Source organism: Sebastes umbrosus, chromosome 23 (genome assembly GCF_015220745.1).
Source record: "Sebastes umbrosus isolate fSebUmb1 chromosome 23, fSebUmb1.pri, whole genome shotgun sequence".
NCBI classification, from domain to species: Eukaryota; Metazoa; Chordata; class Actinopteri; order Perciformes; family Sebastidae; genus Sebastes; species Sebastes umbrosus.
In genome coordinates this window covers 21,553,247-21,625,335 of record NC_051291.1, presented here as the reverse complement: position 1 = coordinate 21,625,335, position 72,089 = coordinate 21,553,247, and the positions used below count along the sequence as shown (strand labels likewise).

General features: G+C 41.0%; 3 protein-coding genes and 2 long non-coding RNA genes across 10 annotated transcripts in view; 4 read left to right on the top strand and 1 right to left on the bottom strand.

The window, feature by feature from the left end:
- LOC119482362 (involucrin-like) overlaps positions 1-1,623 on the top strand; it is a 2,780-nt gene extending 1,157 nt beyond the window's left edge. The window contains exon 2 of the mRNA XM_037759789.1: positions 205-1,623. Coding sequence (XP_037615717.1) covers positions 205-1,302 — 1,098 coding nt within the window. The 3' untranslated portion in view covers positions 1,303-1,623. The remainder of the gene's footprint in view (positions 1-204) is intronic.
- A 10,466-nt stretch (positions 1,624-12,089) lies between these two features.
- ptprr (protein tyrosine phosphatase receptor type R) lies at positions 12,090-51,179 on the top strand. 2 transcript variants are annotated; one of them, XR_005205638.1, is made up of 17 exons: positions 12,090-12,221; positions 20,699-21,021; positions 34,701-34,814; positions 34,907-35,056; positions 35,422-35,529; positions 37,117-37,239; positions 37,328-37,449; positions 37,529-37,663; positions 42,836-43,028; positions 44,343-44,427; positions 45,760-45,839; positions 47,073-47,210; positions 47,883-47,993; positions 48,090-48,247; positions 48,330-48,443; positions 49,501-49,769; positions 50,014-51,179. XR_005205638.1 is itself a non-coding variant. In XM_037761326.1 (16 exons), the coding sequence occupies exons 1-16, from the start codon at positions 12,137-12,139 to the stop codon at positions 49,592-49,594; spliced, it is 2,133 nt and encodes a 710-aa protein (XP_037617254.1). In that variant the 5' UTR covers positions 12,090-12,136; the 3' UTR covers positions 49,595-51,179. The 2 variants fall into 2 exon arrangements, 1 of the variants encoding a protein (XP_037617254.1); XM_037761326.1 differs by having other exon boundaries at positions 49,501-51,179.
- On the bottom strand, positions 33,336-35,032 carry LOC119483211. The gene is made up of 3 exons (XR_005205640.1): positions 34,905-35,032; positions 34,704-34,808; positions 33,336-34,111 (listed from the first exon to the last, which is right to left on the bottom strand). It is a non-coding gene; the product is annotated as an uncharacterized LOC119483211 (long non-coding RNA).
- A 5,284-nt stretch (positions 51,180-56,463) lies between the features above and the next one.
- Positions 56,464-60,895, top strand: LOC119483210. Its single transcript, XR_005205639.1, has 2 exons — positions 56,464-56,578; positions 60,845-60,895. It is a non-coding gene; the product is annotated as an uncharacterized LOC119483210 (long non-coding RNA).
- A 426-nt stretch (positions 60,896-61,321) lies between these two features.
- The window catches only part of ptprb (protein tyrosine phosphatase receptor type b), a 39,289-nt gene continuing 28,521 nt past the window's right edge, over positions 61,322-72,089 (top strand). For 3 of the 5 annotated variants that reach the window (XR_005205637.1, XM_037761325.1, XM_037761322.1), the window contains exons 1-2: positions 66,024-66,407; positions 68,274-68,703. Coding sequence is in view for 4 of the 5 variants with exons in the window: in XM_037761325.1 (XP_037617253.1) it covers positions 66,333-66,407; positions 68,274-68,703 (505 nt within the window). In the remaining variant the exon portion in view is untranslated. Of the gene's footprint in view, positions 61,512-65,984; positions 66,408-68,273; positions 68,704-72,089 lie in introns of those variants that run through there. The other 2 variants (XM_037761324.1, XM_037761323.1) reach the window with 2 other exon arrangements.

Sequence of the window (72,089 nt, the reverse complement as noted above, 5' to 3'; positions counted from 1 at the left end):
CAGCAGGAAATGGAGAAGAGGTGGATGGTGGAGAAGAGCGGAGCCATCAACAGGAACAAGCTCAAGGAAATGGAGACGACACTGCAGCTTCTGAAAAGTAAAGGATTTAACATCAGCACCAACCAGAAGGAGGACAAGGAGCTCCCCTCCCAGCCAACACTCCAGGTTCCAGGACCACAGGAGATGGAGATTGACCACCAGGAGGTCTCCACCCAGCCAAGACTCCAGGTTCCAGGACCCCAGGAGATGGAGATTGATCACCAGGTGGTCCCCCACCCAGCCAACACTCCGGACTCAACTGCTCCTGAGCCGACTCTTGAACAACGCCTGCAGGAAGCAAACTACCTTATCCAGCAGGAAATGGAGATGCGGTGGATGGCGCAGAACAGCAGCACCATCGACAGGAGCAAGCTCAAGGAAATGGAGAAGACACTGCAGGAGGAGCGCAGCTTGAGACTGAAGCATGAAGAGGAGTTGCAGAGGTTCAAAGAACAAGTCAGATCTTTGAGTCTGTCCACCAGAGCGCCTCCAGCTGAGCCCCTGGATGAGTCTACCTTCATTAAGGACCAGCTTAACATCAGCACCAACCAGAAGGAGGACAAGGAGCTCCCCTCCCAGCCAAAACTCCAGGTTCCAATACCCCAGGAGATGGAGGTTGACCACCAGGAGGTCCCTACCCAGCCAAGACTCCAGGTTCCAGGACCCCAGGAGATGGAGGTTGACCACCAGGAGGTCCCTACCCAACCAAGACTCCAGGTTCCAGGACCCCAGGAGATGGAGATTGACCACCAGGAGGTCCCCACCCAGCCAAGACTTCAGGTTCCAGGACCCCAGCAGGTGGAGGGTGATCACCAGGTGGTCCCCCAACCAGCCAACACTCCGGACTCAACTGCTCCTGAGCCGACTCTTGAACAACGCCTGCAGGAAGCAAACTACCTTATCCAGCAGGAAATGGAGATGAGGGGGATGGCGGAGAACAGCAACGCCATCGACAGGAGCAAGCTGAAGGAAATGGAGAAGACACTGCAGGAGGAGCGCAGCTTGAGACTCAAGCATGAAGAGGAGGTGCAGAGGCTCCAAGAAAAAGTAAGATCTTTGAGTCAAAGAGAAGAACTGACTGCCTGTCAGCTGGAGGTGAAGACCAGCTCAGGTCTCGAGCTAGACGTGAAGTCTGAGGCTGCTGAGGACATCAGAGATGACAACGCTCCAGAGAAGATTCCTGAAACACATCAGAGGCCTTCTCTGTGGAGGAGATTCAAGAAGTTTGTCACTCCAAAACACCGCCGACAATACAAGAACTGATCGACTGGTCCAGCTGACCAGCAGGGAAACATCAACACCGGTTTTGAAATGGACGTGAAGTCCGGCTTCGGTTTTGAACTGGACGTGAAGTCCGGCTCTGGCTTTGAACTGGACGTGAAGTCCGGCTCCGGCCTTGAACTGGACGTGAAGTCCGGCTCCGGTTTTTAACTGGACGTGAAGTCCGGCTCCGGTTTTTAACTGGACGTGAAGTCCGGCTCCGGTTTTCAACTGGACGTGAAGTCCAGCTCTGGCGTGGGATCACTCCGGGTATTCCGGTTTCCTCCCACTTATTAAAACATAATAAAACATCATAAATAATAATGAAATTACATTTTTAATAAATCCTATAAATATACATTATTTCTGTATAGTATTTCTGTAGAGCATTAAGAACTTACTCATACTATTGTCCCTATTACAGCAACATTATGCAAGAATTGGTATTTTTTGCGATTTGGCGCCCCTTTGGAACTGGCAAATACGACGTCAGAAGCCAAAGAACCATGTCGCCTGATAGGGTAGAGCAATATTACAGGATTTTACACAGATATGGTCTATCATACACTAGAAAGAATAATAAAAAAGAATGACAAAAAGCTTTAGTTTTGCTGAAATACTACAAGCGTTTTCAGCCCATGTACATAGTTTGCTAAGTTTTTGAATGAGTCTTTTGGCATACGGAAAAACTACACAACTCTGTGAGACGGGGATGACACAGATAAGGTTACAGCCTCCGCCATGATGTCCGTAATGAGAATACCGAGCTAGCTTCTTAGCTGACTGGCTAGCTGGTGGTGTGTGACGTAGTGCCGTAAAGGTACATATAGTACAAGAACAGGCGTTTGGGGTGCTGAATGGGAATGAAGCCGCCATTCTCGGTCTGGGTATCATCGGATATTCCGTTTTTCCTTTGGAATTCAGAAAGGAAAAAACGTTTTTTTATTTTTTCGTTTTAAACCAAAAACCAGGAAACAGCCGTTTTCCCGTTTTTCGTTTCTGAATCAAAAAATGAAAAACGAACCCAAACCGGGCCGTTTTGTTTGTTTTTGCGAATTCCTTTTCTCATTATTCGTTTTGAATTGAAGAACGGAAGTCACGTGGGTTTTTCGTTTTTTCGTTTTAAACCACAAACGAAAACGGAATCACGTGGTGCTCTGTTTGTTTTTTTGTTTCCAAACGAAAACGAAAAAAACAAATTAAAAAAACGATCCGATTTAGTTTCTTCAAGTTTCTTTCTGTTATTTTCTGTTTTGAATCGAAGAGCGGAGAACGGCAGTCACGTGACCAGGAAGTGAAGGCAAACATGTCAAAATAAAAGCCAAGAAGATAGTTTGGTCATATTATAAAAGTGTAACATTATTTAAGCACAGGATCAAAGTAACAGTAGAAGATAAATAGGCTAAATAAATACACAAATAAATACATACATAGATATTTTTTTGTTTTGTTCTTTTCATTACCACATGAATGTCTTTTATCCAAAAAGTGTGTGATAAATTACAGGGAGGGTCTCTACAGATGTTATACAACAGGGAGGGTCTCTACAGATGTTATTCAGAACTCTCACATAATTGACACTTTTCTCTCTCACACTCTCACTATGGGCTGTTTCTTTCTGTCGGCAGGTGAGAAGCACTATGTGGCTACTCCTTTCAACACACCTGACACTTCCACCTGATCCTTTTACTCCATTAGGAAGACTGTAGCCGAGTAGTTCTACATCATGATAATGCTAATTTTTCAACCAGCGATTATGACATTAATGCCAGCTAGACAGAATAAAGCTCTGTCTGTCATGACAATAGTACTGTACTGAAGGCCACTTCATCAAAATCATGGAAATTCACAATAATTAGGCCTGTGCTAAAAAAGCCGACGCAAGTAAGCCAAATGATCTTTGGCCTATCGCAATAACCTCCATATTGTGTAAAACCATGGAACGAGTTCTTGCCAACCACCTGACCAGCACAGTGCTAGATCTGCTCCAGTTCGCTTAAATAAGAGCAACAGAGGCCCAGACGACACTGTGCTGACTCTGCTTAACACAGTCACAAAACACCTTATGCATCCTAAAGGTTATGCCAGAGCTTTATTCGCGGATTTTAGCTCAGCTTTTAACTCAATGAAGACGCATATTCTCCTGAAAAGGCTCATTGATCTCAACATCAACACAGGGTTAGTTGTGTGGATCAGAGAGAACATGTCAGACGTGCTGCCCACAAGGCTGTGTTCTTTCCCCTGTGCTATTCTCTCTTTTTACTAATGAATTTATGATCAATGAGAAACATTTTAGACTGTTTAAGTATGCGGATGACATGGCCTTAGTTGACCTTTTACAGGAAACAGGCCCACTAGGTGAAGCTGCCTATCTGGCCCACACTACAGCCCTTCAGACACGGTGTCACACTAGCCAGCTAGAAATCAATGTGGCTGAGAAGAAAGAATTAATCATGTGCTGCACAAAACAACATTTGATCACAGAGCTAGTTTCACTTGATGGCCAACATGTTGAAACTGTGGGACACTTTAAATACCTCGGTACAGTCCTGGACACCCAGGTGAGCTTCTCTGTAAATACAGAGTATATTTTCAAGAGATGCTCACAGAGACCTTTATCTTCTAAGGAAACTCAGTGGCCTCGGTGTCAGCCGGCAGATTTTAGAATTAGTGTACAAAACTATTGTTGAGAGGGTTTTAACCTTTAACCTTCCTGCCTGGTACGGTCACCTACACTGTAGATAGAAGAATAAACTGTCTAGGATTGTGTCAATGGCAGGCAAAATAGTTGGTAAACCCCAAAAGCCCTTGACTCAACTTTTTACAGAAAGGACGAGGAAGAAGGCGAGGAGTATCCTGGCAGATAGCTCCCATCCTCTCCTCAGCCAGTCGGGAGGAGCTATAGAGCCCCTCTGGCAACTAAACATGTATTTAAAAAGTCTTTCATCCCAAATGCCATCAATATTCTAAACTCAACACAGTGACTGAGCAGATCTGAGCCACAGACACTGACATGAACTGTTTTAATGTGTAACATAACCTGTCTTTGTTTTTTACTAACTGCTGTCTGGTTTTTAATGTCTGTTGTTTTCTGTGTTTTGTGAGCCGAAGACAAATTTCCAGCCTGGTGAACAATAAAGTTTGATTGTATTGTATTGATCAGATCATATTGAAGGGCCGTCAGCTTTACAATTTAGTTTGGAGGGAGATTCGGTATCAGTGAAGTCAGTGCATTTTATGAGTAGGCCTTCTGTGACATTACCCACTGTAGGGGTCAGAGGTCACCGTAGGGGTCAGAGGTCACCACTCCTCAATCCCCAAGGATTTTCTTTTCAGTCAAATTTTCAATTTTGACGCATTTATAGATGAAAAGTCAAGTCAATAATCATGGTCAATGATAGATAAGTATGGTTGATCAGCATGTTTGCCAACCTTCAGACATCATAGTGTAATATGATGATTAATCAGCCTGAGTTCACTAAAAAACTGAAATCACTAACTTTCTGTATTCTGTTTGGTGGTTTATGATGCTTTTCAATCATTTCTAGCCTATTTGGTATAATATGTAATTTTACTTAATTTGTTCGACATCATGATAATGCAGATTTTTCAACCAGTGGTTATGACATTAATGCTAGCTAGACAGAATAAAGCTCTGTCTGTCATGACAATAGAACTGTACTGAAGGCCTTTCCTTTACTCGGGTGACTCTTTACAGCCGTCTGAAAACAGCAGGTATCTGTTAAATCTACAGTATCTGGAGTGATGAAGTGGCCTTCAGTACAGTACTATTGTCATAACAGACAGAGCTTTATTCTGTCTAGCTGGCATTAATGTCATAATCGCTGGTTGAAAAATCAGCATTATCATGATGTAGAACTACTCGGCTACAGCCTTCCTAGTGGAGTGAAGGGATCAGGTGGAAGTGTCAGGTGTGTTGAAAGGAGTAGCCACATAGTGCTTCTCACCTGCCGACATAAAGAAACAGCCCATAGTGAGAGTGTGAGAGAGAAAAGTGTCAATTATGTGAGAGTTCTGTATAACATCTGTAGAGACCCTCCCTGTTGTATAACATCTATAGAGACCCTCCCTGTAATTTATCACACACTTTTTGGATAAAAGATATTCATGTGTTAATGAAAAGAACAAAACAAAAATATCTATGTATGTATTTATTTGTGTATTTATTTAGCCTATTTATCTTCTACTGTTACTTTGATCCTGTTCTTAAATAATGTTACACTTTTATAGAATGACCAAACTATCTTCTTGGCTTTTATTTTGACATGTTTGCCTTCACTTCCTGGTCACGTGACTGCCGTTCTCCGCTCTTCGATTCAAAACAGAAAATAACAGAAAGAAACTTGAAGAAACTAAATCGGATCGTTTTTTTAATTTGTTTTTTTTCGTTTTTCGTTTGGAAACAAAAAACAAACAGAGCACCACGTGATTCCGTTTTTCGTTTGTGGTTTAAAACGAAAAAACGAAAAACCCACGTGACTTCCGTTCTTCAATTCAAAACGAATAATGAGAAAAGGAATTCGCAAAAACAAACAAACGGCCTGGTTTGGGTTCGTTTTTCATTTTTTGATTCAGAAACGAAAAAACGGGAAAACGGCCGTTTCCTGGTTTTTGGTTTAAAACAAAAAAATAAAAAAACGTTTTTTCCTTTCTGAATTCCAAAGGAAAAACGGAATATCCGATGATACCCAGACCATTCTCCCTATTACAAGTTAGTGTACCATCAAAATGATTTTGAAGCTGTTATTTTGAAGGAACAGTGTGTAACATTTTGGGGAATCTATTATCAGAAATGGAATATAACATCAATAACTATGTTGTCATTAGTGTATAATCAACTGAAACTAAGAATGGTTGTGTTTTCGTTAGCTTAGAATGAGCCCTTTACATCTACATGGCGTAGACCACCATGTTGCTCCGCCATGTTTCTACAGTAGCCCAGAACGGACAAACCATTCACAAGCTCAGGAGAGGGCCTTACCCGTTTTTACGTTACCTGAAGGCCACCGTAGTTCTCTGACACTTTTAAAAAAGTGCAATAACGTGAGACGCAGAGTGTAAAACCGTGATACCACCAGCGCCGTCTGACTTTCGTTGCTCAAATCTCATTCATGGTCTGGGTATCATCGGATATTCCGTTTTTCCTTTGGAATTCAGAAAGGAAAAAACGTTTTTTTATTTTTTCGTTTTAAACCAAAAACCAGGAAACGGCCGTTTTCCCGTTTTTTCGTTTCTGAATCAAAAAATGAAAAACGAACCCAAACCGGGCCGTTTGTTTGTTTTTGCGAATTCCTTTTCTCATTATTCGTTTTGAATTGAAGAACGGAAGTCACGTGGGTTTTTCGTTTTTTCGTTTTAAACCACAAACGAAAAACGGAATCACGTGGTGCTCTGTTTGTTTTTTTGTTTCCAAACGAAAAACGAAAAAAACCAAATTAAAAAAACGATCCGATTTAGTTTCTTCAAGTTTCTTTCTGTTATTTTCTGTTTTGAATCGAAGAGCGGAGAACGGCAGTCACGTGACCAGGAAGTGAAGGCAAACATGTCAAAATAAAAGCCAAGAAGATAGTTTGGTCATTCTATAAAAGTGTAACATTATTTAAGAACAGGATCAAAGTAACAGTAGAAGATAAATAGGCTAAATAAATACACAAATAAATACATACATAGATATTTTTTTTTTGTTCTTTTCATTAACACATGAATGTCTTTTATCCAAAAAGTGTGTGATAAATTACAGGGAGGGTCTCTATAGATGTTATACAACAGGGAGGGTCTCTACAGATGTTATACAGAACTCTCACATAATTGACACTTTTCTCTCTCACACTCTTACTATGGGCTGTTTCTTTATGTCGGCAGGTGAGAAGCACTATGTGGCTACTCCTTTCAACACACCTGACACTTCCACCTGATCCCTTCACTCCACTAGGAAGGCTGTAGCCGAGTAGTTCTACATCATGATAATGCTGATTTTTCAACAAGCGATTATGACATTAATGCCAGCTAGACAGAATAAAGCTCTGTCTGTCATGACAATAGTACTGTACTGAAGGCCACTTCATCACTCCAGATACTGTAGATTTAACAGATACCTGCTGTCTTCAGACGGCTGTAAAGAGTCACCCGAGTAAAGGAAAGGCCTTCAGTACAGTTCTATTGTCATGACAGACAGAGCTTTATTCTGTCTAGCTAGCATTAATGTCATAACCACTGGTTGAAAAATCTGCATTATCATGATGTCGAACAAATTAAGTAAAATTACATATTATACCAAATAGGCTAGAAATGATTGAAAAGCATCATAAACCACCAAACAGAATACAGAAAGTTAGTGATTTCAGTTTTTTAGTGAACTCAGGCTGATTAATCATCATATTACACTATGATGTCTGAAGGTTGGCAAACATGCTGATCAACCATACTTATCTATCATTGACCATGATTATTGACTTGACTTTTCATCTATAAATGCGTCAAAATTGAAAATTTGACTGAAAAGAAAATCCTTGGGGATTGAGGAGTGGTGACCTCTGACCCCTACGGTGGGTAATGTCACAGAAGGCCTACTCATAAAATGCACTGACTTCACTGATACCGAATCTCCCTCCAAACTAAATTGTAAAGCTGACGGCCCTTCAATATGATCTGATCAATACAATACTATCAAACTTTATTGTTCACCAGGCTGGAAATTTGTCTTCGGCTCACAAAACACAGAAAACAACAGACATTAAAAACCAGACAGCAGTTAGTAAAAAACAAAGACAGGTTATGTTACACATTAAAACAGTTCATGTCAGTGTCTGTGGCTCAGATCTGCTCAGTCACTGTGTTGAGTTAAGAATATTGATGGCATTTGGGATGAAAGACTTTTTAAACACATGTTTAGTTGCCAGAGGGGCTCTATAGCTCCTCCCGACTGGCTGCAGAGAGGATGGGAGCTATCTGCCAGGATACTCCTCGCCTTCTTCCTCGTCCTTTCTGTAAAAAGTTGAGTCAAGGGCTTTTGGGGTTTACCAACTATTTTGCCTGCTATTGACACAATCCTAGACAGTTTATTCTTCTATCTACAGTGTAGGTGACCGTACCAGGCAGGAAGGTTAAAGGTTAAAACCCTCTCAACAATAGTTTTGTACACTAATTCTAAAATCTGCCGGCTGACACCGAGGCCACTGAGTTTCCTTAGAAGATAAAGGTCTCTGTGAGCATCTCTTGAAAATATACTCTGTATTTTCAGAGAAGCTCACCTGGGTGTCCAGGACTGTACCGAGGTATTTAAAGTGTTCCACAGTTTCAACATGTTGGCCATCAAGTGAAACTAGCTCTGTGATCAAATGTTGTTTTGTGCAGCACATGATTAATTCTTTCTTCTCAGCCACATTAATTTCTAGCTGGCTAGTGTGACACCGTGTCTGAAGGGCTGTAGTGTGGGCCAGATAGGCAGCTTCACCTAGTGGGCCTGTTTCCTGTAAAAGGTCAACTAAGGCCATGTCATCCGCATACTTAAACAGTCTAAAATGTTTCTCATTGATCATAAATTCATTAGTAAAAAGAGAGAATAGCACAGGGGAAAGAACACAGCCTTGTGGGCAGCACGTCTGACATGTTCTCTCTGATCCACACAACTAACCCTGTGTTGATGTTGAGATCAATGAGCCTTTTCAGGAGAATATGCGTCTTCATTGAGTTAAAAGCTGAGCTAAAATCCGCGAATAAATCTCTGGCATAACCTTTAGGATGCATCAGGTGTTTTGTGACTGTGTTAAGCAGAGTCAGCACAGCGTCGTCTGGGCCTCTGTTGCTCTTATTTAAGCGAACTGGAGCAGATCTAGCACTGTGCTGGTCAGGTGGTTGGCAAGAACTCGTTCCATGGTTTTACACAATATGGAGGTTATTGCGATAGGCCAAAGATCATTTGGCTTACTTGCGTCGGCTTTTTTAGCACAGGCCTAATTATTGTGAATTACCATGATTTTGATGAAGTGGCCTTCAGTCCAGTACTATTGTCATGACAGACAGAGCTTTATTCTGTCTAGCTGGCATTAATGTCATAATTGCTTGTTGAAAAATCAGCATTATCATGATGTAGAACTACTCGGCTACAGCCTTCCTAGTGGAGTGAAGGGATCAGGTGGAAGTGTCAGGTGTGTTGAAAGGAGTAGCCACATAGTGCTTCTCACCTGCCGACATAAAGAAACAGCCCATAGTAAGAGTGTGAGAGAGAAAAGTGTCAATTATGTGAGAGTTCTGTTTAACATCTGTAGAGACCCTCCCTGTTGTATAACATCTATAGAGACCCTCCCTGTAATTTATCACACACTTTTTGGATAAAAGACATTCATGTGTTAATGAAAAGAACAAAAAAAAAATATCTATGTATGTACTTATTTGTGTATTTATTTAGCCTATTTATCTTCTACTGTTACTTTGATCCTGTTCTTAAATAATGTTACACTTTTATAGAATGACCAAACTATCTTCTTGGCTTTTATTTTGACATGTTTGCCTTCACTTCCTGGTCACGTGACTGCCGTTCTCCGCTCTTCGATTCAAAACAGAAAATAACAGAAAGAAACTTGAAGAAACTAAATCGGATCGTTTTTTTAATTTGTTTTTTTCGCTTTTCGTTTGGAAACAAAAAACAAACAGAGCACCACGTGATTCCGTTTTTCGTTTGTGGTTTAAAACGAAAAAACGAAAAACCCACGTGACTTCCGTTCTTCAATTAAAAACGAATAATGAGAAAAGGAATTCGCAAAAACAAACAAACGGCCTGGTTTGGGTTCGTTTTTCATTTTTTGATTCAGAAACGAAAAACGGGAAAACGGCCGTTTCCTGGTTTTTGGTTTAAAACGAAAAAATAAAAAAACGTTTTTTCCTTTCTGAATTCCAAAGGAAAAACGGAATATCCGATGATACCCAGACCATTCATGCCTTATTCAGTCTTTGTAAAAATGTGTGAAGTTTTTAATACAAAAATAATGCATTTATTAATGAATAAATAATTTTTAAAATAAATTTCAAAATGAATAAAAAATAAATGCAAAAATAAAGAAATAAATTTAAGTTGATCAAAATAAAATAAATAAATAAAAAGGATGTCTAAATAGAAGAGAGAAATAGTAGATAAATAGGGGAATTAATACAAAGGTAAATAAATGAAGCAAATTAAAACAGAAATATCAATTTATTTTCACATTTAATAAATTAATTAATGCCTGTTTATTTTTATTATTATTTTTGGTACATTTAATGACATATTAATTTATTCACTGATTAATTATTTATTTTATTTTATTTTGGTTCTGTCCTCCATAGAAAGCAGTCATAAGCAGAGTGAGTTAAAAACAAACCATTGACAAACCATGTCAATCAATCAATGCATGAATCAGTAACAGACGTGGTAGTCGTAGAGCTGTTTGTACAGTTCTGATTAACTCATGAATGCACCTCATGTGTTGCACCAGCAGAGGTCACTCACGTTCTCTCTGTTCTGGCTGCAGATCCTCGTGTGTCATCATCACTGTTCTCTCCCCGTCATACACACTGTGTATCTTCTCTTAAACAGTCTTTTGTTCTGCTTTAAAACCCAGTTACTCCCCATGAAGAAGACGTTGAAGCAGATGACTGATATATAAGTGGCATTAATTAATTGATTAAATGTGACATAAATAGATTTTTTGTGTCTTTGTATTAATTCCCTTATTTATTTACTCTTCTGTTGAATTTTCCCTTATATATATATATATATATATATATATATATATATATATATATATATATATATATATATAATATTCACATTATATTTTTCATTTATTAATTTTTTCATTTATCTTTATTTAGTTATTTATTTTTTGCATGTTTCTTAAATGTATTTATTCATTATTATTAGATGTGTGTATTTATGTATTTCTGCACGATTTTCCCTTTGCATTTCACCCCTAATTTAATTCCCCAAACTTATTTATTTCTGTATTCTTTTCTTTATACATTTCTTTACAAATTTAATTTTAACATTTCTTTATGCATTTCTGCCTCATTATGCAAATGAGTGGGCTACATTTAATTTTAATATGATTGTTGTTTCATTTAATGAAGGGGTCAAATAATTGTTAATTAGTCAATAAATCAATAAATATAATTGATGGTAATCAATCAGTAATTCTCTGTTTTCCACTGGATCGAAATATTGGATAGCAAACAGAATAACCGACATCGCCATGTTGCTATAATGACTATAGAACATGGAAAATAAACTTAAATGTTATGTCAAAAATTAAATAAAAAAATAACGAATACGCGCATTCAACCAACATAATTATGGTCATGAGTAAAATAAATCATTATTTGAATAAATTCTGAATATTTTATGAATTAATCCCCTTCCTCCTCTCCAGCACGCCTTTTCTCCTCCTCTTCCTCCCTCTCTCTCTCTCCCTCTCTCTCTTCATCATCTCTTCATCATCTCCAGCCTCCACCTGAACCTCAACTCGCTGAACCTCACATGAGAAACATCCTCGTCTTGTCCTGGAGCTGCTGCCGGTGCAGAGCGGCTTTTCGTCCTCTAGCCAGGCCTCTGTAGGACCCCGCAGGGCGGGTAAGCAGCGTCGCAGGGTGCCGGTGTTTGTGGAGCGGATCTCTGGATCTCTGGCAGCGTCTCCTCCCTCATGCTGCTGCCGCTGCCGCATGCTGCAGATACATGCACGGAAATATCCACCGGCTGCTTTCCTTGATGCGTAATAACGGCACCGAGAGAAGCTGCAGGAGACCAGTTATCTCAGTTTGAGCTTCAGAAAGGAAGGAAGGAAGGATGAGCCGCAGAAGAGGTCGAGGAGGAGGATTTCTCTCCATGTTTCTTGTCTTGGGTCTAATATGGACCCAGCTGCTGGTCACAGGTAAGCCTCTGTTGTCTGGTTGCTAGCAGCAATAGTGATGAAATGGGTGGATTAGCTTGTTAGTTTAGCAGTGAAACAGTCCTTTCTGTCTTTCACCTTGAAAACATGAACCACATCTGCTTCTCAAACGACAACATTTCTGTTTCTCCAATCAAATAAGCAAAATCACCTCTAATGGCTATCACCACTTCTTTTCTTTTTTTGCACGGTATTGTACATTAAAATCCTCAATACTCAAACCTTAAACAAGAATATGATATAGTCATGTATGTAATAATTTGTCATTTAAAGGGGTGAAAAGAAGGTAAAATCCTCACAATGAAAGCTTAAATCTTTCACAACAATATATATATGAATATATAATCTGTAGTGATCATACAGTATGTGGAAAAATGCCATATAATATGCTGAATTTGCTCACTATTGTGTGTTTATCAATGACACACTGACAAGATAATACAGGGATGATTATGGGGATACTGAACAGGAACTTACCATAAAATAATGTATGATGAAGTCGACATTCATTGATGATCATTTAGTTTGAATTTGGTTAAAAAAAGTCTAAAATCCCAAAATAGAGTCAGTGTAAAATGTCAGAGAAAAAGAGTAAATGGTCACCCTGAAGAAGCTAAAGTTTGTGTAATGTAAAGTACTACACTGGTGTTGAGGTGATTTTGTCTGGTTGGACTCTGACATTTTAAGAGCAATGTTTAATTAACAGCAGCATATTTTAATCTAATCATAACCCCAACAGTGGAACACACTCCCTCCCTACTGCACTCATTAATGGCAGTTGTTGCTTCCTCAGCTTCACCCATGCTCCTCCACCTCACCCAAATTTAGATTTTCTTGCTCCATATGGTGTCGAGCAGTAAACTCCAGACTCCCTAGGGCAGTGGTCTCAAACTCAATTTACCTGGGGGCCGCTGGAGGCAGAGTCTGGGTGAGGCTGGGCCGCATCAGGTATTCCACAAAAAAAGCTTTGTTAAAAAAAAAAACAATCTTCTCAAACGTCATTATTAACAGTTCTTTAACTTGAATGGGTTCTTCTGAACATGAACGGTTCTTCTGAACATGAACTGTCCTGAACATGAATGGAACATTGAAGAACATGAATGGTTCTTCTGAACATGGCCTCTATTGCGTCTCCCACTTTTCCTGAAATTGTCTGTGCTCGTCACCAACCTTTCTCTTCACTGCAGACTTTGAAAAAGACATGATATATGTGTGACAAGATATATATTCATTCCACTTGGTGTCACTCCACAATAAAGTTGTGCCTGCTGTGTTTGTGTTGCTCTGCAATTACACCACCAAACCGCTAGTTGGCGGCGGCGTCTCTATGAGTTTCTTCTTCTTCTTGTACTACAAACAGAAACTGAGCGCAGTTGGAGCTAATAACTGTTGAACCACAGAACTTTTACTGACATTACTGGAACACCGAAAAGAGAAAATATATCTGAGTCGATTTGTGTGAACAAACATTGAAAAGATGGAGGCAGAGAGAAGTAGAACTTTCTGTGGTTGTCCGGGGTCCTGGCCGCTCAGCATCGCTGAGAGACTGGACCAATCACAGCTGTTGCGGTCTGCGTCGCCGCGACGTGTAGTTACATTTCTGGAGAGGTGCACGTCAGGCTACGGCGTCGATTCAACGCAGAAGTATAAATCAAGCTTTAATCAAGCTTATGCAATGTTACACGGGCGCCGCCATAGTTGTTGTGAAATGTTTCTCTGCTTGCATCAAGCCCGGCCGATTGCCCGCCCCCGGGAGCCATATACCCCACTGTGATTGGTAGGTTCGTTCAGCTCGGGCTCGCGCAACAAAGGGACCTTCCACGGCAAACTGCCATTCACATAAAACTCGCGGGCCGAGGGCGCCTGGTTAGCTCAGTTGGTAGAGCGGGCGCCCATGTAACAAGACTTGGTCCTGACCGCGGCGGCCCGGGTTCGAATCCGGCCTGTGGCCCTTTCCGCATCCACTCTCTGTCTCCCACCTTTCCAAGACTCTATCCACTGTCCTGTCAATAAAAATGAAAAAATGCCCCCCAAAAAAAAACTTTATAAAAAAAAAATAAATAAATAAATTTGCTGGCCGCACTAACATTAAACTTTCATATCAAGGTGGGGGCCACAAAATATCGTCTTGCGGGCCGCAATTCGCCCGCGGGCCGCGAGTTTGAGACCCCTGCCCTAGGGGATGTTACGTACTAGGGATTATTAGGGGTGTAACCATCCGTTTTTACAACGATACGGTACGTATCACTTTCCGTGGTTCCGGTACGATTCAAGGATGATATTTGGCTCATCTAGAGCGATACGATGAGATATAATGATTTGAAATCAATACAGTAACTTTTTCTTTTGCCAAAAATTCAATCAGTGTGACTGAAATAAGTAGCTTGATACTGGACAGTACAGGTCAGGATTCCACAGAGTTCCTTAGGGATAAATTAATTATGGATATAAACAAGTAAACACAACTAGGGATGCTAATTTTGAAAAAGTTTCTTAACCGATAACCGACCCTCGTTAACCGATTACTAAATGTCCACCGACAAGATTTGTGCCTCGTACCGGCTGCAGGAGCTCAACAGATATTGGTTGACGGGAGTCTCCAGTTCACCGTCTGGGAGCGTTAACTTAGCAGCTACAATGCTGCGTGTAGTGTCGCGGACATGCAGCCACTTTCCCAGTAAAAGTCTCCACCACACATTTAGTTTAGTTTAGCAGGTTGTCAGCTGTGTGTCTGCCCGGTGTAACTTTAGCGAGTGGCCAACAAACAGTGTGTGTGTTTGTGCTACGTTAGCAGCTTGCCGGAGGCTTCGTGCTCGCCGCCGCACACGTAGTCTGAATAACTTTAGTGAGTTTCCAACAGTCCGTGTGTGTGTGTGTTGGTGGTGAGTGTGAGGTTGTTGGTGGCGTTCTAGCTGTGATCGTAGGTGTAGCAGTGTGTGGACAGTTTATTTGTCGGTGAATAAATGCTATGAAACTACAACTCCTCCACTCCACTCAAGAGAGACAGAGACCGGAGCCAACCTCCTGTATCCTGCAACTCCTGCTCCGCCTCTTAAGGTGGGCTGTTAAGGTGGACCAGCTTTTCTCCTTAAAGAGACGAGCCGCTCCTCTGAGACGCTCAGCTTTTAAGTTAATTATTAACATTTCTTTTAACCGTTTTAACCGATAGCGTTAATCGGTTAAAATGCTTAATGTCGGTTTACGGTTAAACGGTTAATTATGGACATCCCTTAACACAACGATTAATGGCAAATAGTGCTGGAGTTACCTCGGCGATCGGTGTCAGCAATCCCATAGTAGTAGCGGAATACTTTTGGAGTGTTTTTTCTCTCTCCGCCATGGCTCCGGTCCCCAACAAACAATCATGACACAGCGTGTGTATGTGTCATTGTACATGCGTAACTGTCAGAAAGCATCAATACAGAGGAATCAATAGTCACGGAGGCATGATATGCCAAGGGATCGGACAACTAGGAACCGGTTCTGTATTCCCATCTCTAGCGTTTTCCCTGTCTGTCAAGGTGGCGAATGTCCTGACGATGTTACCCACCACTGCCGACAATTTACCTGCATTTGGCGGGTGGCGGGTGTTAATTTCAGACCCTGCTGTAACGTTTGTCGTGCTTAAATACAAGATGCAAATTCTTAGTTTCGATACAATCGATATTTACCTTGCAAACGATTATAGATCGATATACGTCCCCCTTGAAAGACAACTTGCCGAGTACCTATCGATGTAGTAGATCGTAGGAATATAAATCAATACATCGATGTAGTAGATGAATCGTTACACCCCTACTAGGGATGCACAGATACCGATACTGACTCAAATAGGCCGATCCTGTATCAGATTTTAATAAATAACAATTCAATACATTTATATCTATGTATTTATTTTTAACTTTTTGTTTTAGAAAGTTAACAAAGTAATGTTTAAGTCGAACTTGATGTTGTCCGCCGATACCCAAAGCCAAGGTATCGTTAATCGGGATTGAAAAAGTGGGATCAGTGCATCCCTGTTATATAAACTTCAGTCTGTGGTTCATCCAGAGTTCTGTCTCTCTTCTCTATCAGGTCAAAACATGGAAGAACATCGCAAAAGAGACAAACTAATAGGAACGTTTATTTTTTTATGAAACACCATTACAATTAAACATTTATATAACACTGTGAAGACATGGTCATGTATGAAACATTTTGAAGGAATTTCTAAAACTCTGAACAAGGATTTTAGTTTGTGAAACGGGTTAAAAATCGACTTTATTGAACATGAGATGGATCATTTTTGTAACAGCAGGAAAGAGACCAGAGGCCTGCACTAGGAAGCAGGATTTGGGGTTAGCGAGGTAACTTCAGGGTTAACCTTTCAGGGTTAACCTTTCAGGGTTAACCCTTCAGGGTTTTCAGTTCTACAAAGGTGGATCTCTTCTTACCGGGGTAGATCGCCACGGTAACTGATGCTGAACACCTAACCTGCTCGAGATAAAAGATTAAAGGTCCCATATTGTAAAAAGGGAGATTTTCATGTCTTTTATATTATAAAGCAGGTTTAAGTGCGATATAAATACTGTGAAAGTATCAAAACACTCAATATACGGAGAAATACACAGAGCTCGTATTCAGAAATTGCGTGTTTGAAACAAGCCGTTAGGATTTCTGTCTATTTGTGATGTCACAAATATACGATATTTAGACCATTACACGGTTTTAATCGTAAACATTCTAAATGTGTCCCAGTTTATTTCCTGTTGCAGTGTATGTAAATAACATCAGCTGACGGCAACGACAACAACAACAACAACAGCAACATAATTCCGTTGCAGTTCCATTGAAATGCACTCAAATGGAGCGTGTCAGACAGAGGATAAATACAGGTATATTCAGGCAGACAGTATGAGGAAAATAAAGTTTTTTTTGAACATTACATGTAAACATGTTCTAGTAGAAACACAAAATACAAGTATGAACCTGAAAATGAGCACGATATGGGACCTTTAACTCGTATAATATATGTACATATTACATTTATTTATTGCACATTCTACATTTATTTATTGACGGACTGCACACACTATGTTCACCCATTCACTCTGTATGTTTTATATCTCTTATTATTGTTTTTATATATATATATATTTTTTTTTTTGTATACCTTTACCTCTCCTGTTTGCTGATGTTGCTGCTTTGACACCTGAATTTCCCTCCGGGGATTAATAAAGGTTCATCTTATCTTATCTTATCTTATAAAAGCACCGCCTACTGACCAATCAGAGATCTATAAAAATACGAAGAAGTTATAGTCACAATCCAGACTAAAACAGGAGTATTTTCTGAGTTGTAGCAGACAATTGCCGTTATGTTTGACATGATTTATGGATGTTAATTAATCTTAACAGCTACAGATGCAGTCATGATGTAGTTTGTGTGTGTTGGGGAGTGCGTCTCCCCACAGAGTTACCAGGTCAGCCCTCTCTAACTCTACCTCTGATTGGCTGACTGCTCCCCATAGAGGTGAGGCGAGGGCCGACTCTTCTGTCCAATCAGATCAGGGCTCAGCTCAGCATCGTGCATAGCAACCAGGACGCTGTCGTTAGGGAGAAAAGAGGAAGCCATAGAGAGAGGAGCTGTGTCAGCTCCACAGAGGACTGATTCAGGCTGCTGCTTCAGCTGCTTTTTAATTCAATACAGCAGAATATATTTTTATTTTTTGAGACACAACTTGCTCTCCTGCAGCCTCTGAACTTCTTTTTTAGGGCCACAACTAACAATAGTTTTCATTATTAATTAATCTGCTTATTATTTTCTCGATAAATCCCCTTAAAGGGATAGTTCAGTTGTTTGAAGTGGGGTTGTATATAAAATAAATTTATATATGTGGACGGGAGCAGCAGAAAAAAGACTCTTCATAGCCACCAGACTCTATTCACAAAAACAGTGATTTTACCTCGCAGAATACAGGAGTTGCTGGTCTCCTGCTGCCTCGATCGGTTAGTTTGTGTGTGAATTTGGTGTTTTAAAGGGTTAGTTTGGATTAACCAGAGTCACACAAACAAACTAACCAATCGATGCAGCGGTAGACCAACAAGTCCTGTGTTCTGAGAGGTCAAATTACTGTTTTTGTCAATGTAGTCTGGTGGCTTTGAAGAGAGCGATGTAACGGCTTCAGTTCCCCGTCAGAAAGGGCTGTCTGTCTCAAAATGATGTTTTGTTTTAATCAACCAACAGTCCAAAACCAAAAGATATTCAGTTTACTCTCATGCACGACAAAGAAAAAGCTTAAAATATTCACGTTTGAGAACTACTTGAAAAATAAATGAAATGATCGACTAATCGATTAATGAACTAATCATTGCAGATCTACTCTTTCTTCAAGAACAGGAAGCTCACATGAAACAGTCAGGCATGTCTTTTATATTCTACCTTTTAATGGTTTCTGTCTGCATTTATTGAGTCACACAACAGATTTTTGACAAAATTGCAGCCAAGAAAAATAGTCCTGTTGTTGGCAGGCGGACTGTCTGGTAGACGCGAGTCAGAGGACGCTGACTGATATCTTCCTGTCAGTGTATTTTCTGACAGAACAGACGGCCGACTGTAACAGACGCCTGGAAACCTCCATCAGCAGCTCTGCAAAGTAAATGTCTCTCCCTACTACGCCATGGTAGTTATCTATGGAGATGCTGCTGCTGAGGTTCTGTGTTTTCTTTAAATGAGGGATCCATCTCCGGTCCTTTCGGTTCCCAGTATGACCGTCTATAGCTGAAGCCGGATGCTGGCCAGTTAAAAAGGGCTCCTCTCAGTAGATTTTCTTTTTATCTCCCAGGATAAATAAAGCCTGCGAATGAATAATGCAGTGTTGGTATTCATCACGGCTGGCTGAGTCGAGTCGGTGTGCCGGGGTTTCCTCTCAGCCGGCCTGCAGACTGATGAAAGATGCTGTGACAGCAGAGACAGATGGGATCTCCTGCTCTCATCTCTTCTTCTTCTTCTGTCGTCCCTCTGGAGTCTGCTCAATGTGTGCAGAGCTACATATTTAAAAGATAAGAGGGTTGTTTATAGCCGGAGGAAGAGTTGATTAAAACCTCTCTTCTCTGCTTCCTCTTCTTCAAGTCTTTAAAGTCAAGACATTATTATCTATCCCAGGTGCTTTACATGTTGAGGGAGGAGACTTTTTTAATGGCTTTCAATAACAAACAATTAGGGATGCACCGATACCAGTATCGGGATCCAGTATCTGGTATCGGGTCCGATACTGTGCTCATGTACTCGTACCCGCAAACAGCTCCAATACAACGGCACCGATACCACTTTACGGCAGCGTGACGTTAACCTCTCGTCACCATCTTTCGGGTCCTATCGCACCGATCACGCTCCACCTCCCCGATGGGGAGACGGGCCGGTGGTGCACCCGAGCCCGCAAGGCCGGGATCCCATCTCAGCCGGTGCACACGCGTTAGACTCCTTGATCCGTTTTTCAAGACGGGTCGGGTGGGTTGCCGACATCGCCGCAGACCCCTGGCGCCTTTTACGTGGGCCGAGCCCCGCCCTGGGGTCCCGACGACGTGGTTTGGGCGCACTGTGACACCTTGTCCACGGCCCCTGGAAGCACCTTCGCCCCAAGCTTTTCCAAGTCTACCTAGAGCCGGTGGCGGCGCACCGCCTCGTATGCGGGACTCCCCAGCCTGCTGTGTGTCGCTCACACCCTCCAGCTGGCTGTTAACGAGGGTCTTTTGGCACAGAGAAGTACTCGTATCGGTACTCGGTATCAGCGAGTACCCAAACGTAAGTACTTGATCTTGTACTCGGTCTGAAAAAAATTGATATCGGAGCATCCCTACAAAAAAATAAGTACAAAAGTGTAAGGAATAGAGTAAACAGTGTGTTTGTCTGCTTTATCATGAGCTGCTAATCTTAGCACGTCCGGCTAACTACCTGCAGTGTTACTCTCGAGGTTAATGCTGTGTTCAGACCAAGAGTGAATTTTTGCTTTGCCTTACTTGTGAAAGTTGGACCGCCGGTATCATCTGTGGTCATTCGCTCTAGACGTGCCTGCTAGAAGGAGGAGCTCGTCTCCATAGATACCAACAACTTTTCTTTCCCTCCATTTCCTCCATCAACCAAGAAATAACAACTGTTGCTGCTTTGTACATGTTGTGGAAGTTATAGATATGTCCGAAAACCAAACGCCGTCGTGTCTGGGTTCATAACATCACCCGGCGGCGAGCTGTGTTCACATACAGCGCCGCTGCACTGACTGTATGTAGCACCTGAACTCAACAACCCTGTTTCAAAAGTCTCTTTGAATTATCAGTGGTAATGTGCTGCCAACTGTATGATGGTAAATGTACACATGCTCTGCTAGGAGGCCCAACTTGACGGTAACAAAGCAGAACGGTTGGGAAAAAAATGTTGCAAGTTTATAAAACATTTGTCCTCCATCTTCATCTTCTTCTCCTCAGAATCGTCCTCTGGCGACCACGAGCTTCGTCTCTTCCCTTCTCGTCGCTCCAGTCGTCTCCCTCCACCCCGCCACCCGCAGCATGATGTGGACGACCTTCCCGAGTCTCACCACCTCCACCTCCATCATCATCATCGTCATCATCTTCATCACCTCCACCGCGAGCTTCCTACCAGGTTTGCCAAAGTGATGCCGGCCGCCCTCTTGGAGTCTCAGTTCCGTCCGGAGCCCGGCGCCCAGCGAACCCTTAACCTGCTGGCACGACCGCATCACCAGGTGCGGCCGGAGCACGCCGTGGTGTCCGCACGCCATCTAGTTACCGTGGTGAGTAATCAGATGTTTGTGTTTCCTTTAAGAGCATCTTCAGACACCTGTTATGACTGACGTGTTATTTTATAATTGAGAGTCTGTTTCTGGAAGCCGGTTGTGAGCAAACACTCGCTGATCTGATGGTTTGATAAAAGAAGAGTCACTCTGAGGAGGTCAAAGGTCAGAACAAACAGACAGTCAGTGAATGATGGATGAGGAGCTGCAGACTCCTCTTGAGCTGGAGGAAAGATGCTGCTCTCTCTGTTGCCATGGAAACACTAATCATGAGTGTGTGTGTGTGTGAGAGACCCACTTACCTACACAGTGAGTGGTTACATAACTGAGAGAGCGACCTTCAGAGTGACATTGAGACAGAAACAGACAGACAGGTGTGTGCTGGTTGATAATGAGACAGACAGATGGAGATGTACAGGACAGGAGGAGAGAGAGAGACAGAGGGATGGAGGTGTGGTGAGACAGGACGAGAGAGAGAGACAGACGGATGGAGATGTAGTGAGACAGGTGGACAGAGAGAGAGACAGATGGATGGAGATGTAGTGAGACAGGAGGAGAGAGACAGACAGACGGATGGAGATGCAGTGAGACAGGAAGAGAGAGAGAGACAGATGGATGGAGATGTAGTGAGACAGGAGGAGAGAGAGAGACAGACGGATGGAGATGTAGTGAGACAGGACGAGAGAGAGAGACAGACGGATAGAGATGTAGTGAGACAGGAGGAGAGAGAGAGACAGACGGATGGAGATGTAGTGAGACAGGAGGAGAGAGAGAGAGAGACAGACGGATGGAGATGTAGTGAGACAGGAGGAGAGAGAGAGACACAAAAGAGGGAGGTGTAGTGAGACAGGAGGAGAGAGAGAGACAGAAGGATGGAGATGTAGTAAGACAGGAAGAGAGAGAGAGAGAGAGAGACAGACGTATGGAGATGTAGTAAGACAGGAGGAGAGAGAGAGACAGACGTATGGAGATGTAGTGAGACAGGAGGAGAGAGAGAGACAGACGGATGGAGATGTAGTGAGACAGGAGGAGAGAGAGAGAGATAGACGGATGGGGATGTAGTGAGACAGGAGGAGAGAGAGAGACAGAAGGATGGAGATGTAGTAAGACAGGAAGAGAGAGAGAGAGACAGACGTATGGAGATGTAGTAAGACAGGAGGAGAGAGAGAGACAGACGTATGGAGATGTAGTGAGACAGGAGGAGAGAGAGAGACAGACGGATGGAGATGTAGTGAGACAGGAGGAGAGAGAGAGACAGATGGATGGAGATGTAGTGAGACAGGAGGAGAGAGAGAGAGAGACAGACGGATGGAGATGTAGTGAGACAGGAGGAGAGAGAGAGACAGAGGGATGGAGATGTAGTGAGACAGGAGGAGAGAGAGAGACAGACGGATGGAGGTGTAGTGAGACAGAGAGAGAGAGAGAAAGAGAGAGAGAGAGACAGGCGGATGGAGGTGTAGTGAGACAGGAAGAGAGAGAGAGAGAGAGACAGACGGATGGAGGTGTAGTGAGACAGGAGGAGAGAGAGAGACAGATGGATGGAGGTGTAGTGAGACAAGAGGAGAGATAGAGACATACGGATGGAGATGTAGTGAGACAGGAGGAGAGAGAGAGACAGATGGATGGAGGTGTAGTGAGACAAGAGGAGAGATAGAGACATACGGATGGAGATGTAGTGAGACAGGAGGAGAGAGAGAGACAGATGGATGGAGATGTAGTGAGACAGGAGGAGAGAGAGAGAGAGACAGACGGATGGAGGTATAGTGAGACAGGAGGAGAGAGAGAGACAGATGGATGGAGGTGTAGTGAGACAGGAGGAGAGAGAGAGACAGACGGATGGAGATGTAGTGAGACAGGAGGAGAGAGAGAGACAGATGGATGGAGGTGTAGTGAGACAGGAGGAGAGAGAGAGACAGACGGATGGAGATGTAGTGAGACAGGAGGAGAGAGAGAGACAGATGGATGGAGATGTAGTGAGACAGGAGGAGAGAGAGAGAGAGACAGACGGATGGAGATGTAGTGAGACAGGAGGAGAGAGAGAGACAGAGGGATGGAGATGTAGTGAGACAGGAGGAGAGAGAGAGACAGACGGATGGAGGTGTAGTGAGACAGAGAGAGAGAGAGAAAGAGAGAGAGAGAGACAGGCGGATGGAGGTGTAGTGAGACAGGAAGAGAGAGAGAGAGAGAGACAGACGGATGGAGGTGTAGTGAGACAGGAGGAGAGAGAGAGACAGATGGATGGAGGTGTAGTGAGACAAGAGGAGAGATAGAGACATACGGATGGAGGTGTAGTGAGACAGGAGGAGAGAGAGAGACAGACGGATGGAGATGTAGTGAGACAGGAGGAGAGAGAGAGAGAGAGAGACAGACGGATGGAGATGTAGTGAGACAGGAGGAGAGAGAGAGAGAGAGAGACAGACGGATGGAGATGTAGTGAGACAGGAAGAGAGAGAGAGACAGGCGGATAGAGATGAAGTGAGACAGAAGGAGAGAGAGAGAGACAGACGAATGGAGTTGTAGTGAGACAGGAGGAGAGAGAGAGAGAGAGACAGACGGATGGAGGTGTGGTGAGACAGGAGGAGAGAGAGAGAGACAGACGGATGGAGATGTAGTGAGACAGGAAGAGAGAGAGAGACAGACGGATGGAGATGAAGTGAGACAGAAGGAGAGAGAGAGAGACAGACGAATGGAGTTGTAGTGAGACAGGAGGAGAGAGAGAGAGAGACAGACGGATGGAGGTGTAGTGAGACAGGAAGAGAGAGAGAGAGAGACAGATGGATGGAGGTGTAGTGAGACAGGAAGAGAAAGAGAGAGAGACAGACGGATGGAGGTGTGGTGAGACAGGAAGAGAGAGAGAGAGAGAGACAGATGGATGGAGATGTAGTGAGACAGGAAGAGAGAGAGAAACAGATGGATGGAGATGTAGTGAGACAGGAAGTGAGAGAGAGAGAGACAGACGGATGGAGGTGTGGTGAGACAGGAGGAGAGAGAGAGACAGACGGATGGAGGTGTAGTGAGACAGGAGGAGAGAGAGACAGATGGATGGAGGTGTAGTGAGACAGGAGGAGAGAGAGAGACAAACAGATGGAGGTGTAGTGAGACAGGAGGAGAGAGAGAGAGACAGATGGATGGAGGTGTAGTGAGACAGGAGGAGAGAGAGAGAGAGACAGACGGATGGAGGTGTAGTGAGACAGGAGGAGAGAGAGAGAGAGAGAGACAGACGGATGGAGATGTAGTGAGACAGGAAGAGAGAGAGAGACAGGCGGATAGAGATGAAGTGAGAGAGAGAGACAGACGAATGGAGTTGTAGTGAGACAGGAGGAGAGAGAGAGAGAGAGACAGACGGATGGAGGTGTGGTGAGACAGGAGGAGAGAGAGAGAGACAGACGGATGGAGATGTAGTGAGACAGGAAGAGAGAGAGAGACAGACGGATGGAGATGAAGTGAGACAGAAGGAGAGAGAGAGAGACAGACGAATGGAGTTGTAGTGAGACAGGAGGAGAGAGAGAGAGAGACAGACGGATGGAGGTGTAGTGAGACAGGAAGAGAGAGAGAGAGAGACAGATGGATGGAGGTGTAGTGAGACAGGAAGAGAAAGAGAGAGAGACAGACGGATGGAGGTGTGGTGAGACAGGAAGAGAGAGAGAGAGAGAGAGACAGATGGATGGAGATGTAGTGAGACAGGAAGAGAGAGAGAAACAGATGGATGGAGATGTAGTGAGACAGGAAGTGAGAGAGAGAGAGACAGACGGATGGAGGTGTGGTGAGACAGGAGGAGAGAGAGAGACAGACGGATGGAGGTGTAGTGAGACAGGAGGAGAGAGAGACAGATGGATGGAGGTGTAGTGAGACAGGAGGAGAGAGAGAGACAAACAGATGGAGGTGTAGTGAGACAGGAGGAGAGAGAGAGAGACAGATGGATGGAGGTGTAGTGAGACAGGAGGAGAGAGAGAGAGAGACAGACGGATGGAGGTGTAGTGAGACAGGAGGAGAGAGAGAGAGAGACAGACGGATGGAGGTGTAGTGAGACAGGAAGAGAGAGAGAGAGAGACAGACGGATGGAGGTGTAGTGAGACAGGAAGAGAGAGAGAGAGAGACAGACGGATGGAGGTGTAGTGAGACAGGAAGAGAGAGAGAGAGAGAGAGAGACAGGCGGATGGAGGTGTAGTGAGACAGGAAGAGAGAGAGAGAGAGAGACAGATGGATGGAGGTGTAGTGAGACAGGAAGAGAGAGAGAGAGAGACAGACGGATGGAGGTGTAGTGAGACAGGAGGAGAGAGAGAGAGAGACAGACGGATGGAGGTGTAGTGAGACAGGAGGAGAGAGAGAGAGAGACAGACGGATGGAGGTGTAGTGAGACAGGAAGAGAGAGAGAGAGAGACAGACGGATGGAGGTGTAGTGAGACAGGAAGAGAGAGAGAGAGAGACAGACGGATGGAGGTGTAGTGAGACAGGAAGAGAGAGAGAGAGAGAGAGAGACAGGCGGATGGAGGTGTAGTGAGACAGGAAGAGAGAGAGAGAGAGAGACAGATGGATGGAGGTGTAGTGAGACAGGAAGAGAGAGAGAGAGAGACAGACGGATGGAGGTGTGGTGAGACAGGAGGAGAGAGAGAGACAGACGGATGGAGGTGTAGTGAGACAAGAGGAGAGATAGAGACATACGGATGGAGGTGTAGTGAGACAGGAGGAGAGAGAGAGACAGACGGATGGAGATGTAGTGAGACAGGAGGAGAGAGAGAGAGAGACAGACGGATGGAGATGTAGTGAGACAGGAGGAGAGAGAGAGAGAGACAGACGGATGGAGATGTAGTGAGACAGGAAGAGAGAGAGAGACAGAGGGATGGAGATGTAGTGAGACAGGAGGAGAGAGAGAGAGAGAGAGACAGGGGGATGGAGATGTAGTGAGACAGGAGGAGAGAGAGAGACAGACGGATGGAGATGTAGTGAGACAGGAAGAGAGAGAGAGAGAAAGACGGATGGAGGTGTAGTGAGACAGGAGGAGAGAGAGAGACAGACGGATGGAGATGTAGTGAGACAGGAAGAGAGAGAGAGAGAGACAGACGGATGGAGGTATAGTGAGACCAGAGGAGATGGAGAGTGAGACAGGTGTTCAGAATCAAAGTTCTTCTTCGATTCTGAATCAAGTCAGAAATGCCAAAGAAAGATCTCGGTAACAACGTTGATGTTGACGGGATATAGTTCTATGTATAACTATATATATCTAGTTATATGTATATGGTTTCAGACTTTGCTATAATTTAGCTTTCATTTTCTCATGAGTCATTGTCAGTTGCAGCCCTATTACTAATTGGATTACTTTACAAAATAATCATATAGGCCTATTATCTATAAACTTGTATTATTATTCTTAGTATATTTCCAGTCAGTCTGTGAACCTGATCTAGCAGGATGAAATGTGTTTGGATGGAGGCTGAGAGGCAGAGAGGTTGTGTAAGTCCCAGATGGTTCCCAGTCACCTCCCATCACTGCATCTCACCACATGCCTGCAAGACACCGTGCTTGCGTGTCTGTGCTTGCGTGTGTGTGTGTTCTTGCTTGTGTGTGTGTGCGCTTGCATGTGCGTGTTCTTGCGTGTGGCCTTTGCTCTTCTGTCAGGTTCTCTCAGCACGTGCAGGCTGGTTGTCACACACACACGCTGTAGTCAAGAGTGTGTCAGATTGAGGTTGTTTGTTCAAAACTGAAGGTGTCTGTTGGTGAAACTGAATTAGACTAAATTCTGTGTTTTTAATTTTTTAATTGGAATTGACGAGAGAAATCGGAGCCTCATCGTTGTAGAGGTCAGTGTGTTGTGGTATTTTTTCCGTTAGCACGTTTGGTTGCGCTGAGTCAAACTACGGCACGTTGATTTGCGGTGCCTTCAGGGCCATCCTCGACCAAAGACATTCTTAGCCGACTAACACTCATACGATGTTGTCGACTAATCAATTAGTTCATTTAAAGGGACTGTTTGTAACTTCTTCCACGTATAAATCATTGCGGGTCGGTGTCCCATCTGCGCTCGCATGTGGCTACGCTTTTGAGACTCAGACTCCAACAGAAACTACATGGAAGCACCAAAACCTCTTGGTTGTATCTAGTGAAGCCCGTCTGTTAAACAGTGTTGGCCGCGGTCAGAGGACGCGGTCGGAGGACGCGGGGGAGACTGTAGCTTTGGTTTCCAGGACCGGAGTCTCTGCTGTACTCTGCTCCTCTGCTCCTCTACCTGCCTTCACTCACACACCGCGCTCGTTCTCACTCTTTCGCTCCACTCTCACGTGCATGCTGCTCACTCCACACTGCAGAAGAGTTAGTTTAGCTCTGAGAATATCTAGTGAATGTACAGTGGACGTTTGTGCAGAAATAACTGCTGCAGCTCCTCCAGACCAACAGAGGTTTCCTGTGTCTTGTGAAGTGACGGGGCTCCGCAGAGAGAAACGCTATCGTCTCCGACCAAAACTCCGGCGTCTCCCCTGTTCCCTCCGGCCGCGGTCGGGAGGCTGGAGCAGGAAAAGCCAACACTAGGATCAGCATTGATTCATGGAGAGACCTTCGTCTGGTCAGCTAACATTACTGCCAAGCAGCTGAAATATAGAGTGATATTGTGCTTTTAGCTGACATGTGTCTCCTCACTGTGTTGAGCGATGCTCGTTCATGTCTATGTAGAGCGAGCACAAGCGCGAGCAACAGGACGCTGACTTTCGTTGACTTAGCGGCCACAGGTGTCGCTGTTAACAAGACATTTCTGATTCTTACAAACAGTCCCTTTAATTGACAGATCTGTGAAACAGGGAGCACTGTCGCCTCACAGCAAGAGGGGTCGCAGGTCTGAATCCGGTCCTTCTGTGTGGAGTTTGCACGTTCTCCCTGTGTCAGCGTGGGTTTTCTCCGGGTACTCAGGTTTATTGTTGACTCTAAATGTCCCGTAGGTGTGAATGTGAGTGTGAATGGTTGTCTGTCTCTATGTGTCAGCCCTGTGATAGTCTGGAGACCTGTCCAGGGCGTACCCCGCCTTCGCCCAATGTCGGCTGGGATTGGCTTTGTTGCTTTGTGCTGGAACTTGTAGGTCAGCACCAGGTAAAGGAACACATAGAGGAACTACAGGTGAACAACATGATCGTCAGGTTTTGACCTTTAATTTAAAGCGATCTGAGGGCTACATCGAGTCCCTGGATGTCGCTGCTTCATCTGCAAATGTTTTGTTAGGATAAGAGCTACTAAAACAAATGTTTAAACATGCAGAATAAAATCACAGCAGGCGGGTGTTTCCGTTCAAATCTCAGCCTACACACTAGCCTCTGTCTGTGTGTGTGTGTGTTGAACTATTAAATAATTCATGTCAGCGGTGTGTGTTGCGTCTGCTAGTGGAGGGAACTTTGACGCCACTTCAAACCCACAGAGAGAACCATGATTCATGCAGACCAGGACTCTGTGTTACGACTGCAGCTGTATCTGTTCTCTGTACAAACACACATTTACCTGTTTTATTACCAACAGATCTGTGTATTTTATATAAGAAATATGCAGTTTTAAGAGCAATCACCTCCTGCAAAGTGCTTCTGGTTGCTGTAACCGAGTACTTTAACATATTTCTGTTCAGATAATGACTGAGATATTGATATAATATTAATTTAGTAACATTTTCCTGCTGTCAGATTACAGATTATTGAGCGTGCTCTGCTCCGAACTGGAGCCATTTTTTCTCAAAGGAACCAACACAAGCGTGAATAATGTAACCTCACGTCAACCCACTCATTCAGCTGTGAGTGTGATCTAATAGAGCTGGATGTTGCACGTGGCGATCACGTTTTTTTTCCCGTCAGTGCTCCGAGGAGAAGCTGCACAACTAACACGCTGCAAAAAATGACTCGCTCACAATGATGTCATTACTTACTGAGGCCTGATTCAATAGTAGAGTAAATATTCTGAGCTCACTGGAAATAATAAAAGAAAACCCATTTTTTTTTTAATAATTTAGGGATGGTAACCGCTCAGAGAAGATGCAGTAATCAATAACGAATATGTACAGTAGTGATGATATATGGTGCATGTCACAAAAGCCAGCAGTTCATCAATATAGGTGTGATTTAAAGAATTTTTTTCTTCAAGGTCAAACCTACAGAACAGGACTTTCTGCTTAGTAATCATAGAAACGAAGACGCTTGTAGAAGCGTTTTAAGTTTTCTTCAGTATCACAGTAATCCGGTGATAGTTGTCTGTGCATCCATGAGTAGAGTGCAAACTGGAGCTACTAATAGATAATTCAGTGTATTTGTAATGGTGCTGATTTGGCAAAATGTAAACAAGTATATACTAAAAAAAGAAAACGGGGCTCAAAGCTAATTGACTGACTCTATGCAACATTATACTTCCTGTTTACATCCTCCAATGCCACAATATTACTCGAACTGTGGTTCAGTGGAGAGTTACGGAGGACGGAACCTGCCAAAACAAAAATAAATGAATAAATATGTATGTAAAATGATATTAAAAATAAATGTTGCCATTAATTAATTAATTGATAACGAGGCATAAATGCATTAAGAAATGTATAAAGAAAAGAATACAGTAATAAAAATGTTTGGGGGAACAAATAAGTGGTGAAATGGAAAGCGAAAATTGTGCATAAATAAATGCATAAATACATAAATACATACATTTAAAAATAAAAAAAGAATGTATAAAAATAAATGCAAACATAAATAAATAAATGTTGATAAACAAAAAAGAAATGCAAAAAAGAAATCAATAAATGTAATATTTAATACAAATAAATACATAAATAAATAAAAAAGGGAATGAATACAAATATAAATAAATAAAGAAGCAAATTCAAACAGAAATATAAATTTATGTCACATTTTATCAATTAATTAATGGCTACAGTTATTTTTAATATTATTTTTGCCACATTTAATGACATATTTATTGATTTATTTATCGAGTAAATAAAGCAGCATATTTGTCCACTCCCATGTTGATACGAGTATTAAACACTTGACAAATCTCCCTACATTTTGAACAGATAAAAAATGTGTGATTAATTACGATTCAATATTTTAACCGATTGACAGCCCTACTAAATATATATATATATATATATACATATATACAGACGTGGACAAAATTGTTGGTACCCTTCCGTTAAAGAAAGAAAAACCCACAATGGTCACTGAAATAACTTGAAACTGAAAAAAGTAATAATAAATAAAAATTTACTGAAAGTGAACTAATGAAAATCAGACATTGCTTTTGAATTGTGGTTCAACAGAATCATTTTAAAAAACAAACTAATGAAACTGGCCTGGACAAAAATGATGGTACCCTTAACTTAATATTTTGTTGCACAACCTTTTGAGGCAATCACTGCAAACAAGCGATTTCTGTAACTCTCAATGAGACTTCTGCACCTGTGGACAGGTATTTTGAACCACTCCTTGTGAGCAAACTGCTCTAGCTGTCTCAGGTTTGAAGGGTGCCTTCTCCAGACTGCATGTTTCAGCTCCTTCCACAGATGTTCAATAGGATTTAGATCAGGGCTCATAGAAGGCCACTTCAGAACAGTCCAATGTTTTGTTCTTAGCCATTCTTGGGTGTTTTTAGCTGTGTTTTGGGTCATTATCCTGTTTGAGGACCCATGACCTGCAACTGAGACCAAGCTTTCTGACACTGGGCAGCACATTTCGCTCCAGAACGCCTTGATAGTCTTGAGATTTCATTGCACCCTGCACAGATTCAAGACACCCTGTGCCAGATGCAGCAAAGCAGCCCCATAACATAACCGAGCCTCCTCCATGTTTCACATTAGGTACAGTGTTCTTTTCTTTGGATGCTTCATTTTTGCGTCTGTGAACATAGAGCTGATGTGACTTGCCAAAAAGCTCCAGTTTTGTCTCATCTGTCCAAAGGACATTCTCCCAGAAGCTTTGTGGCTTGTCAATATGCATTTTGGCAAATTCCAGTCTTGCTTTTTTATGATTTGGTGTCCTCCTTGGTCGTCTTCCATTAAGTCCACTTTGGCTCAAACAACGACGGATGGTGCGATCTGACACTGATGTACCTTGACCTTGTATTTCACCTCTAATCTCTTTGGAAGTTGTTCTGGGCTCTTTGGTTACCATTCGTATTATCCGTCTCTTCAATTTGTCATCAATTTTCCTCTTGCGGCCACGTCCAGGGAGGTTGGCTACAGTCCCATGGACCTTAAACTTCTGAATAATATGAGCAGCTGTAGTCATAGGAACATCAAGCTGCTTGGAGATTGTCTTATAGCCTTTACCTTTAATATGAAGGTCTATCATTTTCTTTCTAATCTCCTGAGACAACTCTCTCCTTAGCTTTCTGTGGTCCATGTTCAGTGTGGTACACACCATGATACCAAACAGCACAGTGACTACTTTTCACCCTTTAAATAGGCAGACTGACTTATTACAAGTTTGAAGACACCTGTGATGCTATTTACAGGACACACCTTAGTTTAACATGTCCCTATGGTCACATTATTTTACATCTTTTCTAGGGATACCATCATTTTTGTCCAGGCCAGTTTCATTAGTTTGTTTTTTAAAATGATTCTGTTGAACCACAATTCAAAAACAATGTCTGATTTTCATTAGTTCATTTTCAGTACATTTTTATTTATTATTACTTTTGTCAGTTTCAAGTTATTTCAGTGACCATTGTGGGTTTTTCTTTCTTTAACGGCAGGGTACCAACAATTTTGTCCACGTCTGTATATACAATTTACTGTCAAATATGACAAAGAAAAACAGCAAATTGTCACATCTGAGAGCCTGGAACCAGAAAAAAGTTGGTATATTTGCTTAGAAACAATTAACTGATTATCAAACAAGTTGTGGATAAATTTTCTGTCAATTAATTAATCAATTAATCGACTCATCGTTGCAGCTCTAATTGATTTAAACATTTCAATTCAGACCTTGTTTTATATTTGTGTTTACCCCCCCACTGCCCCGAGGGCTGTCAGCTAATTAGTGCCTATTACTGTGTGTGTGTGTGTGTGTGTGTGCGTGTGCGTGTGTGGACAGAAATAGCACCTGATCCTAACAGGAAGCGCAGCGGGATAATGGCATTACCTGGACGACAGCCAATCAGGTGGCAGTTTGAGCTCTAAGCCAATCAGAGATCAAGGAATGATTAGATCAGGAAATGGAGCGAAATGTCCCTGATCTCTGACTGACAGGCAGACAGGCACCTTCTCCCTCTGGCTGTGTTCATTGAGTAAAACGCTTCCTGTGGTCGACAGAGAGGATCAACAATGTTTCCATGTTTACTTGGTAAGATTGTTTAGTTCTTCAGGTTGTTATTAGTTATAGTATTTATAGGCTGTGTTTGTTTACTTGTTTGTTGAATTGGTTGTTAAACTGTTTAAATGTCTTTTAGTTGCTTAAACTGTTTGTTTTTTAGTTTAGTGGTTTACTGCGTGTTTTAGCTGAAGTCAATTAATTGAGAGAAAATTAATCTGCAACAGTTTTTATAATTGATTTATCATTTGACAATTTGTTTTTAAGCAAAAACTGAGAAATATGAACTGTTTCCAGCTACACAAATGTGATAATTTTGTGTTTTATGAGAGTAAACTGAATATTTTTTTTTTTTTTTGGACTTTTGGTCGGACAAAAACAGACATTTAAAGATGTCAACTTGGTTCTTGGAGAACCATTTATTTATTTTTTTTTACAATTTGCTGACACTTTTGGCTGATATATCAATAATGAAAACAATTGTTTGTTAGTTTCATCGCATACTGCAGGTCATCGGTTGTTTGTTTGTGGGTTCAGCAGGATTTTATTTCCAGACAGAGAACAATAACAGAACAAACTGTAACCAGAGACAGACTCTAATAACATCAGCGTGTCTGGCTGTGGTTATTCTTCCTCATATTGAATTAACTGGCAACAGAACATGTTGTTGTTTTAGCCATTAGCAAACAGCCACACACACACACACACACACACACACACACACACACACACACACACACACACACACACACACACACAGTCTTGTTAGAGCTGCAGCAGCAGTCGGTGGTTTGAAGCTGGTGGACGGAGAGCTGCAGGTCAGACTTCATTTTTTTTGTCTCTGTGTTCAGTTCAGATGCTTTCAGGTCAGGTTTAGCTTTAGCTTAGCACAAAGACTAAATACGGCAGTGACGTTGTTGTAAACGGATCAAAATGATGCCGAAACACCTACATGATGATGCCGATTTGTAAAAAGTTTGAATTCATGCTTTGTCAGGTCTGTCTGCAAGACGACAAGCAAACAACTTTTAAAATGCTTGTTTTCTGAATGGAGTTTGGATCGATCAGTGCCAGCAACGTCAGGACGTCAGTGACGACAGGAGGAGAGTCTTGACGCTGATAGGCTGTCGCGACACAGCGTCACACAGATTTCTTGATATATTTCAACTCTAATGACGCAAATGTTGCATGTTCGTGTCGCGTCATTTGCATCACACGGCACACGGAAAATTTGACGGAACTCGCGCTTGTGAACTTTGGTTCCGCACATACACACACATATACACGTACTGTGACGGTTCAACGCTGTCTACCAGTATCGGGAACTTGTTGGAGAAAACAGAAGCTGACCAATCACAGTTCTTGTCTCTTGTGGTGTCTCTGTAGCTTCTCAACATAGAAATATGACGTTTTGACTGTCTTCAGTGTGAGGGGGTTAAAAAGGCGTCCATAGTCGGTGTGTCTCAGCAACATCAGCAACACAAACCAATCAGCTGTGTGTGTGTGTGTGTTTTCATGAGCCCTTAGGGTCTTCTTACAAAGATGTGTTTCCTGTGGTTATTCCCCCCCCCACACACACACACACACACACACACATATACACACCAATCCCGGTAAAATCCAGGATGAGTCATTAATGTGTGTTTCACCTGTCTCCTGTATCACTGTTGCTGAAAGCTGAGAGACTGTTGGGAAAACCAGATGGGAAGAGATGGAGGAGGAGAGATAAAATAACACAGCAGGAGACGCAGAGATGATGTTCTGATTCGATCTGTTTGGTGATCAGGCTGCAGATCAAAATCACTGCAGATCCACGGCCATGTTGGGTTCTATAAGGATGGACAGAAGGAACAACACACTGATTATTTAGCTGTTCTTCGAGCTATAGACGGTGTCAATTTGATGTTTATATTTTATGGATTTGGGATTTTGGTTTGAACTGTCCCTTTAGGTCAACATGGACAAGAAACATAGACTGAATATATATAAGTGGACGGAGTCACCGTGACATCACCCATTGGTCTGTGGACTACCGTTTTGTACCTCGAGTTCGGCATTTTGTCCATCGCCATCTTGGTTTTTGTCCGTCTCCGTCTTGGTATTTGTCCGTTGCCATCTTGGTTTTTGTTCATCGCTCTAATACTGTAGTACTTAACATTTGTACTCAAAGTTTGCACATTAAAGAAGAAGGAAAATCAAAACTCATTCACATCGATGTCGGAGTAAATACTGTTCTTTTCACCAGAGAACTGTAATATGATGATATTATATCATTAATAACAGCCTCTCTCTCTCTCTCTCTCTCTCTCTCCTCTCTCCTCTCTCCTCTTTCCTCTTTCCTCTCTCTCCTCTCTCCTCTCTCCTCTCTCCTCTTTCCTCTTTCCTCTCTCTCTCTCTCTATCTCTATCTCTCTCTCAGTACCTGGCTGTGGATGTGAGGAGGCTGAACGTCAGTCTTCTTCGGTGGTTTCGGGAAGGCGTAGCGGCAGCGCTGGGCGTTCCTGCAGGACACGTGCACATCAACCGGCTGAATGTAAGACACACACCACTCCATTACATCAACATTACACTCTACTGATTTATTGATTAATTAAATGATTGATTAATTGATTGACTGACTTACAGGAGAAGAAGAATGGCATCGAGCTCTTCGTGTCCTCTGATAGGCTGGGGATCTCCGAGCCTCGCCCCGCTGAAGAGGTCATCCAATCACTGAACGTCAGGGTCCTCCACCGCCACCTGGGACACTTCGGCATCACCGAGGTCTCGACTGAGGTGTGTGTTTGAAAACCGCTCGGTCTCCTAGGCAACTGCAGCTCGTTAAGCAGCCTCGTTAGTCTCCGTGGAGATGGACGGAGAGGATGGATTGGGATTATTAGAGAGCAGAGTGCTGCTGATGAAAGTTTAATTGAACTATTAAAGTCCCATCGATCAGCCGGAGGACGAGCTGAGCAGCTTTATAGAACATATTAATATTATTACTCCAATGTGACGGCTCCTCTGTCATAATATCACGCTAACCAATCAGTGAGGAGCAACTCTCTCTGCCTGCTGCAAAGAAAGATACATCCTGTTACAACATCACAGACACCTTATTTTGAAACTCTCTCTCTCTCTCTCTCTCTCTCTGTTTCCTGTAGAAGAACGTCCTGCAGGGCGAGCAGAGGGATCACGTGTGGAGCAGGGAAGGGTTTTACGCCGTTGTCCTCTTCTTCACTGTCTTCGTCATCGTCATCACCTGCTTCATGGTAATAACCCCGACTTCAGACCTCCTAAAGAAGGAAAAACATACACAGATGTCCTCACTTGCAAGGTGTAAAACTAAAATTGGACCTCAAAAAGATAGACGTAAAACACACACACACACACACACACACACACACACACACACACACACACACACAGATCAGCATAATCGCTGCCATCATGCAGCACGCAGTTCAACCCTCCGCCTCGGCTGCTCTGATTGGCTGAGACAGCCAATCGCTGTTGGCCAATTTGTGGCCGCGGTCAAAGGTCACATTTATTCACACACAAGAAAAAATATATTTAGAGTTGGAAAATAAAATGTAAAACAGAATAATAGTGATGAATCAGTTGCAGTGTGACATTTAATCCACAGGAGGGAGCACTAGCACATATAATCATACAATCTGTATTATGTCCCGACTCTCAGACCTGCATCAAAGAACTGAACTATTTATTACTTGATGAAACTAAATTATGACACATTTTTATCCTTTCTCTACAATTTGATTCCCCACTTACAGTTTAGCTGTTTATCCTCTGATCATATGAAGGAAGCAGCTCGAAGTTTCCGTTTTCAAGTAGTTTTTTTAATCACTCTTTTAATTCTTCTTGTGTCTTTCTCAGCTGTGTTTGTACTGATCTGTAAATCAGGTCAATGTATTCAGTGAATTACTGTGAAAAAACAACACTGAGCTGATTCCTCTGACTCATCTCATTTCCTGAGTTTTGGGTTTCCCTCCCGTCCCATAAAACCACCATAAAATCCTCAATCATGCTTGAGTTGTCAGGTATGGACAACAATAGGGAAAAGCAAAAGGAAGAGAATAAGAAAAAATATATAAATACAAATAAATAACAAAATAAAAATAAAAAATATATACAAAATATACAGAAGAAATAGAATAATTTATATGTAGAAAATATATAAATTTAAAAAATATATAAATAAATATATACAGAAACAAATAAATGTTAATATGAAAATGCTTATAATTATTCTTTTATATTTTGTTAATTGTCTGTATATTTTCACATATTTGTATTTACTCATTTATTCTTTAATTTATTTATCATTACATTTCCACTTTTTTATTTACTTATTTATTCTTTGTATTCCTCTATATATTTCCATATTTTTTATTCATTTATCTTTATATTTCCATACTTTTATTAACTTATTTATTCTTTTATTTATTTAGCGTAGTATTTCAGCATTTATTTTCTCATTATTTAAATTTTTTTAAATATAATTGTTTTAATCCTTTTTTTAAATTTAACAAAATCTGACAAACTCTCCAATAAATCTGTGTTAAATAAAGAACTTTAGAGAGGTTTTTTAGAAAGGTTTCCTTATTTAAATTAGTTTAAAAATGATGCCACATTTCAATGCTTGACAGCATTTGACACTCAGTGTTATCAACACATAACTGTCTGTATTGATAAAGTACAAAGATTTTATACATAACCCTACCCACGGCAGGACATGACTACTTGCTGGATTTCCCCTTTCAGTCTGCATCAGAGCTTTCATCAGTTCTTTGATTAAAATAGATCGTATTGTTGTTTCTCTCCTGTCTGATCTCCAGGTTTTGTACCGACTTAAGGAGAAGGTTCAGGTTTCTGACAGACAGCTGAAGGCTCCGCCCCCTGACCTCCACCTGACCCCGACTGTCCAATCAGACACAGTCCAGAGGTCAAAGGGAACCAAGGTCAGCACCAGACGCCAAAACTGTCTGTAAAAAATACACCTAAATCATATTTATTATGACTCGTTAACGAGTAATTTTTGTTCTCCAGGTTGTGACGTCAGGAAGCATGGTCCAAGCTGAGCTCCCTCCAGCTGTAGCCACGCCCATTCACCAACAGCAGCCAATCGTAGCCTGCCGCCGCCTCGCTCCTCCTGTCGTCCCTCTGCCCAGGTAGGTCCGCTGACAACGGATCACAAAACTGCCCAGTTTGAATATATTAAAATAAACCACGTCTGACTTCTCCTCCTAGCCCCGCTCCTGCCCCCGTCGTCAGTAGCAACGGCCACGCCCTCCTGGCCAGCGTTGCCCCGGTGACAACCATTAACGAGCTAAAGCCCTGCCCCTCCCCCTTCAGGATGAAACCCGCTGCAGGACTGCAAGAAAGGTAAGAAGAAGACAGGTGTGTTAGCCCCACCCATCTACATATCAGTATGTTGGTTTAGTTAGTTTGGACACAAAATTACTTTATAATAACTTTATTTATCTTCATAACGTTACTACTCCACTCCTCGTTTTAGTCGTTACTGCAGAACCTCACCTTAGTGAGTTTGTGACATGCCGCCAGTCGGTTTAGTTGATACAACCGCTACAACAGTCTTCGTACATCCTGCCACGTTAATTTGAATGGGAATATCTGTTCTACTCCTGTTCTATTTCTATGGGAAGACCTCATCCTGGCAGAGTGGAGAGCGTTCCCAGCAAATACACAGAGCCGGGATGACTCTTCTTGTGTAGAAATAAAACATTTTGTGAACAGACGAGTCACAGGACAGGCAGCAAAGCTTGTAAACAACTCGCAGATAAACTATGATGTAGGGATGTCCTTGATTTACCATTTAACCGTTAACCGTCATTAAGCATTCTAACCGATTAACGATATCGGTTAAAACAGTTAAAAGAAATGTTAATAATTAACTCAAAAGCTGAGAGGGTCAGAGGAACGGCTCGGCTCTTTAAGGAGAAAAGCTGGTCCACCTTAACAGCCCACTTTAAGAGGCGGAGCCGGAGTTGCAGGATACAGGAAGTTGTCTCGGTCTCTCCATGGATGTATTAAAAGAACAGCTCCGTCTCTCTTGAGCGGAGTGGAGGAGTTGTAGTTTGGTAGCATTTATTCACCGACAAATAAACTGTAGACACACTGCTACACCTACGTTCACAGCTAGAACGCCACCAACAACCTCACACTCACCACCAACACACACACACAGTCTGTTGGAAACTCACTAAAGTTACTCAGACTACGTGTGCGGCGGCGAGCACGAAGCCTCCGGCAATGCTAGAGCTGCTAAAGTAGCACAAACACACACACTGTTTGTTGGCAACTCACTAAAGTTACGCCGGGCAGACACACAGCTGACAACCTGCTAAACTAAACTAAATGTGCGGTGGAGATTTTTACTGGGAAAGTGGCTGCATGTCCGCGACACTACACGCAGCATCGTAGCTGCTAAGTTAACGCTCCCAGACGGTGAACTGGGGACTCCCGTCAACCGATATCTGTTGAGCTCCTGCAGCTGGTGCACCGCTGCATGAGAGCCGCAAATCTTGTCGGTTACCGTTTAATAATCGGTTAACGAGGATCGGTTATCGGTTAAGAACATTTTTCAAAATGAGCATCCCTATTATGATGATTATATGAAGAGAGGCAATAAAATCTGACTAACTGAAGCTTTAAAACTTCCTAACGTTTCAGAAACACACCTGATGAGACCTCAGATGGTCCGCCATGTTTAGAGACGGAAGTGTGTTTGTGTGTTTAGAGTAGAGTCACCTCTAACCTGTGATTGTTGGAGCAGTGCGGTGCGTACGTGCAGATGAGGAGGCTTTAAGCAGAGGTGCGTGTGCGTGTGTCCATCCTCATCCTATAGTTCACAGCACTCAAGGATTTACGTTGAGATATTGCAGCAGGTTTCCTCCATAAACAATGTACACAGAGAACATGTACGTGTCCTGTAGCAGGTGTTTATATGAAGGGAGGCGTCTTCCTCTTCATGTCAGGAACATGAGGAGGAAGAGCAGCTCCAACGGGAACTCTAATGTTCCTCCTCAGATTACATCTAAACCGCCGCTTAAAGGACCTTTCCCATGTGTTAGCCCGTTTCCTACAATTCATATAAACTTTACATCACCGCTGATAATTTTCCAAAGAACACCGTTGATCGTCAGACGGATTTTAGTCCAGTCAGCCAGCGATCACGGTTCAGTTCAGGGTGTAATCAAATCAACTCTTTAATTCACATAGTCCAAAGTCTTTCTAAGACTTCGTAAGTCAAAATGTTTCCAAAGTATCTCATCATATTAATTTAAATAAAAACATGAAATAAATCTCAGTTTCCACATTTTTGTATTTACTCATTTATTCTTTAATTTATTTATCATTAAATTTCCACGTTTTTATTTACTTATTTATTATGTTATTTATTTTTTATATTTCTACATTTTTTATTTACTTATTTATTATTTTTATTCCTCTATATATTTCCATATTTTTATTCACTTATTTATTCCTTTATTTATGACTCTTTATATTTCCATATTTTTTATATATTTCTCTTTATAATTCCACATATTTATTCTTTTATTTATTTAGCGTAGTATTTCCACATGTATTTTCTCATTATTTTACAGATTTATTATTTTTAATGGCACTCTTATAACTCCATAAGTCTGAGGAATATAAATGTTTTAATCCTTTTTTTAAATTTAACAAAATCTGACAAACTCTCCAATAAATCTGTGTTAAATAAATTTGTGTCTAAAAGCTCATCTCATAAATCATATCAATTTTGACTTTATATAACTTAGTTTAATTTAGTATATCTGGTAAACGTCATCAATTTGATGTACAGTATTATCTCACAATGTTAATTGAGTTAATCTCATAATTTTGATTAAGTAGATCAAAGTTTTGATATCGTTGTCTCTTCATTTGACCTGATGAATTTCACAATTTAAATTTAGCAAATCACATTTTAGTTTTGACTCGGTAAATGTAATTATTTATTAAGTATTGATTTAGTGTTCATTTGGTCATTAATCTCAAACATCTCTTTGATTTAGTAAATCTCATAGACTAACAAGTCTCGTAATTTTGAATTAATGTCGTAAATGTGATTTAGTATCTCATAAATTTGAGTCAAGAGGGTATTATAAATCACTTATATTATAAGTAATATTTCTGTCAGATTTTTAAGCAAAATCCACTCCACATTATGCAACCATTTCATAATTTAATTTAATTTAAAAAGAAATTCCCAATAGAAATACAACCATTTAATTAAATTTAAAAAGATTTAATTTATTTTTAATTAGATTTAATTGAAAAAGAAACCCACTGCAAAATGCAGGCATTTATTTATTTAATTTATTTTAATTCAATTTGATATAATTTAATTTAGAAATTCCCTTCACTCATAAATTTGATTTAAAAATATCTCATTATTTGGAGTAATAAATAATCTAATAATTTTAATATTTCTTTCATATTTTTGACATTATCGTTCTTTCTTTGTTTTTTCGTGGCAGAAATGAGCTTCCACCCATGCAACTATTCATACGTTTGTTTTTGATGCGACGGCCAACATGCCCCGGACCTTTGACCCCTCTGATGAAACTAGTTCCTGATTAAACTGAAATAAAGTGATTAAAGGAACTGTTGCTGTAAACAGTCTGTTGACTCACCATGACGGAACACATCACATACCTTTAATTTTCATACTTTCAGTATATTTATCTGATAATACTTTCATACTTTTACTTCAGTAAGGTTTTAAATGCAGGACTTTTACTTGTAGTGGAGTATTTTCACAGTGTGGTATTCATACTTTTACTGCAGTAAAGGAGATGAATTCTTCTTCCACCACTGAAAGTCAACATTTAATTTAAATAAAAAATACTTGTTTGTGTCTTTGTTAAGAGTTTGAAAACAAAGTTGTGGGCGTGAGAAACCCGGATATAGTTAAATGAAAGCAACCCCATTTTTCAAAATGAGACGCTTTAAGTGTTTGTTCAGATAAATCAGCTTCAGCAGCTCTTTCCTAACTTTCCCTCTTAAGTAGTTTCATAACAGAAAGGAAAACATCTTTATCTGCGCCTCCGCTCGGAGTCGAGCACTTTAGCCGTTATCTGCTGCTCGTAACTTTCCGTCGACTCGCAGATTTGAACCTCGGAGGCCATTTTGTTCTGGTTACATCAGCGTTTAGAGCGGCGGTGTTAAAGTGTGGAGAGCACTCTGTGATCCTCAAGGTAAGAAAAGGAAGGAAGATTTCAGGCTTCGAGTGAGAACAGGATGTTTTTCTTTGTGTGTGTGTGTGTGTCTGTGTGTTGTCCACTCTGGAGAGCAGCCAATCAGCAATCAGACGAATAGGAAGTAACGGCATCCTGGACAGGAAGCCGGCCGACATGTAGCCAGACGACGAGACTCCACCCACACGCATGCCGTCGAAGCACACCTCGTCTCTTCTTCTTCTGTTGTGACACTTTAACCGTTACAAAACTATTCCACTGTTACTCCTCAGATTTACTCCGGAAACAGGAATTCACCTTGAAATTCAGTTAGATATTCCTAAACCACCTTTAAAAAAAATGCAACAATTTAATAATGATAAAAAAATAATCTATATAAATGCAACAACTGATTATTTAATTTAATTTAAAAATAAATCCTCTATGGAAATGCAACCACTTAATTAATTTAGTTTTTATTTATTTTGAATTAGATTCAATTGAAAAAGAAATCCACTTCAAAATGCAACCATATAATCATTTTTATTTAATTTGAAAATGAATCCCCTATAGAAATGGGCCATTTAATTAATTAAAATTTCATTTTATTTAAAATATTTAATTTATTTTTAATTAGATTTAATAGAAAAATAAATTCCCTACTCAAATGCAACCATTTAATAATTTAATTTAATTTGATTTAAAAATAAATCCTCTATAGAAATGCAACCATTTAATTGATTTAATAAAATACAATTTAATTTAATTTAAATATATTTGAGTTATTTTTAATTGGATTTAATAAAAATAAAAAAATCCTCTTATATAACCATTTAATGAATTGAATTAAAAATATTTAATTTTCTTTATTTTTAATTAGATTTGATAGAAAAATGAATCCACTACAAAATGCAACCAATTAATGATTTCATTTAATTTAGTTTAAATTATCTGTGGAAATGCAACCATTACATCATTTCATTTGATTTAGAAAGAAAATCTCTTCACTCACAATTCAAAAAATCTAAATGAGACTTGATGTGACTCATTTTCTGAATCTCTTGATCTGGTAGAGAAAAGAGATGAATTTCACCCTCTGCTGGGTTTATTGGCTCTTTAGAAAACTTTCATGTACGCAAAATCCAAATGGTATCTTCCTGAACTTCAGCAGAGCAGTAACCTCAGAGAACATGTTGTTATAAATCACAAGCTAGTGAACTCCAACAAAACACAGGAAGGAAGAGGACGTTTTTGACGTGTCCAGTTCTAACATAATATTTCTTCTCATTTTCTCCCCATCTCCTCTTCTTCACCTCCCATCCGTCCCCTCCAGACGTGGCTCTAACGTCTCTCTGGTGTTGGACATGTCGGCTCTCGGCTCGGTGGAGCCCCTCAACGTTGCCGCCGTGGTAACCCCCAGAGAGGCGGCAGCTAGGGAGTACCTGCTGGCGGCCGGCCGACCTCTGACGCGACAACAGCTCCGCGACGTCGTCAACAACACACACAAGCTGCACACCGAGTTCGCTGTAAGTCGTTAAATCCCTCCCACCAAGCGCTACGATTGTCTAGTTGACTTGTATCCTGTTTTCCAAATGAGGATTGGATACAGGATGTTTATTGTCCAGGATTCCCCAAAATTCGTGCCAAAATCTACTCCAGTTTCCTGTTACAGAAAACTATCGTTTATACTGAAACAGAGACGTCTACACCAAACCTCAATTACGCCACCACTTCTCTGCCTGCCTTCACTCACACACCGTGCTCGTTCTCACACTTTCGCTCCACTCTCACGTGCATGCGCGCACACTCCACACTGCAGAAGAGTTAGTTTAGCTCTGAGAATATCTAGTGAATATACAGTGGACGTTTGTGCAGAAATAACTGCTGCAGCTCCTCCAGACCAACAGAGGTTTCCCGTGTCTTGTGAAGTGACGGAGCTCCGCAGAGAGAAACGTTATCGTCTCTGACCAAAACTCCGGTGTCTCCCCTGTTCCCTCCGGCCGCGGTCGGGAGGCTGAAGCAGGAAAAGCCAACACTAGGATCAGCATTGATTCATGGAGAGACCTTCGTCTGGTCAGCTAACATTACTGCTGATATTGTGCTTTTAGCTGACGTGTGTCTCCTCACTGTTTTCAGCGATGCTCATTCATGTCTATGTAGAGCGAGCAAGCGCGAGCAACGGGATGCTGACTTTCGTTGACTTAACGGCCACAGGTGTCGCTGTTAACAAGACATTTCTGATTTTTACAAACAGTCCTAACTACTAACTATTGTGTACCAATATAAATATATTATGGCTGTCAATCGATAAAATTTTTTAATCGCGATTAATCGCAAATCACGCATTTTTTTATCTGTTCAAAATGTACTTTAAAGGGAGATTTGTCAAGTATTTAATACACTTATCAACATGGGAGTGGACAAATATATACCAATGGATCCATTAGGTTTTTTCTAGTTTCATATGATACCAGTATCTTCACTCTAGCTTTAAAACTGAGCCGCTACAACCTAAAAATCACAGGCTGTGTTCATGCGTTAAAGAAATTAGTGGCGTTAAAACAAATTTGTGTTAATGCGTCATTATTGCGTTAACTTTGACAGCCCTAATACTTTTATTTTTTCGAGTAACTTAAAGCATGTCAGTGAACTGTATATGTCCAGCCCTTGATGTGATTCTCATTTCCCAGCGTTGCCCTTAGTGAAACTGAGTTTGATACTCCTGCTTCACCGTGTAAAAATGACCACCGGTGATCGTGGACTGGTTACCTGTCCTATCAGGTGTCCTATCAGGTGTCCTATCATTTCATTCATTTTAACGTTGAATTCTTCCATCTCAGGAAATTCCCATGAACTTCATTGATCCCAAAGAGCTCGATATTCCAAACCACGGGACCAAGAACAGATACAAGACCATACTGCCCAGTGAGTACTCTGTGTGTGTGTGTGTGTGTGTGCGTGTGCGTGTGCGTGTGTGTGTGTGTGTGTTTGTGTGTGTGATAACCTCTGTGTTGCTAGGAGACAGTAAATGTCCCAAAACAGTCCTCATCTCTCATTTCCTGTTGAACCAGGAAGTAGTTTTACTATGTGGAAGGGGCTCAAGGTCAAAGGGGAACAACCTCAAGGACGAGCTAATATCACATCTCCCTCCTCCCTGAACACACACACACACACACACACGCTTGAACAATAGATTTTCCTCAGAGTACAGTTTGTTCTCACAGCCAGCCGAGCATTTAGCCTGATTAACACATTATGTAACACACACACACACACACACACACACACACAATGATAGTTTTGAGTTGAGGGGGGGGGCGGGGTTATCAATACAACACTAAGTGGGGGGGGGGGGGGTCCTTCCTTCCTTCCTTCCTTCCGGCCAATCAAGAGCAAGGAATGCTCACCTAGAGCTGCTGTCAATCAAACTCCTTCCTGTGTTGGAGCGTCTGTGTCGTCTCTTCTGAAGTGTTCGCTGCTCTGAGGTCTAGACCGGGTTTAGAAGAGGGGATCCAGACCAAGTCAGGACTGAGGTTAACAAGGGTTCAACATCAAGTCTAAAAGGGGAACAAGATCAAGTCGAAACCAAGTCGAAACCAAGTCTTCACGGGGGTCGAGACCCACCCAATACCGAGTCTAAAAGGGACTTGAAACCAAGTCAAAGACCAAGTCTAAAAGCAGATCAAGACTGAGTCTAAAACAGCCCAAACCAAGTCAGGACTGAGTTTAACAGGGACTTGAGACCAAGTCTAAAAGGAGATCTAGTCAAGTCAAGACTGATCATCACTTAAAGACTGAGCCTGCAATGGACATAAGACCAAATCCAGACTAATCTTAAATAGTAGGCCAAAAGGGGGTCTAAAAGGGGCTTGAAGCCAAGTCAAGACAGAGCCTAAAAGAAGGTCAGGATTAAGTCCAGGATGAGTCTTAAATAGGCATGAGACCAAGTCAAGACTGAATCTAAAATGGGCACAAGACAAACACGACGAAGTTTGAAAACGGCGTGAAAACCAAGTTGGAAATGGGCTTGAGATCAAGTTTAAGAGCAAGTCTAAAAGCGGGTCAAGACCCTCCTCGGCAAACAAGATCAAGTTTTTTTGTCATACTTTTTTATAACGCTGACGGGATTTAGAGCAGAAACATTAAGATTTGATGAAACTATCCGGTCAGATGTAAACGCCTGATCTAAATCTTTCTCCTATCCTTATTTCCTCTCTCGCTTGTGTCCTCGCCTCCTCTCCTCGCCGTGCGTCCTAGACCCTCATTCCAGAGTGATCCTGAAGGCGAAGAGCTGCAACGACCTGCTAAGCTCCTACATCAACGCCAACTACATACGGGTGGGTAGATTCACTCAGAGTCCATCAGTGATTTTAGACTTCATGATGGAGATCCAGTGTGGAGATCTAATAATACTTGCTCAAGGATTTTTCTGATGTCGCCACATCACTCATCCACCATTTCTCTCTAAATGTCTTTTTTAGCTCCGTGTCCTCACCTTTTGTCCTTTAACATAACGACAACCAAATCATTTTGTGTTGTTCACTGTATTTTCTCAGAAAAAAACATCCAACACACTGACGTTATCACATCATCTATGTGGAATGTCAACACACACTCGCAGTAATGTAGTGAAAGTGTACTGCTGCTGCTGCTGTAGAAGTCTGTGATGTCGCTCTCAGACTCTGATACAATAGACTTTCTTCCTGTCAGGAAGCTCCACTGAAACAATTTAAACTGTCAGAGAACAGAGGCTTCATCCTGCTGAACATGTCAACACAGTGACTACATTTATCACAATGAAGGGACGAGCAGAGAACCACATTACGATCAAAACTCTAGTAATGGTAAAAACATCTTTTTTGTTCATGCAAACTACTGAATACAGATAATATCTCAGGTTCAGACAGTCAAACACAGCATCCTCTTCTAAATCTCTTCTTCAAACTTTTTCTTAACTTCGTTTTAATTGTTGAAACTATTTTATCTTTTTTTTATTTCATGTTTTGGATTTTATGTACTTTAACTTTTAATTTGACTTCACTTTGTAACTTTGTTTTAAAAGGTGCTATATAAATAAAGTTACTATTAGTATTATTAATAGTAGAAATATCTAGACAATATGATGCACGATGAAATAAGAGATCATCTGCAAAGTAAAAACCAAATGTGTTTTTATCAAAAAAGCAGAATATAAGAAGCAAAGAAAAGTATTTTTTTCCATTTTGAGTAACATTCTCAAACCCTTTGTAGTATCTGGCACATATATAAAGTATTGTGAATGCTTACATCACTCCTGTACCACAATTGAATTAATGATAGCTTGTTTTTAACTGTGCCTAAAATATGTATGTACAGGGTTAATCTCCTCCATGTATTCACCTTGAGAAAATAAAATTCCTTATAAATAAACATATAAATACCTGCACTGATGATTAATAATAACATCATGTACTTTAGCTCTCCTGCTGTTAGAAGAAATGGATTATGAATGACTTCCTCACATTATGAAGTCTCCCAGCGCTCATGTCACTTCCCTGCTGACGCTGTCATGTGATTGGCTCTCGTCCCAGGGTTACCTTGGCGAGGAGAAGGCGTTCATCGCCACCCAGGGTCCCATGGTGAACACGGTGAACGACTTCTGGCAGATGGCCTGGCAGGAGGAGGCGTCCGTCATCGTCATGATCACCAAACTGAAGGAGAAGAACGAGGTAATCTGACGAAGAGGGAAGTGATTTGATAGAATTCTGTAACTTTAAAAAAAAAAAAAACAGCCGGAGAGGTGGATGTGGATGCGGAGGTCAAAGATAAATTCTACATCTGACATTCAGCTGTTGCAAAGCAGCTATTTATTGTTGGAAAGTCAATCGCAGAGTAAAACCAGTAAGCAAATGTGGACAAACGTGATTCTTTCCGTTAGAGGGATATTTTGGATGTCTCTCAGTGTGGTTGTGAAAAATCGAAAAAATCAGTTTAAGTGTATTTAGAATATTTTCACCGCTTTGCCTCGCCATCAGACAGCCCTTTCTGATGGGGAACTGAAGCTGTTAAGCTGTTAAGCCACCAGACTCCATTGAGAAAAAACTTAATTTTACCTCTCAGAACACAGGAGTTGCTGATCTACCACTGCATCGATCAGTTAGTTAGTTTGTGTTATTGAGTGGTGTGATAGAGAACGGTCGTGATTTTGCTAAACAAAATTCCAATTTCTGCAAGTTGTTTTTCCTAAAAGAAATTAAATGAAACCAGTAGCTGCTTGGAAAATCTGATGGGAGGATTATTGCAGGACTGGAAACAGCTGATCTGTAGTTAATGTGCTCACCATTTAAAAACTAACCGTGTGATACTGTAACTGTTCCCCCGTTATCTCTGTGTCTCTGTAGAAGTGTGTCCTGTACTGGCCGGAGAAGAGGGGGATCTATGGGAAGGTTGAAGTGTTGGTCAACAGCATCAGAGAGTGTGAACACTACACCACTCGCAGCCTCACACTCAAGGTATTTTAGTTAATATTCCTGTTATTTCATCTGTGTTGTGAAGCAGATAAAGTCTTTGTGTTTGGGGATACAGATTTGATGTATTCTTGTGTGCAGTGTGGGAATCAAACCCGCGTGCTGCAGCATTACTGGTACACCTCATGGCCCGACCACAAAACCCCCGACTCAACGATGCCGCTGCTGCAGCTGATGGCCGACGTGGAGACTGACAGACGGACGGCTGCCGTCATGGGACCGGTCATCGTCCACTGCAGGTAGAGAGAGAGAGAAAGACAGAAACTTTACTACTGCTGGTAAAAAGGTTTAAAAATAACTCCCACGCTCCTCTGCTCGCAGTGCCGGGATTGGCCGGACAGGCTGCTTCATCGCCACGACGATAGGCTGTCGACAGCTGCAGCTGGAGGGAGTGGTGGATGTGCTGAGCATCACCTGCCACCTCCGAGCCGACAGGTAACACACTAATACTAACTGCAAAGACATTTTATTGATTTACATTACCAAAACAATTACTTTAACCTGAACCTGAAGCCTTAAACCAAATTTAGACTACACAACATCAGTCCAATAATAATCTCTATAAACACATCCTGCATATGATGCAGAATCTGCACTCTTCTGTGCAAAAATAAATACATAAAAATCAATGCATAAATAAATACATATATAAAAAATAAATCCCAAAATATATACATACATTTAAAAATAAATAAAAATAAAACATAAATAAATAAAAGGAAAAATGAAACAGAAAAGTAAATAAATAAGGGAATTAAAACAAAGATAAATATATAAAGCATATTTAAACAGAAATATCAATTTATGTCACATTTTTTTTGTCTACATTTAATTATAATATTATTTTTGCTACATTTAATGACATATTTATTCATTTATTTATTTTTTATTTTGGCAGGTTCTGTCCTCCATACCTAAATAAAAAATACATGCAAAAATAAATACATACATTTGAAAATGTATATAAATAATACATAAATAAATAAAAGGAAAAATTAAACAGAAAAGTAAATAAATAAGGGAATTGATACAAATATAAATAAAGAGTTATATTTAAACAGAAATATCAATTTATGTTACATTTCTTTGACCACATTTATTTTTGATATTATTTTTGCTACATTAAATGACACATTTATTTATTTATTGAGTCATTTATTGATTTGTTTTTGATTTTGACAGGTTTTGTCCTCCATACATGTAGACGTAGTCACTGTCAGTGTGTAAACAGATGTTAAGTCCAATCTTAATTTATGACCAATATGTAATGTATGTTCATTTCAGTCTTATTTAGAATACTCAATGGCTATGGAGCTATTAAAAACAAACCTTATCAGCAACTTAATGTAAAAAGCACATTTTCATGCTTAGATGGTATAAAAATACTTTTAACTGTATACATTTTCTTGATTTAAACAAATATAAATGGTAATAGTGCTGTTTTCTTTAAACATGAGTGTCACAATAACTAATAATCTATGTGTCTGTGCAGAGGAGGTATGATCCAGACAGGTGAGCAGTACGAGTTCGTCCATCACGCCTTGAGCCTGTACGAGGCCCGCCTATCTGCAGAAACTGGCCAATGAGAGTGCACCACCCACCCAGGAGGCGTCGACTTAAACCTGGAAGTGAGCTAACACAGCGAAGTCCTTAACGCAGGTATGATCTCCGAGATTAGGGAGCTGTGGAGGACGTCTTTTAGTTTGACGGACAACCAATGAGGACTGCTGTGGGCGGAGCCTGCTGAAGGAAAGAGGAAAGGTACATTTCTGAAAATGGAATATATACGTTCTTCTTCTTCTTCTTCTCTGCTGTTTCTTCTTCACGTGTTGTTGGCGAGTGGTTCTTCAGAGGAAAGACTCTCTTCACTTCTGACTGTTGGATCGTGTTTTTAGCTAACCAGACTGTCCTGTTACCTCTTTTCTGTCATGGAGACGTAGAAATAGTTTGATTGAAATCGATGGTACATTGTTCAATAACACTGTTGTGTTTCTGTGTCTTATAGGATTTTAAAATTATTTTGTATCGTGGTGTTCTTCTAAGAAAGGCTATTGGAAAAATGACTGTTAGCTGGTTGCACTGTTGAACCAACCCTTCCAGCCTCGCTGCTTGTGACATCCGCACTCCGTACGTTACTCCATGACTCAGTCACCGACTACCTACGCAAATCTTTTTAATGTTTACGTGTTGTCCAGGAGCGTGATGTATCTTCATGCTTATTTTCCTGATCTCACAGATCAAAACTTCATTTTAAACTTCTCAGAGATACTAAATATGTTTATAAACTTTCAGCTCATGTAACCTGAAATGTTAACTTGCTAACTAGCAAACACATTAATTTTTAATGTTTATATGGTAACGCTACTTTCTGACATGTTTTCAAGTGGGCTATTATCCTTAACCAGACACTAGTAAACTAATAAACCTATATTTAGGTGCATTTTTAAGTATCACATTAGAAAAGGTGTATGGAAATGGCTTCCTCAATTGCTCAAAAAAGTTTTTTTACGCTCGCTTGAGGTGGTTTTTTAGCTTCGTCGAAAAACTGGATGCACTAAATGAATTCTTACGTAGCGAACATTTAACTCACATGACTGATCAGCTGTTTCCGTTAACGGTGTCTTCTCGGATATTCCGATAACGTGCAAATGCTCGTCTTCGTATTCGGACAATATCAAACATGGCTAATACTAGCTGACAACTATTTAAACTTTAATCAAATTAAGCAAATTCCTGAAGACCTCTCTCCATTTTTTTCTTGTAGATTGTTAGATGGTCAAGCCGACTTGTTTTGTTTCCGGTTTGCAACCTACTCTGTTTACTGGCGGATTACTGCCATGCGTAAAGCGTAGCCTATACCGCCAACTTCTGACGGAACTAAGCTTTGCGTAGCTGAGTTTATTCGCTTCACACCAGCTGATGGAAATACGCCTAATTCGCATTTCTTTTTTGCGACATTTCAAAAGTTTGCTTAAAACTGTTGAGTAGGTGAGCTAATACACTGGTTAGCTAGCTAGCAAACTGACGTCTAAACACCCATTTCATTGTTAAAGCTGCAGTAGGCAGTATATTTTTGGCATCATTGGGCAAAAGTTCCATAATAACCTTTCAGCATATTGTAATTCAAGAGTTCTGAGAGAAAACTAGACTTCTGCTCCTCCTCATGGCTCTGTTTTCAGGCTTTAGAACATCTAGCCTGTTACGGGAGACTTTGACCAATCACAGGTCTTTTCATGGAGAGAGCGTTCCTATTGGCTGTGCTCCAGTCATGTGACCAGAACTTGGCGTTCCTTCAACAGATTTCAAGATGGCGGCGGCGTCAAAAACGTTCTCATTTTACAGCTAAACCGTGCACTACAAGATGATTCTGAGAACATGTGAGGAGAGAAATAGGCATTAACGTAACAGAATATTGATTCATATTTGATCAGTGCTGCCTAGTTTGACCGTTTGGCCGGAGTTCGCGAGTGATTGACAGCCGGCTCTCATAGACAGCAGCTGGACAGCAGACCTCAGATCAGCTCTGTCTGCTTGTTTTCCTCCGGTCTGTGAAATCTTGCAGATGTCGTGAGAGCACCGGAGAACACCGGAGGACACAGAGGAACATGATTTTTTTTTCAGGTTACCTGTTTCATGTACTACTGTCACAATATAGCAACCGTTTTATAAAAATAACTTTTGTTAATCATATTTGCTCCAATCTCTCCTACTGATGCTTCAATCAATAGTAATCGAGTACCACTCAAAAACAAACTTCATAATTATTATTTCCACAGCCGCTGGACGCACGTTTTTTTCAACTACTCGGTAACTTACGGAGAGCTGATGTCACAAATGGGGCTAACCTCCAGCCATAGATCACATACTAAAAGCTAACAAACCAATGTAATGACAAATAAGCTCCTGCTAAGCTAGTTCTCGTAGTACAGCGATCTACATAGAGGCTAATTCTAGCTTTAGTAGTTCAGTGTTAATCCGTATACTTTAATGTCAATAAATGGATGCTAACCTATAAGCTCATGCTATTATTAGCGCGCTATGCTAATGCAATATTTTGTTAAAACCAATTAAATCTAGTTTTCAACTGCCAATCCATCCTCGTAAAAGAATAACTTGTTTGTTACAGCAATTATTGTTTATACTATTTAACAAGTACGGCTCCCATGAGGCTTTGACTTCAGGATTGAGTCTAAGAATTATGGGATCTGTAGTTTTTGAATGCTAACATATATAACTGTTGTTTTAGCTTTGTTCAAATGATCTTATATGGACTCAACTCCCCACCATCATGTTAAAACTTTTACTGGATAAAATGTATAAAACACATAAAGAAATGGAGGCTAGTGGAGCACAAGCAGGCTCAAAAATGGCTAGTTGCTTTCAGTCACAATTTATATATTAATCCATTAATTAGAATTAATACTGTTGAAATATCTTGACATTTTATTCAAAGTTTAGTTTTTCAGCACTCGGCCAAATTTAAAAACATAATTTGCTGAAAATTGTTGTGCTGCTTTGTCTCAGAGTTTTCACTCTGTATGGTAGTTAACCTTGTTTCTTACATTGACAATTCCCCTGTTGTATAATATGTTGCTTTATACCAAAAATGTGAAATATATGTCACAATGGTGCAGTCATCTCATCGATGTGCTGTTGTAAATTGTTATCATAATGAGTATGTTATTTTTGGTGTATCAAAGTAATAATAACTTTATTTTTATACTGTTTTTACATGTTTTAGCAGCTATCAACTATTTGTCAACTCGCATGAAAGCTCGCTATTTGGGGTACAAACTTCATCATCTCTTAATCGTGAACTTAACAGGAGCCGTCCAATATAACTACGTATTTTAGAATAAAATGTGAAACAACAATGAAAATACTGAGGTGGTTTTGTCAGTTCCTGGAGTGTTGACTTGTTTTAGAGATTTGAGGTTCCTGCAGTAATGAAGAACATTAACATTACACATATACTCTGCTCTCTGTGTGAATGGGATAACATTGTACAGTACATGTTAAAGTGCTATTAAACCACGGACCACAAACAAATACGGAGATCTCTGCTGCTAAAACTGGGATTGTTGGGACTGTTGGGACTATTGGGACCATCTGGAACTGATGGGACTGTTGGGACTGTTGGGACCGTTGGAACTGATGGGACTTTTGGGACCGTTGGAACTGATGGGACTGTTGGGACCATTGGAACTGATGGGACTGTTGGGACCACTGGAACTGATAGGACTGTTGAGACCATTGGAACTGATGGGACTGTTGGGACCATTGGAACTGATGGGACCGTTGGGACCGTTGGGAATGTTGGGACCATCGGGACCGATGGGACTGTTGGGACCGTCAATACTGGACCGTTGGGACCGTAGGAAGTGTTGACGGACAATAAATGAGAAACTTTAACTCCTCTTTTTCTATGTACCAAATATTTTTTTTATTTATTCTGTTTCTTGTGATACAATCAAGAGACTTTGGACCAGCGTCTCTGCGTCTACATGTCCAACACGCCTCCGTGGGACCATCATCAACCCAGTTTTCACTTCAGTCAATTCAAGATGATTTCAAACTCAAAATAGTTCAAATCTGGCAGATTGTGATGTAATCCTTGTTTGAACTGAAGTGAAAATGAGTTGACTCCAGCCTCTATACCCACTGCAGCAGCGGGTACAACACACTGCCTCTGACGTAGTATTGTGTACAGTAGGTGGTGGTTCATGTCCTGTACTTTACTGTTGTTGACTGTTGATGGAGCTTAAAGGGACACTGCACATTTTCAGTTTTAGACAAAAAACATCAGGTGCCATGCCATCGTTGTTACACCCAGGCACTAAATAAGTCCTACGAATAATCTGTACAGCTTCATCACTTAATCGTTGCCACCTGGATCAGAACTTTCTGTCACAGTTTACTCTGTAAAACGTAGCCTAAACCAAAGAAACTTGTTTAGAAATATAAAATAAAATGTCACATTTGGCATGGAGAAACTGAAGAAACTGCTGTATTGTACCATAACAGCAGAACAGTTAATAATAACAGTAGCTAGTAAAATAAAATTTGATTAGAAATATTATTTTTATTGAGATTTCTGCTGTTATAATAATAATAATATGCATCAATAAACGAGACAGAAGGTCCTGATCTGGAAGGGAGGGATGATGGGTAGTCAGAGTCAGTAATTACTTGCAAATGTTACCAGAATTGTGACTAGAAAAGATAACATATGCCAGTAAACTATTAACTCAAGAATTAGCTCACCAGACAGTGTTGGTTAGATGAACAAATACAAACTGACTTCATCTAAACACCCATTTCAGAGTTCTGAAGAACGAAACTATCACATCAAAATAATGATAAAACATGTTAGTGTCCCTTTAAACTTCTGCTGTGTGGGTATTACAGCCCAGTCCAAGTACACCTGATGCTAACCAGTGTACGTATGCTACGTGTTTTTTTTTAACTGTATTACTAATCAACTTGAATGTTGTAATAGTTGGGAACATTAGCCACTGAGTAGTGTTATAACCTCTATCTACTCTATCTACATATATATTGTTACTTGTAATCTGTACATAAACACTGGACATAAAAACAATGGAGCTCTTGACTCATGCTGTTGTGGACTCTGACTGACTGACTGGGTTGAAAACCAAATAATTGTACATTGAACAGAGGCTAGACAGGAAGTGATGTCATGACTTTGGCTCTCTATTATGCAGGCTAAAGGACACACCATGTATGCTAGCTTGTAAGCAAAAAGGTCACATGTACATAACAGCGTTTTTGTGCCATAAATCAAACCGAACTTGAGGAAAACCATTTATAACTAAACAGTTTGACACTTAAACCATAAAAAAAAATGTAAAAAATGTAAAATACAGTCACAAGTTTATAAGATATGATTAAGATCAGATTAATTTCATTGACGCAGGTATAATTTACCTTAAAAACAAAAATACTATCGACATTATTAGCATCTCTCTGCGACATGAAGCATGGAAAAACAAAAAAATAGTTTGTGAGTGGTAACATTGGCTTTCCAACAAGCTCTTATTAGATCATTTATTACAGATCCAGGGTCAGTTTTCCATAATATATTATTGACATAGATGAATAATCAGAGTGGTTCCAAGTCGGTTTAATACCATTTATGCCTTTTCTTTTTTTAAATTATTGATTGTACTACTACCCGTGGTGGAAGAAGTATTCAGATCTTTAACTAAAGTAAAAGTAGTAATACCACAGTGTAGAAAAACACATCTTCAAGTTAAAGTCCTGCATTCAAAATATTGCTTAAGTACAAGTATTGGCATCAACATATACTTAAAGTACCGAAAGTAAAAGTATTCATTATGCAGAATACTATTATTTTACTGGATTATAATTATTGATGCATTAATGTGTTCATCACTTTAATGTTGGTGGAGCTACTTATCATGACGTTATATACTGTTAGGTAGTATATAAAAAAACAATAATACACCAGAATATATTAATTGATTATATTTTGTATTAATATCTGCAAAGTAACTAAAGCTGGCATAAATGTTGAGTAAAAAGTACAATACTTCACTCTGAAATGTAGTGGAATACAAGTATAAAGTAGCAGAAAATGGAAATACAAAGAACCGTTTTGAGGTACTTTGCTGAAGTACAGTACTTGAGTAAACTTTTGTTCCTAGAAACTTACTTTCATATAATATAAGAGAGTGAGACAAAGAGAGAGAGGAGGGGAGCAGGAAGGAAGGAAGGAAAGAGGTGTGGATGACTAAAAGTAGCTCCAACCAGCTGAAACAAAAGCAGTTTGGCTTTTAACTTGATATTCTGAACAATAAAAGAGTCAACTCAAACCTTCTGTGGGTCAAATTTAACCTCTGGGGATCAGATTTACCAATAAAAGACTTATTAGTATCTCAAACATGTCATAATTGTGTGATAACGGTTTGATATGATGGGACATAGTTGTTTTTTTTAAGTAAGCTTGAGCACCACAAAACTTATGTATTTGTTACCCATTTAGGCAACGCTTTAAGGTCCTTGTAGCATTAGTTAATTGGTATTAAGGCCCTTATAAGATGCTTATATATATATAAGTATTAATAATAGCATTATAAACATGTTTATTGTTAAGAGTATAAGACATTTATAAGCACCTATAAGAAACTTGTTAACAGTCTATACACTGTTTAAGAAGACTGCTCGCATAAGCACGCTCGCGTGTGGCTACGCTGTTCAGACTCAGACTCCAACACAAACTACACGGAAGCACCAAAACCTCTTGGTTGTATCTAGTGAAGCTCGTCTGTTAAACAGTGTTGGCTGTGGTTGGAGGACGCGGGGGAGACCGTAGCTTTGGTCTCCAGGGCTGGAGTCTCTGCTGTACTCTGCTCCTCTGCTCCTCTGCCTGCCTGCCTGCCTGCCTTTACTCACAGCTCGCTCCACTCTCACGTGCATGCGCGCACACTACACACTGCAGAAGAGTTAGTTTAGCTCTGAGAATATCTAGTGAATGTACAGTGGACGTTTGTGCAGAAATAACTGCTGCAGCTCCTCCAGACCAACAGGTTTCTCGTGTCTTGTGAAGAGAGGGGGTTCCGCAGCGAGAAACGTTATCGTCTCCGACCGGGTGCTGGTGTCTCCCTCCCACCGAGGCTGAGGCAGGAAAAGCCAACACTAGTATCAGCACTGATTCATGGAGAGACCTTCGTCTGGTCAGCTAACATTACTGCCAAGCAGCTGAAATATAGAGTGATATTGCGGTTTTAGCTGACGTGTGTCGCCTCACTGTTTTGAGTGATGTAGAGCGAGCACAAGCACGAGCAACAGGATGCTGACTTTCGTTGATTTAACGGCCACAGGTGTCGCTGTTAACAAGCATTTCTGATTCTTACAAATAGTCCCTTTAATACATACTGTATAGTCTGAACACATAATAAAAATAATAATTTTAATGTTAAAGGGACTGTTTGTAACTTTTTAAGCGTATAAATGTACCGGGTCGGGACACATGCACGCTCGCATATGCGAGCGTGCATGTACAGGTGAAATATAGAGTGATATTGTGGTTTTAGCTGACGTGTGTCGCCTCACTGTTTTGAGCGATGCTCGTTCATGTCTATGTAGAGCGAGCAAGCGCGAGCCCGACGCTGACTTTCGTTGACTTAACGGCCACAGGTGTCGCTGTTAACAAGCATTTCTGAAAGTTACAAATAGTCCCTCTAATAAGCATCTTATGAGGGCCTTATTAACTCTGTCAGTACTGAACTATTTAATCACAGCACCCAGTAATATTAACTAAAGTGATGTATTGACTGTACAGCTTGACAGGAGCTTGTAAATGGTAAATGGACTTGCATTTATATAGCGCTTTTCTAGTCTTCCGACCACTCAAAGCGCTTTACACTACATGTCAGCATTCACTCATTCACACACACATGGCAGAGGCTGCTAAGGTGCCAACTTTGCCCATCAGGATCAAATCTAAATACTCATTCACACACCGATGGCTAGCCTTCGAGAGCAATTTGGGGTTAAGTGTCTTGCTCAAGGACACATCGACATGTGACCCGGAGCAGCCGGGGATCGAACCACCGACCTTCTGATTTGTGGACAACCTGCTCTGAGCTACAGCCGACTAGTAACATGTACCTGGGCAATGGGAGTGAATTTGCAAGCTCAGTGGGTGACGTCAGAGGAGCCTGGGCACGTGGAAGAAGACTGACCTTGAGCTGACTTTGAGCTGACTTTGAGAGACAACAGCTGGTCTCTTGTTCCAGGTGGATATTCGTGGATGTTGAGAGATGTGAGTATGTTTATGTGCTTAGTTCACTTTTGTGCATTCCTGTTAGCTTGTCAGCTGAAGTCAGTGTTTGGTTTGAAAACATAGCCAGCTAGCTCGTTAGCATGCTAGCACAATTAGCCTCATGCATGTGGCACACATCACAAAGGCCTACTGCATGGAGCTAAATTATTTTTAGTGGCTAATTCAAAGCTTCAAACTAGTCAGGAAAAAGGTGAAATTCGGGGCTTTGAATGAAAACTATGATGAACTCTGAAGGTCCGAAGAGTTTTATACTTAGCCAGTAGTAGTATCTTCTTTTCCCTTTTTAAATTTTATTTTATTTATTTATTCATTATTATCATTATTATTTTTGTTATTTTTTTTCTTCTATTTTTATGTATGTGTATGTGTGTACGTATATATGTGTATGTGTGTGTATGTAGGTATATATATATATATATATACTGGAAAAACAAAGTTCGGAAACTTGTGTTTGGTCGATTATTTCTCTGTTGTTACAATGCTAATGGTCATTGTATTTTACATCGTTGGAAAGCCTGTTTATTTACCTTCGCAATGATGTCCAACTTGTAATGATCATGCATTTGTGGGATGAGCAGCACAGCTGATTATGTGGGTAGCGCCCAAGAAAAATTTGCCAAAATGCTCTGCCAATGGTAAACAGTGTATTCTCATAAGGCTACCAGGAAGCCTGCAATGACTGCCCTTCACCGCCAGGCCCATTTGCGCTGGTGTCGACAACACAGACAATGGATCCTGAACATGTGGGGGAATGTCATGTTCAGTGATGAGTCCAGGTTCTGTCTGCCAAAGTTGGATGGCAGGGTCAAAGTATGGAGACGACGTGGAGAATGCTATGCTGATTGTTGCACCAATGGAGTAACAGCTTTTGGTGGGGGCAGTGTCATGGTGTGGGGCGGCATCTCCTTCACTGGCAAAACAAGGCTTGTCATCATTGAAAGCCATCTCAATGCAGGGAGATATCGGGATGAGATTCTGCAGCCAGTGGCGATCCCATATCTCCACAATCTGGCACCTAACTTCATCCTCCAAGAAACAACGCTCGCCCCCACAGAGCCAGGGTTATCACAGACTACCTCCACAATGTGGGAGTAGAGAGAATGGAACGGCCTGCCAAGAGTCCAGACCTCAACCCAATTCAACACTTGTGGGATCAACTTGGGCGTGCTGTACGTGTTAGAGTGACCGACACAACCTCGTTGGCTGACCTGCAACGAATCCTGGTTGAGGAATGGAACGCCATCCCACAGCAACGTGTGACCAGGTTGGTGACCAGCATGAGGAGGAGGTGCCAGGCTGTTGTGGCTGCGTATGGATCTTTCACACGCTACTGAGGCTCCTGACGGTGTATTAAATGAATAAAGTGTAAAATTGCCAATATGTTTTGTTTGTTCCTTGTTACTGATAGAGAATTCAATCATCCAATCCACCAAACAACTCAAAACAAGAGTCAATACCAACAGGAGAATACACTGTTTACCATTGACGGAGCATTTTGGCAAATTTTTCTTGGGCGCTACCCACATAATCAGCTGTGCTGCTCATCCCACAAATGCATGATCCTTACAAGTTGGACATCATTGCGAAGGTAAATAAACAGGCTTTCTAACGATATAAAATACAATGCCAATTAGCATTGTAACAACAGAGAAATAATCCACTAAACACAAGTTTCCGAACTTTGTTTTTCCAGTTTATATATATATATATATATATATTTTTTTTTTTAAATGTTTTTTTTTTTTTTTTTCTTTCTCTTCTTCTTATTATTTCATGACTTATTTGTGGATACTCTCCCAGTGTTGTATTCCCTACAATTAAAATTTTATGTATCCATGATTGAGAATCAGTTAGGTCCTATGTGACCAGCTGTGGCTGTCTGTGTGTATGTTGTTGTTGTCAGGGATGATTGATTGATGTGTTGTGTCACGGGTGAGTGTTGTTCAGAAAAACTCAAATTAACTTTCCCTGTATAGGGACTGTTCTATTGATTATTGACAGTTAATAAAAAGACCTTTGAAAGAGAAAGAAAAAAAGAGAGTTTTCTCCTGGGGGGTGTTCCCGCTCTATCTCAACAAGTCTCTCATTGATCAGCTCTAATACAGGAGCTGCTCAACCTGATGACATCATGTTCAGATGGTGTTAAAATGTTTCTGCTGAACTGAGCTGCAGTACCAGTTACCGTTATGTTGTGATGGGCTAAAAGCAGAGTGTTGTGAAGCAAACTAATGTCTGTGGGACAAGAGAACATTTCCTCTCGCTGCATTGTAGCCTGCAGTGTGTTGCACGTTAAAACACCTGCATGTTGGTTTCTGTGTAAACTCTGTCATATCGCGGCATCAGCTCTGTCTGTCAGCTACTGTCCAGACTGCTTTCTAATGTGTGCCACTGTGCCATGCTATGTGATGCTGCCAGTTTCACTGCAGCCTAGAGAAGGATGGAGGAAGATTAGTGACTTTATAGCAAGTTTAACTTACTGAACAGTCTTTTATGTCATTTTTAATGTTAAGATAATATTTCAAATCAATAGAATCAAAGATTTGAGCCTTACCCTGTCTTAATCTGTATAAAAGGAAACTGTAAAATAAATAGTTACTTAAAGGGACTGGTTGTAACTTCTTACACGTATAAATCATTGCGGGTCAGTGTCCCATGTGCGCTCGCGCGTGGCTACGCTGATCAGACTCAGACTCCAACACAAACTACACGGAAGAACCAAAACCTCTCGGTTGTCTCTAGTGAAGCCCGTCTTGCAAAACAGTGTTGGCTGCGGTTGGAGGACGCGGGGGAGACCGTAGCTTTGGTCTCCAGGGCTGGAGTCTCTGCTGTACTCTGCTCCTCTGCTCCTCTGCCTGCCTGCCTGCCTTCACTCACAGCTCGCTCCACCTCACGTGCATGCGCGCACACTCCACACTGCAGAAGAGTTAGTTTAGCTCTGAGAATATCTAGTGAATGTACAGTGGACATTTGTGCAGAAATAAATGCTGCAGCTCCTCCAGACCAACAGAGGTTTCTCGTGTCTTGTGAAGTGAGGGGGCTCCGCAGCGAGAAACGTTATCGTCTCTGACCAAAACTTAGAGATCCCCTGTTCCCTCCGGCCGCGGTCGGGAGGCTGAGGCATGAAAAGCCAACACTAGGATCAGCATTGATTCATGGAGAGACCTTCGTCTGGTCAGCTAACATTACTGCCAAGCAGCTGAAATATAGAGTGATATTGTGATTTTAGCTGACGTGAGTCGCCTCACTGTTTTGACGGATGCTCGCTCACATTCAGGTAGCGCGTGCACATGGGCGAGCGCGAGCAACAGAACACTGACTTTCGTTGACTTAACGGCCAAAGGTGACGCTGTTACAACCAATTTCTGATTCTTACAAACAGTCCCTTTAAATACTGAATTAAACGGCCACTTTAACCCACTGAATCACCTCTTGCATTTAGTAATTTAAAAAAAAAAAACATGTACATTATATTGCATCTGAACACCAATTCATATGTTTTGACAGGATGTGAGCAAAAAATCCGTCAAAGAGGACTATGCTGAACATGTCATGAAGATCTTTGTCCTCCGTGGAAGTGCAGCACACGAAGGCCCCACCCCTGCCCATGTGTCCATCATCATCAGTGGAACTGAGGTGTCTCCCAAAGTCCAGACTTTGCACAACAAACTTCTAGTGTGAGTGAATGCATGCATGTTTCTGACCCTGCTTTGTTTTGTTTAACTTGCAGTTCTCAGGAAATACTTGCTAATTATTGTGCCTTGCAAGAGAAAGCTAGTTATAGTTATAATTATGTCCTCTTTCAAATGTTTTGCCTGAGCCAGCTTTGTTCAAACTGCATGTTTTGTATATTGTTCTGGGTCAAAACCATGGGGTGCTGAGGCTTTACAGATTGGGTGGTGATAACAAGAGAGCTCTACGATGGCCCTGAGGGATCAACGCACTGCAACTTAAGAAAACGTATTCACCAATATAACAACACATGAGCAGCATTTAGAAAAAATAGCAGGTAGCTAGGGGTGTTCATAATTAACCGTTAAACCGTTAACCGACATTAAGCATTTTAACCGATTAACGCTATCGGATATAACGGTTAAAAGAAATATTAATAATTAACTCAAAAGCTGAGCTGCTCAGAGGAGCGGCTCGTCATTTTAAGGAGAAAAGCTGGTTCACCTTAACAGCCCACCTTAAGAGGCGGAGCCGGAGTTGCAGGATACAGGAAGTCGGCTCCGGTCTCTGGCTTGCTTAAGCGGAGCGGAGGAGTTGAAGTTTAATAGCATTTATTCACCGACAAATAAACTGTAGACACACTGCTACACCTACGTTCACAGCTAAAACGCCACCAACAACCTCACACTCACCGCCAACACACACACACGGTCTGTTGGAAACTCACTTAAGTTATTCAGACTACGTGTGCGGCGGCGAGCACGAAGCCTCCGGCAATGCTAGAGCTGCTAACGTAGCACAAATACACACACTGTTGGACACAAGCTAAAGTTATGCCGGGCAGACACACAGCTGACAACCTGCTAAACTAAACTAAATGTGCGGTGGAGACTTTTACTGGGAAAGTGGCTGCAGGTCCGCGACACTACACGCAGCATCGTAGCTGCTAAGTTAACACTCCCGGACGGTGAACTGGAGACTCCCATCAATTAATATCTGTTGTGCTCCTGCAGCTGGTACACCGCTGCATAAGAGGCACAAATCTTGTCGGTTAACGGTTAATAATCGGTTGACGAGGGTCGGTTATCGGTTAAGAAAACTTTTAAAAATGAGCATCCCTACAGGTAGCACAACAATAGTAGACAACAATGGACACTGTTTCCAGAGACACGGCCAGCTAATTTTCCAATACCACTTACAGATAGTCGACTTCAATAACTTAATGAGTCACAAATCATGGCAACAGCCAGTGCATCACTTTTTAGTGTTCCCTAGAAAGTTTCCTTTTTTGTCGGTGGCAGTTGTAGCATTGGTTGTGCTTTCTCTATTTGCAGCTAAATGCCGCTCATGTTGTCAAATTGGCGAAGACGTATTCTTTTGCTTGCGTTATGTCTATTTCTGTGTTTGCTTAAGTTGCAGTGCGTCGAGGTCTCAGGGCCACCGTAGAACTACATATTGTGTAATTATTCTGTATGACACTAAAAGAAAAGGATATGCGAGTGATTGCACTTCAGTTTCTTGCAAAGACATTGCACTTCAAAACTGCACTGAGATAAAAAAAATATATATATATATACAGACGTAGGCAAAGTTGTTGGTAACGTTCCGTTAAAGAGAGAAAAACCCACAATGGTCACTGAAATAACTTGAAACTGACAAAAGTAATAATAAATAAAAATTCACTGAAAATTAACTAATGAAAATCAGATATTGTTTTTGAATTATGGTTCAGCAGAATCATTTAAAAAAACAAACTAATGAAACTGGCCTAGACAAAAATGATGGTAACATTAACTTAATATTTTGTTGCACAACCTTTTGAGGCAATCACTGCAATCAAGTGATTTCTGTAACTCTCAATGAGACTTCTGCACCTGTTGACAGGTATGTTGGCCCACTCCTTGTGAGCAAACTGCTCCAGCTGTCTCAGGTTTGAAGGGTGCCTTCTTCAGACAGCATGTTTCAGCTCCTTCCACAGATGTTCAATAGGATTTAGATCCGGGCTCATAGAAGGCCACTTCAGAATAGTCCAATGTTTTGTTCTTAGCCATTCTTGGGTGTTTTTAGCTGTGTTTTGGGTCATTATCCTGTTGGAGGACCCATGACCTGCAACTGAGACCAAGCTTTCTGACACTGGGCAGCACATTTCGCTCCAGAATGCCTTGATAGTCTTGAGATTTCATTGCACCCTGCACAGATTCAAGACACCCTGTGCCAGATGCAACAAAGCAGCCCCATAACATAACCGAGCCTCCTCCATGTTTCACATTAGGTACAGTGTTCTTTTCTTTGGATGCTTCATCTCTTCGTCTGTGAACATAGAGCTGATGTGACTTGCCAAAAAGCTCCAGTTTTGTCTCATCTGTCCAAAGGACATTCTCCCAGAAGCTTTGTGGCTTGTCAATATGCATTTTGGAAAATTCCAGTCTCGCTTTTTTATGATTTGGTGTCCTCCTCGGTTGTCTTCCATTAAGTCCACTTTGGCTCAAACAGTGACAGATGGTGCGATCTGACACTGATGTACCTTGACCTTGGAGTTCACCTCTAATCTCTTTGGAAGTTGTTCTGGGCTCTTTGGTTACCATTCGTATTATCCGTCTCTTCAATATGTCATCAATTTTCCTCTTGCGGCCACGTCCAGGGAGGTTGGCTACAGTCCCATGGACCTTAAACCTCTGAATAATATGTGCAGCTGTAGTCACAGGAACGTCAAGCTGCTTGGAGATGGTCTTATAGCCTTTACCTTTAACATGAAGGTCTATAATGTTCTTTCTGATCTCCTGAGACAACTCTCTCCTTAGCTTTCTGTGGTCCATGTTCAGTGTGGTACACACCATGACACCAAACAGCACAGTGACTACTTTTCACCCTTTAAATAGGCAGACAGACTGATTACAAGTTTGAAGATACCTGTGATGCTAATTACAGGACACACCTTAGTTTAATATGTCCCTATGGTCACATTATTTTACATCTTTTCTAGGGCTACCATCATTTTTGTCTAGGCCAGTTTCATCAGTTTGTTTTTTAAAATGATTCTGTTGAACCACAATTCAAAAGCAACAGCTGATTTTCATTAGTTAATTTTCAGTAAATTTTTATTTATTATTACTTTTGTCAGTTTCAAGTTATTTCAGTGACCATTGTGGGTTTTTCTCTCTTTAACGGAACGTTACCAACAACTTTGCCTACGTCTGTATATATATATTTGTGCTTTTATTCAGACTGAGCTAGTAAAGGTTACTTGAGTACCTTTAATAGAAACACTTCATAACTCTAAGTAGAGTTTACTTGAAATATCATCTGTAAAATCTACTTAGAATTTATGTGTGGAAATTGTTACCTAGCTTTTTCTAAGTAAATTCCACTCCAAATTTTGTTTGAACTGAAATTAGTAGGATAATTAACAAGATAATTAAGTTTTAATCACATGATAACACTTTCATATCTGGATGAAAGATCAAGTCAATAAATCTACTCTAATAATCTTTTAAGTTTTAAAGACAAAAAGTAATTTAGACTCAATGTTTTTTCTGTGTTTTGTATCATTGTATTTAGTGATGTTCATTTATTATAGATAAACTATTAATTGAAAAGATAATTGACAGACTGATTATCGAAATAAACATTATTGTAGCCCTAATTTGATATTTTAAGAAAATGAAATTATGAATTTGTCTGAATAACAGTCTTAAAAATATATTTATACAACAATGAAACCAAAGTTAGCTAAAAAAAAAAAGATTATTGATTGATAATCAGTAGAAAAGACTTAATGTTTACAGATAATTGGTGATAAATGGGGATAATTAGACAAGATGCTGATACAATGAAACAACCAAACGATTAAGTTAAAATAACAGTCCTAAAAAAAGTTTATGAAATTTCTTTGGACGTTACAAATTTAGATCCTAAAAATGAGCATACAGTTAGCTTGTGTTCGCTCTTGTTCTTGTACGGTAGCGTACAGTTAGCTCTTGTTAGCCTAAGTTAGCCCTAAGTAGTGTTGTTTTGGGATTTTGGGTCAGGAAAACTGCAGTTTGATGTTGATTCTCAGTTGGATTGGCACTACTATCATCCAGTCATTTGATTCAATGATAATAAAATATATATACTGTTTAATGCTTCTTTAGAGCCATAATTGCAAATCATAAAGCAAAGCAAAAGAATGTGGAGCCAAAGCTAAATTTACACCCAGAAACAGATGAAGTCTCATCAAAAGACGACGCTGTCATGAAAAGAAAGAGACCAACTTTAAACTCTCGTCTCAGTGGGAACTAATCAATCACTGGTCTCTATTTATAACGTCTACCTCTGCTGTTAGTGCAGCTAGGTGTAGTTACGGCCTATTTATAGCCTCCATCCAGGCAGGGTTGTAGTCGTGCCTTTGCACTGACTCACAGAGATGATTGAGGAAGTCCGTTAGTGACTCCCAACCTCGACTCTATAGAGACAGACATACAGGAAGAGAGACAGACAGCTGGGAGTGAGACAGGCCAGAGAAAAAAGAGGAATGACTGAGAGTGAAGTCTGAGTTGAGGACGGACTGAGACGGAGAAGAGACGACGGACAGCGGAGATGAAATTTATGGAAAAAAATTGTCAAATAGGTATTTATTGTGTTTCCAAGAGAGACATTTTGTTTTCCAGCTGTTTCATTTCACAACTTTAATTTTTCCTTTTCCAGTCGGACTCCGCTGATGACCTCAAAGACAAAAGAGAGGAATATTTTCTCCCTGAAACAGTGAATATAAACACTAATCTTCTACCTCACCCTCAGGATTATGGTGGAGTTTGTTCTATCTGAGGATCTGAAGGAGGATCAAAATGCTGAAATGTAAAGTTCACAGTTCTCTCTGCCGCCTGTGGTTCACCTCACTGCTGCTGCTGCTGCTGCTCCGGGTGAGTCTGCTCGCACTCATTTATTTCAGACATTTATATTTATATGTAAAAGGCATTATCAAGCTTTAATTGTGTCTATTTTTGTGCAACAAATAGTGAGAATACATGTGATATACCTTTACTTTTTAAAGATGCTGTAGTTGAGCCTCATCTCAATTTATTCTTATATGTTCAAAAATAAATTAAATTTTTCATTCCTATTTCTTTGACAATGATGAGCTTCCTTCAGTAAATAAAAATATTTTTGCAAAAAAAAGTATCTTAATATTAAAACAAAGCCACACTTTAATTAAAAGAATTTAACAACCAATGTAGTCCATTGTTCTACTTTTAAAACAGAATATTAATTAATAATCATATTCTCATGCACTTTTAGCATTTAATATGTAATGGTGGTAAAACAGTGTTTTTAAATTGACCACGATTACGTATGATTTCTGAAGAGACTGAAAAATTAAACATTGCAATTTGTTTGAGAAAAAGAAGATATTTCTCTTTTTTGTCTATATGACAGAAAGGTCTTCAATCGTTCTTGATTAAGATGAAAGATCAAGATGATTTATAAACTTAAGAGCAGCAATGCTACCGCTATGTCTCAGATATGATACAGTAGGAGCAATATTTGCAGTGAAGTTTTTCTCTTGTTAAGCAGTACACATGGGAACAGAGTAGGAATTAGCACGGATGTTTTGATACCATTTTTTCCTTCTCGATACCGATTCCGATACCTGAACTTGCGGAACTCTCTGTACTGGATGCACACAGATGGAGAAAAATAGGATCTATGTGCTGATTGCAGAGCATCACCGAGGGTTTGAATAGTCTGTATGTTACACTGATATTTATGCAGTTTGTTTTTCCTCAATCGTCATTTCCTTCACTTCCTGTCTGTCTATCTGTCTCTCCTCCCTGAAGCATTGTTGTCTCTAAACTCCCTGAACCTCATTATCAGTGATGAATGATTTTATTTTCTGTTCTGCTGTCAAGTATAAAAGGTTATAGCGTGCACACATACATGCAAAAGGTCAAATGTCAGTTGAACCCAAAAAGTGATAAAAACACAGTTACGGTTCTTTAAATAGCTTCAGCTGATTAACTACATCAGCAGTCCGTTTGATGCTTTTTTGGCAGCAATACAAAAGATCCATTGTTTCTGGTTTTACAGATTTTTATTGAACAATATATAGATTAAATAATTGTTTTGTGTTGCTTGGTCGTCGCCATCTTGGTTTTTGGTCATCGCCATCTTGGTTTTTGGCCGTCGCCATCTTGGTTTTTGGTCATCGCCATCTTGGGTTTTGGTCGTCGCCATCTTGGTTTTTGGTCATCGCCATCTTGGTTTTTGGTCATCGCCATCTTGGTTTTTGGTCGTCGCCATCTTGGTTTTTTGGTCATCGCCATCTTGGTTTTTGGTCATCGCCATCTTGGCCTTTGCCTCTCACATGTTGGTTTTGATCGTCGCCATCTTGGTTTTTGGCCGTCACCATCTTGGTTTTTTGGTCATCGCCATCTTGGTTTTTGGTCATCGCCATCTTGGCCTTTGCCTCTTACATGTTGGTTTTGGCCATCACCATCTTGGTTTTTGGCCGTCGCAATCTTGTTTTTTTGGCCGTCGCCATCTTGGTTTTTGCCCGTTGTCATCTTGGTTTTTAGCCGTCGCCATCTTGGTTTTTGGTCGTCACCATCTTGGTTTTTAGCCGTCACCTTCTTGATATTTGCCCGTCACCATCTTGTTTTTTGGCTGTTTTTGGTCGTCACAAAGAATAACAGGTTTTTGGTGGCATATCACTAAGTCAAAACTATTAAAACAAAAATAAATATCTTTCAGTTCTTCATCTAACTGTTTGTTTTTTGTTTCCTTGTCAGGATCTGAGCAGTGCAGCTCCCACAGAGACCCAGTCTGTCCCATGTAGCATCTCTGTATCTGAATCAGTATCCAGCCTGGACTCCATCTCACTTACTGTCAAAACATCTGGACCAAACTGCTCCTTCACCGTGACCTCTCCAGACGCCGGAGCAGACGGCGCTGAGTGTAGAAGAAACAGAGGAGGAGGAGATGAGGAGGAAGAGACTAATGAGATTAGAGGAAGGGAGGGAGGAGAGGAGGAGGAGGCGAAGGAGGGGATGGGAGCTAACTATCTGGGAACAAACCAGTCAGAAGTCGAGGATGGAGGGAACAAGGAGATGGGAGGTGTCTTCACCTGCATGTTGGATCACTTGGAGCCTGGAACCACCTACCAGCTGCAGATTCAGTCCCAGAGAGATGAGGAGACGGCTAACTTCACCCTGCACACCAGTAAGTCCTCACCCAGTCCAGATATATACCAGTCCAGACTTAAACCAGTCCGGTCTTACACCAGTCCATTCTTAAACCAGTCCAGACATAAACCAGTCCAGTCTTAAACCAGTCCAGTCTTAAACCAGTCCGTTCTTTAACCAGTCCAGACATAAACCAGTCCAGTCTTAAACCAGTCCAGTCTTAAACCAGTCCAGTCTTACACCAGTCCATTCTTAAACCAGTCCAGACATAAACCAGTCCAGTCTTAAACCAGTCCAGTCTTAAACCAGTCCATTCTTTAACCAGTCCAGACATAAACCAGTCCAGTCTTAAACCAGTCCAGACATAAACAGGTCCAGTCTTAAACCAGTCCGTTCTTTAAAGAGTCCAGACATAAACCAGTCCAGTCTTAAACCAGTCCAGACATAAACCAGTCCAGTCTTAAACCAGTCCAGTCTTAAACCAGTCCGTTCTTTAAAGAGTCCAGACATAAACCAGTCCAGTCTTAAACCAGTCCAGACTTAAACCATTCCAAACAGTAAACCAGTCCAGAGATAAGCCAGTCCAGACATAAGCCAGTCCATACTGAAACCACTCCATACTTAAACTAGTCCATAATTAAACCAGTCCATACTTAAACTAGTCCATAATTAAACCAGTCCATACTTAAACTAGTCCATAATTAAACCAGTCCATACTTAAACTAGCCCATACTAAGACCAGTCCATGCTTAAACTAGTCCAGACATAAGCCAGTCCATTCTTAAACCAGTCCAGACTTAAACCAGTCCATCCTTAAACCAGTCCATCCTTATACCAGTCCAGACTTAAAGTAGTCCATACATAAACCAGTCCAACAGGCTGCATTTAGCTGACACATACTTTTACGTCAGTAAGGTTTTGAATGCAGGACTTTTACTTGTAGTACAGTACTTTCACAGTGTGGTATTAGTACTTTTACTGCAGTAAAGGATCTGAATACTTCTTCCACCACTGTATACTGCATTGTATAACATTCTAAATATTCTATTGTTTTCTGTTTGGTTCTATTGTTTCCATCTCCTCTGACCTCTCGTCTTTTGAAGTGAAAGAACACGACTCAACCTCTTTGTCGTGTGTGTGTGTGTGTGTGTGTGTGTGTGTGTGTGTGTGTGTGTGTGTGTGTGTGTGTGTGTGTGTGCGTGTCAGTGTCAGAGTTAATGTCATGTAGCTTCCTCTCTGTAGCTCTGTGATTAGCTACAGGAACCACAGCCCTGCTGAGAGAGAGTGATAGAGCCGTTAAAGTACATGTGTGTGTATATACAGTATGTTTGTGTGTGTGTGTGTGTTGTGTGTCCACGCTGGCGTACGTCCAGAACAGAAGTTGGACCCTCAGTGTGTATTTCCATCGTGGGCAGAGCACCGGGTTCAGCCATTTCCTGCCTCCATTGTTTCTTTGTTCTGTGGGAAGCACGGGGAAAGGGTGTGAGGGTGTGTGTGTGTGTATATATGTGTGTGTTTGTTTACATATACTGTATGTGTGTGTATGTGTGTGTGTGTTTGGCGGAAACAGGGTGTTAACTGCACCCAGTCGAGTCCCGACAGTAACCTTCTCAGCAATGCAAAACACTTGTTCTGTGGTGTTTGTGGTTTCTTATCTTTGGAGGCACTCTTACTGTTACATCCACTCTGACCTTTAGAGTTCACACGACCTTCACAGGTCTGTTTTACCTGCTTCAAATCTTCAAGTCGCCGTCACAACTGTCAGCAGCTTTCTCAAAGCTACGTTAGTTATGCAGATGGGGAACTGAAGCCGTTATATTGTTGTCTTCAAAGCCACCAGACTCCATTAACAAAAACAGCAATTTAAACCTCTCAGAACACAGGAGCTGCTGGTCTACCGCTGCATCGATCGGTTGGTTTGTTTGTGTTATTGTGTGACTTTGGTGTTTTAAAGGGGTTAGTTTGGTTTTACGAAAGTCATGCCATAACACAAACTAACTAACCGATGGATGCAGCGGTAGACCAGCAACTCCCCTGTTCTGAGAGGTAAAATTACTGTTTTTGTCAATGGAGTCTGGTGGCTTTGAATACGTTTAGTTGCTGCTCCCGTCCACAGCAGTACATTGCTTTGCTCTTGCATTGGTATTTCTGTCGGTTTGTCCAAACTCCATCTACTGTAGTAATACACTGACTATGGATCAGTACCTCATACAACCACACTGAGAAACACTTCAACTATCAGTTTAACTGGAGTTCATCCAAAAAAATGGTGGATTTAAGCAGCCATTTCCCTTAAAACTGATATAAATAAATACAGAATCATCAGCAGACACTTGGTGGTTGTTTGTCTCAGTGTGGCACTCAGAGATGTCGCCCCCTGATTATATTGTTCGACCTCAGCTTGAAGCACCAGTGGCGACACGCTGGCACAAACACACACAGAGAGGCATTGTGGGAAAACCCAAACCAGGAAGCAGGGAGCTCTCAGACGGGTAGAAGAAGAGAATCAGGGGAGTGGGAGTGTCAGCAGGACTCCCACAGTGCTCCCTCTTTGATGACAAGGACACGATGGATCCTTTTCCTGCTCAAACCTCCCTCCTGTCCGACTCAACCTCAAGTTCAAAACACATAAATCACTTTAAAGGAACTGTCCCACTGGTTTGGGACACAGTACAGACATTTTCCAGTCTTCATGTGAAGGTCGGCTGGATTCAGAGATCAAACTGATGTCCTTCCAGAAATATCCTCCTCCTTCAAGTACCCGTGAGACGGAAGTTAGAGCGTCTTTATCTGCTGCACTGTGACGTATTTCACAGGGAAACGCAATATCTGAACGGAGTACAGTTACACACTATACAGTATTTATAGTACCTGCTGATGATGTTTTGGTTTTAGAAGTAGTTGTAGTTTGTGTTGTATTAGTATTACTACTGGTAGCAGTAGTAGTGGGAGCAATAGTAGTAGTATTTGTAGTACATGTTGTTGATGAATTTAGTAGTAGTTGTTGTTGTAGTGGTAGTACTAGTTGTAGCAGTAGTAGTGCTACTACTACTAGTAGTATTTGTAGTAGCAGTAGCTGCTGTTGTTGTTGATGTTTTAGTTTTAGAAGTAGTAGTAGTTTTTGTAGTATTAGCAGCAGTAATAGTAGAAGTAGTAGTTGTTGTTGTAGTAGTATTAGTGGTAGCAGTAGTAGTATTTGTAGTACCTGTTGTTGGTGATGTTTTGGTTTTAGAAGTGTTTTTTGTAGTATTAGCAGCAGCAGTAGTAGTAGTAGTACGACTAGTACTTGTTGTTTTTGATGATGTTTTGTTGAGTGGTAACGTTACTGCAGCGTGGGCAGTACATGCAGATGAACATGTAAAAATACTCCGATACTGATTTTTTTACATATATTTGGCATAACAAGAGAGAAATGAACAATTG

Excerpts from the sequence above, each read along its gene's own strand:
- ptprr (XM_037761326.1), top strand. The coding sequence starts at position 12,137 with ATGAGCCGCAGAAGAGGTCGAGGAGGAGGATTTCTCTCCATGTTTCTT. Across the intron at positions 12,222-20,698 it reads GACCCAGCTGCTGGTCACAG|AATCGTCCTCTGGCGACCAC; the intron begins GTAAGCCTCTGT and ends TCTTCTCCTCAG. Across the intron at positions 34,815-34,906 it reads TGCACATCAACCGGCTGAAT|GAGAAGAAGAATGGCATCGA; the intron begins GTAAGACACACA and ends ACTGACTTACAG.